The 71,222-nt window shown below is 34.8% G+C and overlaps 3 protein-coding genes and 1 long non-coding RNA gene across 5 annotated transcripts; 2 read left to right on the top strand and 2 right to left on the bottom strand.

Moving 5' to 3' along the window:
• Nucleotides 1–16,695: 16,695 nt before the first annotated feature.
• LOC127879837 (glycoprotein 3-alpha-L-fucosyltransferase A-like) lies at nt 16,696–22,273 on the top strand. Its single transcript, XM_052426884.1, has 2 exons — nt 16,696–16,817; nt 20,981–22,273. The coding sequence occupies exons 1-2, from the start codon at nt 16,773–16,775 to the stop codon at nt 22,007–22,009; spliced, it is 1,074 nt and encodes a 357-aa protein (XP_052282844.1). The 5' UTR covers nt 16,696–16,772; the 3' UTR covers nt 22,010–22,273.
• Nucleotides 22,274–23,481: 1,208 nt separating this feature from the next.
• Nucleotides 23,482–32,242, bottom strand: LOC127879838 (uncharacterized). Its single transcript, XR_008049260.1, has 4 exons — nt 32,155–32,242; nt 26,883–26,991; nt 23,987–26,316; nt 23,482–23,859 (listed from the first exon to the last, which is right to left on the bottom strand). It is a non-coding gene; the product is annotated as an uncharacterized LOC127879838 (long non-coding RNA).
• A 7,262-nt stretch (nt 32,243–39,504) lies between these two features.
• On the bottom strand, nt 39,505–53,831 carry LOC127879011 (medium-chain acyl-CoA ligase ACSF2, mitochondrial-like). Of its 2 annotated transcripts, XM_052425595.1 has the most exons (15): nt 53,638–53,831; nt 52,499–52,694; nt 51,979–52,107; nt 51,802–51,855; nt 49,637–49,755; nt 49,192–49,239; nt 47,735–47,852; nt 47,006–47,101; nt 46,286–46,434; nt 45,073–45,241; nt 43,003–43,110; nt 42,424–42,572; nt 41,708–41,849; nt 40,741–40,851; nt 39,505–40,112 (listed from the first exon to the last, which is right to left on the bottom strand). In XM_052425595.1, exons 1-15 carry the CDS (start codon nt 53,718–53,720, stop codon nt 39,981–39,983), a joined length of 1,803 nt encoding a protein of 600 aa, XP_052281555.1. In that variant the 5' UTR covers nt 53,721–53,831; the 3' UTR covers nt 39,505–39,980. The 2 variants fall into 2 exon arrangements, with proteins under 2 accessions (XP_052281555.1, XP_052281556.1); XM_052425596.1 differs by lacking the exon at nt 51,802–51,855.
• Nucleotides 53,832–57,820: 3,989 nt separating this feature from the next.
• Nucleotides 57,821–62,207, top strand: LOC127878105 (uncharacterized). Its single transcript, XM_052424524.1, has 2 exons — nt 57,821–57,992; nt 60,044–62,207. The coding sequence occupies exons 1-2, from the start codon at nt 57,911–57,913 to the stop codon at nt 61,558–61,560; spliced, it is 1,599 nt and encodes a 532-aa protein (XP_052280484.1). The 5' UTR covers nt 57,821–57,910; the 3' UTR covers nt 61,561–62,207.
• Nucleotides 62,208–71,222: the final 9,015 nt, after the last annotated feature.

The following is a 71,222-nucleotide window of genomic DNA, read 5'->3' as shown; positions in this document are numbered from 1 at the left end:
GCATGACCTATCTTTTTTATTGTTTAAATCAACTCGGCTTGAAATGCTTTTTAAGAAAAGGTATGGCTATCTATAGGGTATCTATAGGGTATATACCCTATCTATCATAGGGTATCTATGCGCAAAAGTTTGACTTTATTTTGTGTTAAAGTTATTGCTTTCACATTGAATTTGTGTAGGAAATCTTTTGGTATATTGTGACCTAAAACGGTATACGGGAAACGAGGGGCGCTCCGCCAATTGGGGAGATAAGTCGTGATTGATCTTTTTGCGCAGTTTTCTCCCTTAGATCTTGTTAATTTTGAATACATAAATGTACAAAATTATAGTCTATGTATAACATGCATTTCGATAATCATAGCACAATAAATATCTTTTTTAAGCAATGCTTTTCTCTTTAAGTAATTAAAACAATTGAATTATTTACTACATTGTATTTATATCTGTTTCACAAACGAAAAAAGCCCCACAATTTTGCTAAACATATAAATTCAATTAGTATAGGGAACAATTCCGCCGAGAGCATAGATTGCCTCGTGAAGCCCTGTCACGGCACGTCGTGTGCCGTCCTGGTGGACTCTCATACCACGCAGATCTTGCATTCAAAAAGTGATTTGCAACAAGTTGCAAATATAGGGTGCGACACAGGTCCTGAATTTTACACTAAATAGTGTTATGAAAAAAAGTTCAGAGCATAGGTTTTAATGCCTTAAGCAATGGGTTCACGAACTGTGTTCTTTTAAAGAATGATTATCTGTGGTGCTTTCTTTATAGGATAAAGAAAATTTGCATATAACAATTATACATATATGTGAAACTCTTAACAAGACAATTACATTATAATAATAGATTCTTTACAAGACAATTACATTATAATAATAGAAAAATCAACGCTATTTAAAATCCATTATTTAAAATACCATTTAAGTTACAACTTTGAGATTGTTGCAAAAAATTCATTATATGAATAACGTTTTTTTACCTTTTTGGTACATTTTTTCATTGTCCTGTTAGTGGAAACTCAGGAAAAAAAGTGTTCTACCATTTAAATTTCGTAGAAGTTTCAGCAATTTTAATTCATCTGTAATAAAGGAAGATTTCGAAGTATGTTAGTTAGAAGTCACTTTTGACATTTCGTTTTTTTTTGCAATGGCTGCAATATTTGGCTAAAAGTTCAATAGTTTCACGGTACACAACAAATTGAAAATAACTAAATAAACCATTCCCACTTATAACTATATATTTTACTCGACAACAATGGTTGTTCCAAACTAGAAATACATAGACTAGAAATGCACAATACAAGACATATATATTTACAATCTGCTACAACTGATCATTAACAGTGGTTTTCCACCTTACGATTTAATAGTTTTCGCGATGTTAACATTACTGGTAATTGGATATCATAAGGCGGCAACGTTTGGCCAGTGTGTGCCTACCCGTGGAGTATATCGACACAATTAAGTTTTACCTTAACAGTCAGTTGGGAATAGGAGATACGCGTCGGTTGAAAAAAAAAACACAAATATATAACGACTAAAACTGGAGTAAATAGATATTGTAAAAAAATATGGAGTTATTATCTGTGTGAGTAGGGTTTCGAATTGTGTTAGATGTGTTGTTCAAATGTTTGACCTATTTAATTGTTCGACAATGTCGACCATGTAACGCGTCATGTCAACGCTTATTTAATATTTAAAATATTGGGATACTAGTAAATTATAACTTATTTTGAAATATTTTTTTTCTAATTGAATTGTTTTTGTGCCGGTATAATTTAATATGTTTTAATACTTTTTATGAAACAATTTTGTTGACATAATGGATGTTTCCACGTTCTTGTTTTGACATGTTTTCAGTCTTCAGCGAATAAGTAGGAAATGTTTCCGGATTTCGCCTTTGACTCGGAATAAAGGTGAGCATTTTCCTACAAACAATTGCCACTGGACGAATATTTTTACCAATGATTATGTTCAGGAATCGTGCAAACATTTTAATATCAACTTTGGTGGGTCTCGTACATGAAGCTTTTGCTTCGTTTACTTCCCACCATTGTCCATTCCAAAAACTAACTATATTTAATCAGTGACCAATTGCAATCTTTCCCCTAATTAAAAATTAAAATAACTCGAAATTGATATTTCATAAAAACATCCATTCTAGAAAAAAACACCATACCGTTAACAATCAATGAACATCTATATAGCGCAAACTTTAACTTGAAAATAAAGTTTTAGAGTGAGTTTTCATTTAATTTGGCATAGTAGGTGTTTAAAATAATTTGCAGCAATTTTGGACTACGCTCAATTAATCGCATAGTTTATAGCGTTTTAGTTCCTCATATATACCAAATTGTTTACTTTTAGGGGGAAGGGGTGGGTGGGGGTGGGTTCAGAGGGATGAAAAGATGACCTTTTTACATTCGTTTTTTGAAATGTTTTGATATCTTACATTTGTGAGGTATATTTTTTGGGAAAATGCATACTATTTGGAAAATATGTGCATATTAAATGCTTTATTGAGCAGTATTTAATTAATGTTAAGGAAAGAGACATGTCGCAGTGATTTTAAGAAGTTCCCTATGTCAAATATGTCAATTTGAAAATATAAAACGTTATTTTGTTCCATAGTAAAAAACACTATCATATTTTTTGACGTGTCGACCTTATTTTGATATAAAGATATGATATAAAATTGACTTGCGTTTTTTTGCATCTGGATGCAGATGCTTTTGTGAAAATTCACATTCGATTGTTCGGAATGTGTTCGCCAGCTCCTATTGTAAAACTAACGGTGTCATGACTTGTTTATAATTCTCCTGAGATGCTGAGATCAGTTTTATTAACCAGATCATGCAAGCTGGCGCAAAAAGCAACGTTTAGGTTACCTGTTTATGTTAAAGTCAATTGCTGACAACCAATATGTTTGGTTAATATACAAATGTAACACGTACGTGGCGTAGGTGACACACAGGTATGGGGTGATTTCTCACTTAAATAAATGTTGCCTGGTATTCGACATAAAAACAATGGTTTAAAATAAAATGGAATCAACTATGTTAGTTGTATATTCCTTTCATCAAATGCGACTGGTATTTAGTGCAATCATAAACTTCTCTTGTCATCAATGGAAATCAGAGATTACGTTTATTATCTATCACAATCATCTTTTTTTTAAATGATCTTCTGTAACATTTGCCTATCGAGAGGCCATCGCCTGTGTGTGATGAATATGGTAATCACCAAATGGTCCTGCTATGAATGGAAATACTCAAGCGTGAGTGTTATCAATGGCCATAAGTATTTTGTGGTTTTTAAGATAGTATCAGTTGCCTTTGTTAAGGATGGAAAACGTGAACTTCTGCATATATAATCAATAGCAATCCGTAACATCAGTGTTTGTATTACAGGTAAATTCGGTTTTTCAATCCTAAAAATGTTTGTGAGTTTTGTATTGCTTAAAAGCATATAAATAATTTCATATATATTACATATAAAGAAGATAGTGATATTATAATACTGATATGCTTCATTATAAGAATATGTATAACAGTACATTTGATTTGTAAAGACTTTAAAAAGCCAAAAGCATATGTTTAATTACATATACAACACAATGTTTTATTAATATTTACAGAAGCGATTGAAGTTTTATACATCTACTTCGAGATTATTATGATATGGTAATATGCATATAAGATATTTAATGATTTAAATTGCATGTCCATTTATGGCCCTATATGTAAGAAAACTATTTTTTTCGCGAAAATTGCATTACCTTTTGTACATTCGCTGAAATTTTCTAGGCACATTAGTTACTCAATGCCTTGTATGTCAGACAGCAAATATCGTGTTTATAAACGGTTTACTCGAAGAATCAGTACGTTTATATTAAACATCAAATAGTTTCCATACATTACAACAACAACAACATTTAAGCAATTAATTTAATGGTTACTTCCATAATGTATTTTTAATGTGTCCATGTCCAACTTAAAGCCGTTTTCACAAAATATGAGTGTTCGATTTTACATGACTCCATAAAAAAAGTTGTTAGCCAGGATAAAAAATGTTGAAACTATACAAAAACAAACTGGTATTAACCCTTAAACATGTATCTGCTTTAAAAGCTCTTGACTAAAAATTTGAGGATCGCGTATTCGATCCCCGTCCAGGCACGTAGCTTGTCTTGGATTGGTCTAATCCCCAAGCAGAGTTGTCGTTCCATGCTCTAACATGCAATCACTGCCACCACAAGAAAATCCCACCAGATTTGGTAGGAGCTTTTTTGTTTATGTATTATATTATGAAAACCAGTATCATTCTTTTATTTTGAAAATAGCGCTTAAGGTTAGATGTATAATGAAAAAATAAATTACCTAAATTTAAAAAAAGTAAGAAAACACAAGGGAAAATTATTGTGCCACGTGACTCAGCAATCATTCCGTGGTTGTTTCTGAAGGCAGGGATTCTTTTATATTTTGTAAAAAAAATGCATGAGTTTAGGTTCATAATAGTTTTCGTACTAAATTGAACCAAAAAATTAGCAAAACAACGGGAAAATAATTGTACCACGTGGCTCGGCAATCATTGCGTGGTTGGTCTTTTGTACGCTCTTCAAATGCATGGAGAATAAACGCTTTACGAACGTAAAATTTAAGTTTACAAATTTCGATTTATGATTATCCTTATGCGAACCGATAGGTTTAATTCTTTTCTAAGTTTTGATATTTATTTTACTCGTTTAATTATAATGCACCGATTGATTTTTTTTTTATTTAAGACGATCGTTTTCTTAAATTGTCATTGTACCAAACTGTTAACAAGTCCCTTTACAGATATCATTTTCCGGTTTTTCGAACATTTACAATTAATTGACGAATCAATAAAAACGATCGTTTTTCGCCTTTTTGTTGTGTGCCTAGTTTTGAAATATATACAATCATTCTTTGAAGCTAAGGCATCAAATTGCTTTATGCGCATTGTATACCCGCATCATCCGTAACTGAGACCAGTTTTACATTCAAACAGTCCTCAAGTTACGTTGGCTAATGGCACAGTATTTATTGATCGTAGTTGCCATTGCTGGCATAAACTGTTTTTTTTTCCTATTAATAGATCTTAATAAATTTCATTGAATGAACACTTTAACACGAAGCGTGCATACACTATTGGAAATTTTACAATAGTTTATAATCTGACGTACATGTGCGAAGCCGCGAGTGCAAACTTGCGCCTCAATCTTTTCTGTAAACATGACACAAGTGACAATATTCCGCATAATATATTGGTACAATAAATTGCAGTCGGTCGAAATGAAAGAACTGTTTGCAAAAAACGATATTTTATTATTTACTGAAACCTGGTCAAACAAACTGTACGATTATTCTGTGGACGGGTTTCATTATTATATATTAAACAGAAGTGTTAAATTAAAAGGCTCAAAAAGAGATAGTGGGGGGGGGGATAATAGTATTTATCTCTGATCAATTGAAAAACGATGTTGAATTCTTAAAAAATACCGATGATTGTTTTATATGGGTTAAATTAAAAGGCAATTTGTTTAAAAGCAAGAGCGATGTTTTACTCTGTTTAGCATATAATGTGCCACAAGGAAGTAGTAGAGAAATGTTTGTTAATGAAAGCATATTTGATCTAATTTTAAACGATATGATTCAATTTCAATGTAATTTTAATAATAACTGTGAGTTTATTGTTTGTGGTGACTTTAATTCAAGAATTGGTAATAAACCTGATTATGTCGAAAATGATGGTTTACACCGTTTCAATTTATTACCAGATGATTATGTTGTAGATATTATTTTACCGAGGATAAGTCAAGATAAAAATGTAAACGAGAATGGTAAATGTTTACCTGATTTTTGTAAAATGTCTGGTTTAAAAATGTTAAATGGTAGAGTAGGGGTCGATTGTCAATTAGGAAAGTTTACTTGTGTAACGAGTCGAGGATCGAGTGTTATTGATCTGGTTATGTGTACGCCGATTGTTATTTTCATGTATTGATCAGTTTGAAGTACTTGATCCGAACGTATTATCTGACCACTGTGTAGTACAATTTCACATGACTTCTGTTAAAAATAATTGTTGTGTTAATGACAGGGTTATAAATGAGTGCGATAAAGTACCGCACGTATTCAAATGAAATAATGAAAAAAATGATATTTATATACAATCTTTCAATAATTCAGGAACTACTCAATGTTTGATTAATATATGTAATGATATCGATCTTATAAATAGTTCGGCGTTATAGATAATTGTTTAGAAAAATTTTGTACTGTAATTGATGATGTCTGTTCACCTTTATTAAAAAAGACCATAAACACTCAAGTTAGAGGTAAACATCGCGATAATAACAGTAATCAATGGTTTAATGACGAGTGTCAAAAGGCAAAATCTGATTTTTATAATAACTTGAACATATATAGAACGGACAGGTCGGATGAAAATAGAATTTTGATGGTTCAATCCCGGAGCAACTATAAATGTTTAGTAAGAAAACATAAATATAATTATGATTTAGAGCAGACAAAGATTTTAAAACATAACCGATTATTAGATGCAAAACAATATTGGAATTTATTAAAGGGATCGGTAAAGCCATGCAAGTCAGATAAATTAAAGACTGATGAATTTTTTCGATACTTTAAATCCATTAATGATCCAGACACCCATTTTTATCAGCCAGATGAAGACATTCTGTTTTTTAATGAAAGATACCTAAATGAGGAATTTCAGGCAATGTTCGATGATTTAAACATTGAAATATCTCAAGACGAAATTAAAAAGGCATGTAAATCTTAAAAAAAATGGTAAATCTGCTGGTCCTGATTACGTTTTAAATGAGTTTCTTAAACACGGTGTTACAAATGAATCCTTTCTTAGGGTTTTACATTTACTTTTTAATAAAATGTTTGATATAGGTTATTTCCCAGAGGCTTGGAGCGAAGGATTTATTGTTCCGCTGCATAAGAATGGGGATTTAGATGACCCGAATAATTATAGAGGAATAACACTGTTAAGTACGATAGGAAAATTATTTAGTAAAATAATTAATAGTCGATTGAACATGTGGGGTGAAACATACAATGTGTACATAGAAGCTCAAGCCGGATACCGAAAAGGTATGGGAACTGTTGACAATATTTTTGTACTGCAGGGTATTATTAACCATATTTTGAATCAAAATAAAAAACTATACACAGCTTTTGTCGATTTTACGAAAGCATTTGACTTTATAGTAAGAGATATCATATGGTATAAATTGATAAAATTAGGGGTACGTGGTAAAATGTTGAATATAGTTAGATCGATGTACAATGTTGTTAAATCGAAAATAAAATTTAATAATGAAATCAGTCACGATTCGTTTACATGCTATTTGGGAGTGAGACAAGGTAAATCTTTATCGCCATTTTTGTTCTCAATGTATTTAAATGATATCGAGGAACATTTTATGCTAAATAAGTTTGAAGGAGTTAATCTTGGTATGTTAAAACTGTTGTTTTTTTTTGTTATATGCTGATGATATTGTATTATTCGCAGAATCGGAAGCCGGACTGCAAAATGGATTAGATTTATTAGAGCAGTATTGTACTAAATGGAAGCTATGCGTTAATGTGAATAAAACAAAAATATTGATTTTTAAAAAAGGAGGACAGAATAGACGAAATTTAAATTTTTATTACAAAGGACACATTGTAGAAATAGTGAATAGTTTTACATACCTAGGCATAGTATTTACCACTGGGGGTTCTTTTTCATTAACGTATGATGCACTATCAGGACAGGCTCTTAAAGCAATATACAAGCTGAAATCTAATTTAGTTAAATACCCAGATATATCAGTTAATCATAGACTTGATCTTTTTTATAAACTTATTGAACCTATTCTAAGCTATGGTTGTGAAGTATGGGGGTTAAATAACAGTGTTCAGATTGAAAGAATACATATACGATACTGTAAACAAGTGTTAGGTGTGAGGTTGCAAACACAAAATAACTTCGTTTATGGAGAACTGGGACGTGTACCGTTAATAAATAAACGTATCATTTGTGTTTTAAAGTACTGGTTTAAAATATTACAATCCGATGATGTCAAGTACAAAAAATTGTTTACGATATGTTTCTACATGATCATGATATATACCCAGAAAAAAGTCTTGGGTTAAATCTCTGAAGGATGTATTAGACATATTAGGTTTTAGTGATGTGTGGTTTTTTCAAGGGGTAGGAGATATTAAGATATTTTTATCAGTAGCTAAACAACGTATTTCTGATATGTTTTTGCAAACCTGGTCAAGTGAAATGGAAAACACGACCAGAGGTAGAACTTATAGACTTTTTAGTAGCTTTTAGTTACAACCATATTTAAATTTTGTAAATGTCTCAAAATTTAGGATGGCGTTAACTCGTTTTAGAGTATCTGCCCATAGACTTGAAGTGGAAGCAGGGAGATGGCACAAGCCTGAAAAGATACCTTTTCAAAATAGAAAATGCAAACACTGTAACGTCCTTGAGGATGAATTTCATTTTTTACTTCAATGCCCAACATTTATTAATTTACGTAAGAAATACATAAGTAAATACTATTGGAAAAATACAAACATGATAAAGTTTATCGAACTATTACAGACTGACAATGAAAAAAGTGTACGAAATCTATCCATTTTTGTTTTTAAAGCATTAAAATTGAGAGCTGACTTATATTATCAGTAGTTTCTCTCCAAGTACCTTCATTTATTTATCTAATTTATATATAAAAAAAATACAATATACGATAAAGTGTGCATGAATTTGTTGTATTAAGCATTTGCTCTACGTTATGTTAACAATTCTGTACGCCATTGACCATTTGTGAATATATTGTGTTGTAAAATGTGTTTACTCATGGGCTTAAAGCCTAATGTATGTTGAATAAACTCTAAACTCTATTGATCAATTTAACACAAGATGGCACTCGTGTTTCATAATTTCTTCTTAAAAAATTCTCATTTAGTTTTATATCATGTTTGATTTACTAAATTTGCATCAGTAAAGTGCATACTATTTTAGAATAAAAAATTCTATTTTACTACTTACTATTGAGCTGTTTAAATCGGACAAAATATGTTCGGTCTAAAATCGTGTTGGCCAATATGAAGTTTGTCACTTGTCATTAAACGTCAAAATTATGTATATTGACTATAAATGGATGCAACATTTGCTAATCTGCAAAACATAGGGCATCCCATGAGGTCCGTTTTTTTAATGGCGGGCGTTTTATTCTGTCAATTACCTTTTGTTTTGTTTTGATGTAATCAATGATTGCTGTACACTATTTCACTGGCGCTGTTTGAATGTTTAAGGTACACACAATTCAGCTTTTATTTATTTTCATGTTATGCTTCCTGAACTCCTTTTTAAGACATTTTTAACTATAACTTACCAAGTATTATGTTTGATCAAATTGCAACATGATGGGTTACATAAAGTCACAGAAGAAAAACATTAACATAAAAAAATGACATAACGGTTAAGTTTTTCTTCACAGGTAAATGGCTGCATCAAGAGATCATATGGGGTATGGACTGATATACTTTTGTTTTGTCGTCATATGGAACATGAATGACTAATTGTATTCATTTTTTACCAAATTACTAGCTTTATATTTGATTGATTTGTCATAAACAGTTTGTTACATAATTTATCAAAGCAAAATTGATTTACGTGAATTAACAAATAAACAATGAGGTAACTAGTTACAGTTGAACCAGCTCCGCGATCAACGGCCATCATGTCAAGGATGGGAATCAGTAGGGGTCAACTAGCCTATGGTCGCTAAATTTAATGTTGTACAAGATGTATTAAACGAACGAATATATTTTTACCGGGCATGGCCATCTTGTTTTTTGGGGCGATTGCCTTATGCAATTTGCCCCATAGGTAACATAATATACGTATACCGAAGAAAGAAGTCCGTTACTGCATTTAACCACTTTGCATCCAGATTCTGCATTCGCAAACAAAATAGATCCGATCGCATGATATTAGTATAAATATGCACAAACAAACACCCTTGGATTGTAACAGTTTGACATCATCAGCTTACAGCGCGCGTTCTATCCATGGCAACGTCTTTTCACTGTGGCATTAGCACCCGAGTTACACGCAGTCCTAATGGAAGGTGGATACAGCGACGAAATATCGATTCAATACTGAACTATCTACACTTAACCGATGCAGCGCATTTATTTATTTTTTCCTGTTTAAAAGCTTTTATTCATTCATAATATATACATATTACATATACGCACAATTTACAAAGGCATGTTCGTTCATATACTTAAATTACCATATGTAATGTGTTTTCGCTATATTAATACAATCATTACTCAAGCTAAATTAGGATCATACTTCTTTCAACCTTTTTACCTTTTTTACTTATTAACTTAAATAATTATTTATGTATAGCACAATAATATTAAGTGTTAATTCTTAAACAAGAAAAGGATCAGATTTACAACAACTATGGCTACAGTGTTCAAAGAGATAAAACCTAGTACATTTGCTAGTCTCGTTAAAAATGGACCTTTTTAACAAAGTTTGATTTTACAGTTATAGTGTAGTTTACAACACAATCGATATAAACTTTATGATCAATTTGCAAACAACATAGTAATACAAGAAAAGAGTCAGATTTACAACTACTATGGTTACAGTGTTCAAAAATATAAAACCTAGTACATTTGCTAGTGTCATTAAAAATGGCCTTTTTAACATAGTTTGATTTTACACTTCGAGTGCAGTTTACAACACAATCAATATAAACTTTATGATCAGTATGCAAACAACATAGTGACACTTGATAAAGAAAACACATTTTGCAAGTTTCATATATAATGCTTATTAATAATTATTATTTTTGTTATTCATGCATTATGAATTACATATTAACTATCCGAAAAATTCCTTTATTTGATTCATTTGTTGTGTTTTCATATATATTTAAAGATAATTTTAGGCTAGCCTTAAATCCCTGAAAATTTGGAATTACTTTTTTCCTTTTGCATTCAAAAATGTACTTTTTAACTTCCATGAAAAGAATAAAGCAGTTGTCATTTACGTTTGTATTACCGAGAAGGAACATTTTGCTGTTTATTACTATTTGTATATTTGCGTTTTTTTTAAGCTATCCGAGATATCTTTAATAAGTATTTTTACTGTGTTACAATCCCAGAATAAATGGGTAATTGATTCTTCTGACATTTTGCAAAAAGTGCATGTTTTACTATCGGACAAGCCCATTTTAAATAGGAGTGAGTTTGTTCCCAATATTCTGTGGATAATTCTAGTTTGTAACCATTGAATATATGTATTATTCTTTGTTTTAAACACTTGTCCATGGACATTTTTCCATTGTATGGAGTCGTCTGCAAAGTATTCATTCCATTTTGTTTGGCATGTGGGGATTTCAGAGTTCTCTTTTAACATATTGTATAGTAACTTATTACAAGAATTCAGAATGATAGGTTTATATAGGTCAACAAAATGGGATATGAATGTACTTTATAATCTTTTAATTTTACATTTTGCACCGAGACAATGTATGTGGAAAGAACCTTTTTTATACCTCCATAATGTAAAAAGTTTACCGGTTTATTCATTTTGGCTTGTAGCTCTTGCAGTGACAAAATCTGCCCACTGTCTTTAATAATATCTTTAACAAACCGAATGCCATCATCATACCAATATTTCCAAAACATGTATTTATTGTTGATTAATAAACAGTTATTAAAAAACAAAGGCATATCTACAAGTTTATCAACAGAGTAAATATTAATACTCTTAACAAAGTCAGAATATATTGTTAAAACATCTATCCAAAAAGCGTTGGTTATATTTTTAACAGCTGAAATTGCGTATAAACTGCCTGTATTACATAGTATATTAAAATCTATTAACTTTCTAGCCAAGGATGTAAATTTGTTCTGGTCTTGAATAACTTTTCTTTTCCATGATAATTTTAAACTTTTCATAAATGCATTTATGTCCACCATTTTGAGTCCCCCTTCATCAAAATCTTTTGTTATGAATTTTGCTTTGATTTTTGAAGGCCCTTGTCACACAAATTTGAGTACTTTATCATTTAAAACTTTACAAATAACCTCTCCGGGTTGTGGCAAAGAGACAAGCAGGTGAATAAACATTGGAAGTATCAAGGTCTTAACAACAGTTATCCTACCCAAGGAAGTTAGCTCTCTTCTGTTCCAATGTGCAATGATATTTTCTAATTTAACTAATTTGTCATTATTATTTAGCTCAATCATTTTAGGTAGATCAACATCGAAAGTTAAACCTAATAATTTAAATTGGGTACATCCCCACACTAGTTTCCATCTTGTTTTTATGGATCGTGTGCTGTATTTTAAGGCTCCTATCCATACAACATGAGTTTTTTCAAAATTTACATTCAGGCCTGAATATTGTGAGAAGGAGTGCAACAATTGTAATGCAATATTCAAGGTTTCTTCCGACCCGTCCATTAATAAATAGGTATCAACAGCAAATTGTGATATCTTATATTCTTCTTGGTCAATTGTTATTCCCTTCATTTGCTTACATTTTCTTATTTTAATAGCTAGTATTTCTGCACAAAGGATAAATATATATGGTGAAATAGGGTCTCACTGACGACAACCTCGTCCTATTATAAAGAAGTCTGACAAAAACCCATTCAACTGGACCGCATTTTCCATATTATTAAAAAAAGCGCTATCCAGTTCTGAAACATTGGCCCAAAGTTAAAAAAATCAAACACTTGTTTTATAAAACTGAATGATAAAGTATCGAACGCTTTTTCGAAATCAATTAGCATCAATAGGCCAGGGATTTGGTTGCACTCAGTATAGCTCATAATATCATATAATAATCGTGTGTTATCTCCCATGTACCTGCCTTTAATGAAACCAGTTTGGTCATTATTCACTAATTTGTTTAAGGTTGACTTAAGCCTGTTAGCTATCGTTCCTGATGCTAATTTATAAACTGTGTTCAAAAGGCAAATTGGTCTCCAATTTTTTAAAAATTGTTTAGGCTTACCGTCCTTTGGAATACAAGTTATAATTCCCTGCTTTTGAGTTATTGAAAGTGACCCTATCTTATATGAATTATTAATGCTTCTTACCACAAATACCCCCAATTTTTCCAAAAAACTTTAAAGAAATTTGCAGAGAATCCATCCGAGCCTGGACTTTTGTCATTTTTCATGTGTTTAAGCGTAACTGACACCTCTTGTAAGGAAAGAATACCCTCTAACATATCCGCCTCTAAATTTGTTAATTTGGGCAATTCATCATTTTTAAATTCATTTTTGAGATCAGGGCTGGTTGTGGGTTGTTCTGAATATAAAATTTTGTAAAAGCAGTTTGCTTCCTTAAGAATATTTTCATGTTCATATATAAATGTTCCATCTTCTCTCTGAATACAAGATATATTTTTTGAAAGAAAATTACGTTTTTCCAAGTTACAAAACATTTTAGTAGGTTTTTCTCCATAATCTATCCAGTCTGAACGGGAACGTATAAAGCAACTCTTCATAGTTTCTTGTCAAATAGTTGCTAGTTCATTTTTTAGTGTTATTAATAATTCCATATTTTCTTCAGTCAGTGATTGCTCTAATATTTCAATTTTTGATATTAATTCTCTTTTGTGTGTTCTTCTTAATTTTGCTCTGTGACTTGAATAAGAGATGGTCTTGCCTCTAATCTCCATTAAATGTGTTTCTAAGAAAAGTTGATCATTTATGACAAACTGTATTTGGCTGTCTTCAATCTCGTTTAATGTGTCTAAATTATATATAGGAATGCAATATTGCCGTTTAATATTATCTATCACAGTATTAATTACTGGCAAAAATTCAATATCGGATAGTAACGAGTTATTAAATTTCCATAAACCTTTACCGTGTATAATTTTTTCGAAATTTATAACCATGTCAATAATAGAATGATCAGATCTGTAGCTTAATTGTATTTGAGCATTTTATAAATATTCAATCATATTATTTGTAATAAGGAAAAGGTCCAGACGGCCCTGTTGCAATGGGTTAGTACGTCTCCACGTGTAACCTTTTTTCTCACCGGTTATATATCTAAATGTGTCCTTCAATTCCCTTTTAAATATTTCCCCCAATAACAAGTCTCTTGCTTTCCTATTACTATTTAAATGTTTATAGTTAATATAGTCCAACAGTGGGTCAAGCACTAAATTAAAGTCTTCACATATAATATAGATTGTATTGCCCAATTTATCAATTGTATCAAATACTTGTTTATAAAAGGACGGGTTGTCTGTATTTGGGCCATATAAGTTTAGTAATGTGAACTGTTTGGAACAGAAACTAAGATTAGGGCTATCATATTTCCATAATCATCTTTTTCGACTGAATTTACTGTAATTTGTAATTTATTTTTAAATAATATGGCAACACCCCTCGAATTAGTTGACCCAAAACTAATGTAGCAATCCCCACCCCATTGTGAGTACATATTTTTCTCCATTTGTGTATTCCAGTGAACATCTTGTAAACAATAGATATCAGCATTAAGCTTTTTTAAATAATTCATTACATCCAATCTCTTTCTACTATCGTTCAAACCCCGACAGTAAAAGGAAATCATGCGTAGTTCAGTCATAACAAAGGATTACAAAACATAGTATCGGTATTCGATCATAATATAGAATATGGTAAATTGTCAGTGGCATATAAAACAGACACAACTTTAACAATACACTTATGAAAGATATAAAAACATGTAAACAGGAATTAAAAACAAGGAACAAAAAGCAAAGAACACAGACAAACATGTCTGCACCACCAAAAAATATACACAAAAACCCTGCTCTGCTGCAAAAACAAAAAGGACATACAGTATTTAGTATAAATTATGTTTTTATGAAAAGGAAAACAAAATATCTATAACATAATAACATTATGGATGGTGGGGAATGTATGCTAACAGAAATTATGTTCTTATGAAAAGTGTTGGCATATATCTTTCCTGTGTGCAGCTGTATTAATATTAGAATAAATATTGAGGTCTAAAAAAATAATTTTATTCTGGTTCGAAAATTTTACATAATACCATTTTCAAATATCGATTATTTACAATGTTATATACCAATATACAAGCAAATCAACCTACATATTTGATATAATCTGACCACGTTAAAGATTTTGAGACAGCAATCAGACAAAATCACACTGTATTGACAAATTCGCCTAGTGTTGTTAGGTAGGTAGATAACAATGGTGTCGTTGTAAAAACATATTTTTCCTGACATAATCAAGATTAGTATCTAGTATCTAGACTACTATACATTTATCTTGCAATGCTAAAGATGTACAAAACGTGTGAGTTTATTTCCCTATAACTATACATGCAGCGCATTTATGTTCTTTCGTTTTAAGAAATCAACTACGTTCGCGATATGGGCGACACAATTTAATTACCACGCGCTACATTTTTTACTGTCAAAGTAAACATCTCAATATTCTCTGCGCTACAAAGTTTTTATATGACGATTTGCCCGCGCTTTTCTTGCCAGTTTTGAACTTTTTCCTTACGAACGAAATACATGTAGTGGTTGTCACTTTCACAGCAGCTAATTATACGCCATGCATGTAGTAAAATTCGGATAAGCGTTGTGGTCTTCACATTGTTTATTGCCATTCAAATTAACTTAGATAAAATAATGTGATTTAGCAAACATTAACTTACATATTAAACTGTAATGCAGAAGTAAATGAATAAATTAGGAGGCGAGTTAATAGTTATTTTCATTAATTATAATAAACAAATAATGTGTTAAACATGGTAATGCTTTTGTGTAAACAGACTGTTAATTCAAGTTAAAACAAATTGTGTTAATTCAAAACAAAGGTTTGATGTGCCAATATTTGTTGATAAATAATCCCAATTCGGTCCACTTTGTCGGTCCACTTTGACGATAAAAAATTCCCTATTTGACCAGACTCCTTTTCCCAAAGTGGCCAGGAAAACCCCTGTATATTAAAGTGATCTAGCTGTGACAAACTGAAATTCTGTTTCAAAGGACATTTTAGAACTTCAGAGATGGGCAAAGTTGATAGCTTGAATATATATATATATATATATATATATATATATATATATATATATATATATATATATATATATATGAATAATAATTGAATCTACATTTTAAATAGAAACCGTATGACAACGTTTGTCTTCACGAAATCTCAGATACATATGACACTAAGTCAGAGTAAAAACCTAGGTCACCAGTTTAAATGATAATAATCAACATTGTATTCACAAACGTTTCGCAGTTATGCAATAGCACGCACGACAATGACTTGTTTTTAAAAGCAGCATTTACTTTTAACCCTTATAGCTAAATCAGATATTATATTGACAGCCTGTCACCCTTTCATAATTCCATCTGTTTTATTCAACAGATGTGATTGGTTGGCATCACGGTGTACAGTGTCTTTCCGACCACAACATTTGAGCAAAATCGCCCCCACCAGTACTTTCAGTACTTTGATTAACTATCGATGTCATTGTTATGACAAACGGCGATGTTAATAAAACTTCAAATAATAAAAAACAGCTGTGTAATACTTGTTTGCGTTTTTGTGTGTGTACGAAATCACTGTTATACTTAACGACTGTTTTTATTTCAGTTGTAAGTTTCCTGAGCATATTTGTAGGCGGCCTATTCATGGGAGTTAGTGTTACCAAAAGACTCCTGCACGGCCCGCTTCAGGTCAGAAAAACGTTTTTGTTGGTTATTCACACGAACAATGTTTTTAACATTGAATTGTACGCTAATTTTCTGCTTTTTAAACTTCAAAAGGTCTATTCAGAACCACGTTCACCAATATGTGTCTTTGTAATTGCTATGGTAGTGGGGTTATTTGCGTTAAAGCAATTTTGACCATCTACTTCAATTAAAGCGAGTCGGTTTACAGATACTCGTATCAACCCCGTCATAAATTGTGAACTTAAAGGGGCCGTCCAAGAGATTGTGTCATGTATTGAAGCATGTCATTAAATGCTTTATATTGATAAATACAAACATTTGACCTAAAATCTCCAGTAAAAAAGACAAGAATACAATTTTTTTTAAGGAAAAAAGTAACCATAAACAGAGCTCAAACCACTGACACCTGGAGTCCTGGAGTAAAATGTCTCCCGCCTAGACCACTCGCTCATCCATGCTCATGTTTAGAGCGGATATATATTTTACCTATATAAGCAATTCTCGTAGTTTCCCAAAATATAACTACAACACAGAACTTTCCAAATTATTCAATCGTTTCGCGTCGCTCGACGCTTTTTAATTTTCAGGTTTTCAAATCGTCAAAATATGCATATAATGGATATTTAAGAGCATGGTAAATGGTCAGTATTTCTATTTCCTCAAAAATATCATTAAAAAAAACGAAAATTTGCGAATGTGAAACAACTTTTTTTAATTTTGTCAATTTACCAATCTGTTGGTAGCCCCTTTAAAGCAATTAACGTTTAACTATGCGTATTTTGAAATACGGTTCAATGTCATGGAACTAGCGGCTCGGATTTCCGCATTTCGTTTGTTTTGTTAAAACGTGATCTGCTTTTTTCAATCAATACGATGATACATGCTGTTAACTGTAAGTTTAAATCAGTAGAATAAAATGACACAACTTTAATAGACTCATTAGTGATTTTCACAACTTCCGCGCTTTTCATGAATACGTTTCGTTTATTCTGTGCCCTATATAGCACGCATGCACATTGTAAATATTTGAGTCGCGTTCTGAGAAAACTGGGCTTAATGCATGTGCGAAAAGGTTCGTGCCCGATTAGCCTGTGCAGTCCGCACAGGCTAATAAGGGACGACACTTTTCCGCTCTTGTGGTATTTTTAGTTTGAAGGAAGTCCCTCCTTACAGAAAATCAAATTTAGGCGGAAAGTGTCGTCCCTGATTAGCCTGTACGGACTGCTCAAGCTAATATGGGACGACACTTTACGCACATGCAATATTCCCAGTGTTCTCAGAACGCGACTCATTTGTATTCCGGAAAAGCAACCTTTTGGAAAAAACACACTAATCTGCTGGTACAAATAAAGCTGACTAATTTCTAATCCTTTCAAAATCACACACCATATCAACCGTTATTATTTAAATAAATCATTGGTTGATATAATGGACCAGTTGCTATTTGTACCGAGGGATTAGTGGGGTTTTTCTAATCTCGAGCCGATTCCGGAATCAGTCAGTCTATTGGTATTTTTCTTTAGCAATCCGTCGTGGTGATAAATTCGTTGCTCATTAAATGTTGTCTTTGTTTAACCCATTTACGCCTAGTGGACTCTCCCATCCTTCTAATTTGAATCAATTTATTTCCAAAATTAGGGATGTTTAGTATATTTATTTCTATATTTAGAATATTTCTTACAGAAATTCCTTTAAGCAAACAGCGCAGACCCTAATGAGACGCCGCATCATGCGGCGTCTCATCTGGGTCTACGCTGTTTGAAAGGGCCTTTTTTCTAGACGCTAGGCATAAATGGGTTAAGTATTTCGTTGAATATCAACTATTCGGAATAAAGTAATGTACTTGTACTTTATTTATATGTATTAATCACATTTAGTTAATTTTGCTTATTTTATAAATGTTTAATATTAAATTTGCTATAGGAGAAATCTATTTTATAGACGTGGTCACTATAAGTATCATACATAAGTGTTGGAAGTGGTAACACGCACTTTTCCCGAAACGTTTTTAATGCATGGCCAATGCATCTTATGGTAAAAATTACAGTAAAAACTAGCCATATATGAAACCAAATAATAAAATATTGTAGAGAAGAAGGTACGCACATTGAAACATATTTGATAGTGTGGGCAGGGATTCTTTGCGATCACCACTATACGTGATTTGCAATAGTACTGTCGTTAATGTATACTTGTTTTATGTTTAACGGGGATATTAATCGAAATCGCACTATAAACATTCTTCAATATCCACACACATTGACTAGTATATGTCCATATTGGGGTTTGTGATTTTGTAATTTGGTATGGGCAAACTAACGCTCTCTCGTACTACAAGATGAGAATTCTTGGGTGGTTTTGAATTTCTTGATGAGTCTTACGGTCCAGTGAGCGATGAAGAATTTTACCCCAGTCTGACCCACAGCTTTTTGCATATCGAACACGAACATGATAGAGTTACCTTAGGCCGTGCAAATTTAAGTGTATGTTTAGCGTCCCAATTATGTTTTAAATGATAAAACAATCATGGCTTTACGAAAAATAAGAAGTCGATAGAAGCACACATAATTCATTAAGGTGGTGCAGTCCTAAGCTATTGCGTTTTTGCAAAACTGATAAATATATTCATAATAATGTGAACCTGCGGTAACTCTGGTTGAGGCTGTATGCGAGCGTTATCAATCGAATGGTTTCACAATGTAATTTACTGCTAGCTTTGAGTATCCCCTTCCGAAGGCGAAGTATGTAGTTTTTGCGTTGTCCTCAGTCCGTCCGTCTGTAACACATTTTTCAAGGCTGAATCTCAGAAACTGTGTAAGATTTCAATATAAAACTTTATGAGCGCATCTTTAGATATCAATGAGGAGAGGTGCCGTGCACAAGATCCATGACCCTTCATTTTCTTGTATGGGCCCCACGAAATATTTTTTCTTACATACTTACCTGGCCTAATCAAATGACTTTACGAAGCCAATTATTTTATATCAATGTTATGTTCGAATTAAAGGCTTGTCATGGTCTGACCAAGTGACAATCATTTATTATTTGCAAAACGGTATTGTATGGATTGTTGCTGGTGATTCTGTTTTCAAAATGTTCACTAGCGCTCAGATTGGTTAAGAAGTCAACACAATGCTCTTTCACTCTTGGTTATACCCCTGATGAATGCCCCCTCCCACCATAAAATCAGTAAATATAATTTGGCATTACTGTTTTATAATACAATTTTATAATTATTTCACATTGTATGTTCTTCCAGCCTTGGCATTGGGCGGCTTATTTAAACAAGTTAAATTGATTTTGTAAGGGCGTTTTAGTAGTCACTAGTCCGACTAGGGGCTTAGGGCGTTGGTCCCTAAAGTTTCACTTCATATGGGCCCCACGGTGCTTAATCCGCCACTACTTCTAATCATCCAGTGGTACCATTCCTACAATAACCAGAGACTCATGTAAAAAGAGCCAAGGTTCGATAAATCGAATATTCTTGGAGACCTCATGCAAACGGTAGATGCACTACAATTACAATGATTTCTACACAGTCTTGGCTTGACGCACCACTAAAATACACCAACTCATACCCTTGGAGGAATACTTCACTTGATCATATATCCTTCTATGATTCATCATTGCGGCTACGTTGTGCCATACAAAGACCACCACTTCATCGTTGCAACCATACTAGAATAAATGGTGGTGTGTATGGAATGTTACTGTTACAGTGTTTGGTACCTGCTAAAACATTTTTGAAGATTGCAGCAGTTCATATTTGAAATCATTTCGACAAAAGAAGAAAATTCGCATAACAAGAAAAATATCCTTCTGGCACAATGTTTTCATCGTTTATTGATTCATTAAACAGATGCTACCTTCGTTTTCACTGTTAATTGATTCATAAAAAAAAGATTCCTGCATTGTATTGCCTGTTGAAAACACATCACATGTGCAGATAATTGACAAAATGCACATCCTTTCAAATTACCATATCTTTTAGTTCTGCATACATCAATTAATACAATGTATTCGGCTTGGGCTATCAATTCAACACATTCGCTTGTTTACTCTGCGGTTGATTTGTTCATACACCAAAAAACATATACCGGTATTCCTTTGAAGATAGACAAATATAAAGTTCTCATTGGCTTATTGAATTATTTATATGCTTTCAGATTGAAAACCTCCCAACCAACGTGACTTTCTCAGACGGCATCTACAGGATCCTTTGGTATAATCCGCCATTATTTCTTACGACCAGACCGGAAGCGAAATACAGCGGATTTACCCGATGTAAATTCAGCAACTGTGCCATGCTGTTTGACCAGTGTGAGTTAGAACGCAGTCACGCTGTGATATTTTATGGACGTCATTTACGTCAAGATGTTTTAAAGCCGATTCGCCGTCCCTTGGGACAAGTGTGGATTTTCGCAGCAGACGAAAGCCCAGTTCATTACAATATCGACGGAGACGAATGGTCAGACGAAAACTGGAGGCATAGGTTTAATTGGACAATGACATACGACAAAACGAATACGGATATTTTTCTACCGTACGGCAAGCTGCAGCAGAGAACTCATGCAAACATTCGAAATTATTCCGCAATAGCGTTACAGAAATTTCGTGGCGGGATTTTAATAAGTTCACATTGTAATAATAAAGCTGAAAGAGAAAAATACGCCAAGATTTTGCAACGGTACATTCCTATCGATATAAAAGGTAAATGCGGACATCCTTGGACATGTGGGACGCAATATGTCCACGACAATTGCTTCGATATTTTAAACAGTACCTACAAGTTCTTTTTAGCATTTGAAAATTCTTTATGTAGGGGCTATTTTACAGAAAAACTATTCGAGAATTACAATTACGATACTTTAATAGTCACTAGAGGAGGTGGCCAAGGCGAAGCGTCAGCTACATTTCCGTCTGGGACAGTTATAAGTACGGATTCCTTCCAAAGTGTCGACGAGCTAGGGGAATATCTCGCCGCACTGCACATGTCGCCGGAGTTATACGCCGAAAGACTGAAAGATAAGGACAAGTTCTACGCGGACAGTTATTCCAGCGTTTACCAAAACGCGATGTGCCGTTTATGTGAGATGATGAATAAACAGGACCACTTTAGGAAACAGATACCGGACACGTTCGAATGGGCGTACAGCTCTGAACCGTGCAGAGTACCAGACGATATACCGTCGTGACTATAATAATTATAAATGGATCAGGGGTTTCCTAAAAACCGAAAAGTCACGAGTCAAAATTAAGCCGTCAACACATGTTTCTGAGGGTCGGTAAAATTTTGTGATTTTGTTCTTATTTGTTATTATTTTGACTTTGCAAACGAGTCTGACATTTGTATTTTCAAACTCCGAGTCAAAATGGGAGTAAAAAAGCTTCGAATAGATTCGTGTGATGCATTTAATCGATGATTTCCTGACCTCGAAGAGAGTGTATTGGTGCAGTAATTTGTGTGTGTTTCTTTTTTTTCTTGTTTTCAATATTTACTGGTTTCATGCTATATTTGCAATGGCAAAGCTTATTTCAAGTCATTCGTAAAAAGTGTTCTTTAACCCATTTATGCCTAGTGGACTCTCCCATACTTCTAAATTGGATCAATTTATTTCCAAAATTAGGGATTTCTAGCATATTTATTTCTTTATTTAAAATACTTCTTACAGAAATTCCTTTAAGCTAACAGCACAGACCCTCATGAGACGCCTCTCATCTGGGTCTACGCTGTTTGCCAAGGCCTTTTTAGCTCACCTGAGCTGTGCTCATGGTGAGCTTTTGTGATCGCCTTTTGTCCGTCGTACGTCGTGCGGCGTCAACATTTTCATTGTGAACACTTCAGAGGCCACATTTATTGTCCGATCTTCATGAAACTTTGTCAGAACATTTGCCCCATTGATACCTCCACTGAGTTCGAAACTGGGTCATGCTGGGTCAAAAACTAGGTCACTATATCAAAAAAAGGAAAAAACTTGTGAACACTGTAGAAGTCACATTTGATGCCCAATCTTCATGCAACTGTGTCAAAATGTTTGTCTTAATGATATGTTGGTTGAGTTGAAAAATGGTTCCGGTCCATTGAAAAATATGGCCGCCAGGGGGCGGGGCAGTATTCCTTATATGGCTATAAAGAAACCTTGTGAACACTCTATAAGTCACAATTTTAGCCCAATCATCATGAAACTTGGTCAAAACATTGGTTTCATTGATATTTCGGATGAGTTCGAAAATGGTCCAGATCGGTGAAAAAACATGGAGTGGGACAGTTTTCTCTATATGTATCGCACCATGAGAAAACCAGCACAAATGATACAATTTTCGATTTTTACTTTTTTTCATTTTCGGTATCTGCGTTCTTTTCTGGTTCCATATATGTATAAAATGTCATACTTTTCCAAATATGCCCTAAAACAATTAACATTTTCGTTAACCCCAGTTACGCTTAAGTGAGCGTCATTACGTCGTAATTTTGACGCCGCGTCATATATCATTTTATTTTCGAACTCGCGTCGTACATATTTCATTTGGAAATGTCCGTCATCATCATTTAAAATTTCAATGATGTTGTTGTTGATATCGATGACGTAAATGTGTTACTGTTTGGTTATGTCATATAATGTGTAAATAATGATTTATGTTTTTCTTCACGAAATAAATACCGTAGTTTGTTTGATAATTTAAATGAAATCGGAATGTTTATATACTTTTGTTATACAAACAAAGTACAGAATCAATAATACATTAACAATAACTGGTTAAATAAACACTAAGCACAGTTAGAACAGTAAAAATGTCACATTCTGTCTAACACGCGAAGCCTTCCTGACCCCGAGCTGACAATAGAGGTCGCACGTTATCACGCAAGTAGTCGCGCCGTGCTGCAGATAATCCAGGAGCGAGCAGCTGAACTGGACGGTCGGTGTTCGTGAAGAGGAAACCTGGTTTCTTCAATTAACACAAAGAGGTTTCTTCACCGTCGCTGCATGTCTTCGCCATGACAACGCCAGGGTAGGCAGACGACATTCGGAAATACTGATATTTCCTGCAGAAGAAGGGCACATTTTTTAATTTTAATTATTTGTATTTTGCCCAAATCAGTAGGATTGTTATTAAACTATTTGCGTATAATATACCAGTACATTTTCTATAATGTAATTATTGCTACATACCGTATGCCAGGTAGCGCATTGAAGTGTTCGCCTATGAACGACTTCCAGTTACGCCAGCATCACGCTGGGTAACGAACTGCAGCGTTCGTGCTACTCGATCCGTCCACAACCGCTGCCAACTCGTCCATTGTCTCCACGTCGCTTCGTCTGTAAGCCTTTTTAACACAGGCAAACCCGCTGTCTATGTGACAACATGGTTCAAACAGAAATCTCAAACCTAAATTCAAGCACTTTTCAAGGACTTTTCAAGGCCAAATTTTCATTTTCAAGGCCGAGCACCGTACGTTAGTTTCCTTTAAAAACTGCATTTTCAAACCAGATTTACATAGTAAATATCATTTTTTTTATTTGCTCAAACACATTACACTTATTCCACAATAACTCATACATGTTATTTCTAGTTATTACATAGAAATACAGGTTATCCATCCTTAACACAATGAGTGTCACATATGTACAGTACAGCCAACGCGGCTCAAACATAATCCGCGGCTACGCCACGGCCAGATTATTAGTACGCGGCCGCCGAATCGTGTGTTCACGCGGCGTATCGCCGTGGCAATCGGCATCGATACGCGCAACGACGCAGAGTCTGTATTAACCTCGCGTAATTTCGCGGAGTAAATCCGCCGCATACGTACGCGGCAGATCGAGTGAAAAGATATCCACCTACATGTACATACATGTATGTGAAGCGTAGAATTAATTACGCGCAACTGTTAATGTTTCGTTCGATTATCATTATTAAATTTGTAATCCGAAACACACTTCCGAATTTTAATGCTAACGCGACCTTTGGCAAATTCTAGCGTCAAATAAACAGTGCTAAAATATCCTTTGTTTCATAAAAAGCGCGCGAAAATTATGCAGACATGTAGAACGTCGTTTGGAAAGTTTGGGTGTATTTTGTGTTGTATAAATACATGAACATCACGTCAAGCGTAAATCGCGTGTTCAGTTGAAAAAAAGCACCGATTAGACGTTATTTCATCATCTCTATAAATAGTAACACATGCCAAAATGTATTTGATACTTAAGGAAATATCGAGAATGTTTGTGTATCGTAAATATTTACCAGCATTTGCTTTAAAACTGGAATATACAGAATTATCGGGTAATTAGTAGCGATATTAACTGTATAATATGAACAAAATAAAACGTGTTTACATACACATATTCAAACAATAGTTATAATAAGCTGATAATTAACAAAACAACAAATACGTCGTCACCGTCTTGATTATTGATGTGGCTTCAAGCTGCTAATTTTCTTAGCTTAAATATAATAGCAAAATCAACATGCAATTAATTCATAAATCAACCATATGCTGGAGCCTTGACCACTTGTATGTGCGAAAACATAATTACGTGACAGTGTTTATGTGTGAAATACATACACTACGGGCGGGAAACAAACTTAATTGGCCCGACACATTAACTATGCTTACATGTATATGCTAAGACAATCCGCGCACAATACATTTATTATGATTTTAATTATTATTATAATTGTTCTTTCAAAATTTGTTAACTACATGTAACTAAAAAAATTGAAGATTTTTTATTTCATGATGCGCATCGACTCGGCATCATGTCGCGGATCGCGGCATGCCTCGGCGGACAGATGCGAAGTTTCGCGGCGAAATGCGACTTGCCGCCGCATACTGACGCGGCTTCAACGACTGAAGCGGCATCGACTCGTTTCGCCTTGCCGCCGCGGATCGCGAAATACGTTTGTTCCGCATTGGCTGTACTGTATTTACATTTAAAAGTTATTACAAACAAACACATTGTCTCTTTCTATGCTCACATCAAACAGACTAGTTCATTACATTTGAACAGCAGTCAGTTACTATAACATTTTGTCTTTAACAGAATTGATTTCCTTTTCCAGTTCTTCCAGCTCTCTCCTCTTATTCAGTTAACCACCCTGGTTTGAAACGACACTTCCCCATCCCTGCGTTTTCACTCGCAAAAATTGATCACAATGGAGAACCTCTGACGTAGTACACATAATCTGTGACGTGTACACATAACGTTTCGTACTAAATAGTGTACGAAACTTATATTTCGTATTCAACTTTTTTGCGCGAAGGAATTTATGATAAATTTTCATAATATTTCCCTTAAGAACGATTTAAGTAAAATAATTAAAGCGATGATAAAAGTAATTTTGAGCATAAATAAACATTTTCAAGGCTTTTTTACATGAAATAAGCACTTTTCAAGCACTTTTTCAAGGCCAACCTTTGTTCAAGGGCTTTTCAAGCCTTGGACTCGTTTTCAAGCACTTTTCAAGCCCTGTGCGAACCCTGGACAAGGCGCTTGGCCTAAAACATAATAATAAGTCTTAAATTTGTTTTTTTTACATAATAAAAAAGTTTAATGAAATTGAAATATTTAAATACGTGTTAATCAATTGATAATTTATATATATCAGTTTATTTAAAACAACAATGAAGTGGCAATTTAATAATAATTGAATTATATAGCATGCGTATACTTACACAAAAAATTGTAGGAACTTTCACGATTCGAAACAATGCTTAGATCAATCAAAAAAGTATTAAGCCTACTGCTATACCGACTTACATACTAATCACTCTATGTAGAGTTGTGATGTATTGTACTATCTAAATATATCCATACGGTATGTTGTAAAAATATCATTTTGAATATCCACACAGAAATAAAACTATCATAAACAGCTTATTAATCTGTCCATTATTGCTACTTAAACTTTAGATTTTAATTATTATGGCTATTAGTAGTCATATGCTTTTTAAATATGATTTTAAACACACATTAAAGATGCTTTAAATATGAGATAAACTTAGAGCGGGTGCTTCATAATCCGACCATGTGCCTGATTCCGAACACAAGATAAATTTCTTACCCAATCATGTGCCGTAAAAGATATCAGGAATATAACGTTATTATTTTGACATCACTTCCTTTCTCTTTCTTTTCGGTGCAAATTTGAGGTAAAGGTGCAGCCAGTTTTTCTGAAAAATACATTTGCCGATATACACAGCCTTCCGGTAAGTGAAATTATTTGATCGCTATTTGTTTACACTTTTTGCTAAGGTTAAATCAAAACACATAATTTCGTTTCAGTAGCGTTCTATGAAAGATAATAATCTCGAAACATGTTCTGATCATGTGTGATCCTCATGATCAAGATGTAGGGTTGTGTAAAGGAGGAATTGATAGTGTTCGGAATTACATACCACATTCAAGTACCGAACGATTGACTAAATTTTGTGAAATTTAAAATATCCTTTTTTTATGTTGCATGTCCGATGACTTATAATAATTGGTTTTGTTTTTCTTTTGCAGTAATGAGCCGTCAAGTTGGAGAGAAGAGGCAGTCATACGGCCCCTGTATGATGGATCAAACTGCCGAGGTTTTAAGAAGTGGGAGAATGTCTCTTTGTCAAGCCTCTAAAACATATAACCTGGTTTTCCCTCTTTATTTACTAAAAAACTTTTTCCAAAATTGACTGAGTATGTCAGTGTAAATGATTGGCCTTAAACCTTTTCTAGGTACAATGGGTTTCCAATCTGGACTAATGAAACGGGAAATCACTGGACAATCCAAATGTGTGCCTGTACCATATTGTGAAAGCTCAATAAGAAATACTTTACAAAGACGAACGTGAATATAACTATATTTTACGCGAGGATATATTAAACCATCTTCTTTGGTGTTCAAAAACAAGCATGGATACCTCAAGAAGTATTTTAATCTTTTGTGCGAAACAAGAAATAGCCTTAGACCCGAGCATTGTGTATTTACTAAATACACAATAGCCAAAATGTGAAAGCTAGATGTGGTCTGGTAACATAGAATTAACAAGATACATTGTTACCAGACCACATCTAGCGTTAAAATTATGGCTATTATATACGCAACACTGATTTTGTATGGGTTAACTTTATTTTACGAAATCATTAACGAAATATTCGTTGATTTTGAGAGTTTATGGGGCTTTAAAGGGATCTGTCTGGTTATTATGTTTACGCATTGAGTCGCAAAACACATTAACTTATCGGGATGGTATAACTATTGTGGTTAGTCTACATTAGCGACACGGCAATTCACATGGACCAAAGTAGGGTGCAACAAAGCAATACAACGAAACGAGCACATAATTTTTAAAACATGTTGTCACAAGATTTGTTATCGAATACCGGGTGAATACAGTTTCATGCTTTTGTACATAATTTCACGAAATTTATTATCGAATCCCGGCTGTATTAAGTTTGAAGCAATACAAGTGTGCGTTTTGCAACACTGCGTTTTGCAAGATAGAATCTATATTTGAAATATGAAATGAGTAAAATAAACATAAAATAATTCTTTGGAACGAAATCACTTGCATTGACTATCAAATTAACTGATGTTTGTATTTAAATAGCTAATATGTATTTAATGCTCATGTCATTAAGCATTAAATATTGGGGAATTAAAATGTTAAATTCATTCGTTTTAAGTTACCAAAGTTATAAACGTAACATCACTAAAATTATTTTTCAAGTAAGCTTTATTTAATTTAATTCTTACATAGTTGATAAGTCTACTTATTGCTTTGTTCACTTAGCTTACTGTACCTTATACATTGTTTAAGCTTTGAAAATGCTGTTTTTTTCTCGCGATAGGTTAACCTTAAATCTTAAATGCAGTCTATCCCTACATGTAACATACCGGTAATGTTGCACTCCAGAAGTAGAAGTTGGTTGTCAATAGGGGGCAATAAAGGGGTTAGCGATGTAACTTTTAGCCATACAGAGCTTGAATAGCTAATTTTATTGTGAATTTATAGAACGTTTTAACGAATATCTGGACAAATTGTCTCATATCGGGAACAATCACCAAACTGGCGGACTGTCCCGTCGAGATCTGGCATGTATGTTTTAATTCCGTTATCCATATATCAAATCAATGATTATCTAATCAGAATTTAGTTTCTCAAATCTTAACCAATTAAATCGTTCTTAAACGGTTCAATATTTCAGAAAAAATAGCGAAACCAAAAGCATAAATATTATCGATGGAAAGTAATCCAGATCAATTATAAGTATTGAAATAAATTAGAATTACGGTAATGTGTTTTCCTGAAATATCTTACAACTTATTAAACTAAACAGTATTTATTTAAAAAAAAGAGCATGATAATCAATGATCTTTAAAAAAAATATTACTCTATCCTGTTTTTCAAAGCTGCACATAAGAAACGATTTATAGTGGCATTGGTGGCAATCAGGAATAGTTATTTGCTCCGGACGGTCATAAATTCGGACATTTTAATATAAGATTTAAAAATCGAATATTCGAATATATTCGAATAATCACAAACGAATATTCAAATATCCTTTCCAGTATTCGTTCACATTCCTAGTATTTAGCGAAAGATTTCGACAAGCATTTACGATGACGATCGAATGCTCACACTTGTGGATGACATCAACGCGACATCTGACATTAACGCTTCCTGGTTTGAATAGAGACTGGTTGATTTTCGCCAAAACATTCGTATGTAATTATATCCGTCAGTCGCACAATTTACTTTTTAAATGTAATGTTTATTTGTGTAATTTGGATAAATAACAAAAATCCTACTGTGGTAATGGATTACAGTGTTCTTTGCATTTTCACTAATTGACAGTGACTGTGAGTTTGGTAAATGAAAAGTTCGGTAAAAAGGTAAAATAGTTGAATATGTATGGACAAAGGGCGTGAATAACTGTAAAGTATCAAAATGCGTGTTAATATCCTTGTTATGTTGACGTTTTTAAAAATATCAATTTACCGAAACCTCCAGATCTATTGCTCTATATTACCTTTTTTACCGACCTTGTCATTTATCGAACTTACATGTAATCGTTTTAATTACAGAACTTGTTTCTAAGTTGGTATTTTTCAAACTGTGTCAATTAAATGGAATCATCGGGATTTTTATTTTAAAAAGGTCATCATGTTCAGAATAAGGAACAATTCGGTTCGGAATTACGAACATATGTTTCGGAATTAGGAACAGTTGAATGTCCGCATGCTTTGTAAATAATTTCTTTTTGGTTGGATCATTATATAATTCTATATTGAACTAAAGTATATCATATGCACATATCTAGTTGATTATTGTCTCCCTTTGATTGAAAGTAATCGTAATTTTGAAAATCATTATAAGTGGCTTAAGTGTTCGGAAATAGGTACACCAGCTCTACATACAATTTTCAAACAACCAGCGCCGTAGATACGCTGAAGCACACCGAGGCAGTTGCCTCGGCTAAAATTTGCAGAGCAATGTTGAGATTACAAGGAAAAAAAGGAAAAATTGTCAAAGAATAAAGTCTATAGTCTATAAGAAATTGAGGCAATTTAATGAATTTTAGGCACTATGTTATTCACAAATTAACAAATATTATCATGGAGTACCATTGGTTAATGTTGAGGCAGATAATTATTTAAATTTAATAACTTCTATTGATGCCAGAATGGCTCAGCAAAATGATTTGGAAAATCCGTATACTCTAGTATTAAACAAAGCGTCGCACTGTAAAATTCGATGGTATAATCATGGTGACATCGGAAGTTTCGGAACGTACCTAGCTAGAATCGGGTGTTTTACGGCCAGGTCTGGGTCTATTTTGGACCTAAACAGACTTTTACTCTTTTTGATCGGCGTCGAGTTAAATCCGGGACCGTTTCAGGTGGTAAGAATCTTTGTTTACATTAGAATTTTCAAATTATGATATCCCGCGTATTAAACTTTTTTGATATGAAGAAGTTAAAGTCTTTTCTTTTAAATAGTCAATGTAGTTGATAATAGACCTGCCAGAAAATGATGAGGCAGTGCTAAAACAATTTTTTTACACAAGAAAATTGAAAAAAAATGGCCAGAAACTTCACTGATTTAAGTTAAATATTTGTACTCCTCATGATCATCAATACGTCCTTGTTGAAGCCTTGTGAAGCAATCGGTAACGCGTCATTGCGTTGAATCGAACCCCTGTAGGTCGGGTTTTTTCCACATTTTTTTTAAGAACCCTATGGGCTTTCAATCTCTAAATGTTCTCACCGTTTTTTTCACGGTGAACTTGTCTGAACTACAACAGCAAGTTTGCGGAAGCTGATTCGTTGTAAACTCAAAAATATAATTTATAATCAACTCATAACGAATCATAAATAAAGTAAATATAATGTTATTATATAGTAGCATGGCAATGGCATCGCTTTAATGTTTGTGCATAAACACATTCCAGTTGATCGAAAACAAATTCTTCAAATGTGGGATTCGGCTGGAGACAGGAGTGTTGATTAGCGTTCAATAAGATTGATATTTAAAAGAAGAAGAATAATAAAACATGTTAAGACAGTGAAAAAGTTTTTCATTTCATAATAAATATATGAAACATTATTCGCTAAAATGTTTGATAGATCTGTTTTCTTTATTGTATACGGTAGATCTATATTATTTTAGTATTTCAATAATAAAAATATAAAGCACATTCTATTATCCATATACATATTATGGCTTGTACGAGAGCTGCGTCTCATTTTTTTCTTTTTCTATCTGACTTCAAATGAATTATATGACTACTAGTATGTTTTTGTAGTAAAGGTTGTAACATCATTGTCACTTCAAACACCGTTTATGGTAAAAGAATCTAAAATTGACAATAAACTTGTAGCAAATTTTGTTGGTTAACTTTTTAGATACTAAACGGTCATATATGTAGCGTCCACGATTCCGATAATTTAGGTATAAAATGTGGTTTAAATGGCCTTTAACACGCACCAGAGACGTTCTAGGTAAAAAACATTTCAGGAGGGGCATGCCCCCGGACCCCCCCCCCCCCCCCCCCCCCCCCCCCCCCCTAGATAAGATACTGCCTCGGCTATAATTTGGGTCTGGCTACGGCACTGACAACAACACATTTTACACAATAGATAATGTTTTCAAAATATCGTAAGAGTCTAGTTATTCTGTGACACTATTCTACGACCAACCAAAGTTTCTTTCATTCACTGATCCAGTGCAAAACAATAATATGTGACGTGTTTGTAAATCAGGTTTAAATAAATAATGTTTAAAAAAGAATAGTAAGTGACGATTGTTCGAAAACATAATATTAATAAATCTATATAGAGTTAAGTTTCTTACTTCAAGTTCGGCATCCATTCCATAAGTTTTTAACTTTCAAACGAAATCAAACACACGTGTACACAAATATCTCACGCACAAATGCAAATCAATTGTTCGCAGAAAATTGTGACGTAATGAAAATGACGATTTGCCAATGACGTCGTCGATGTCATTTGTACTGGTTTTCTCATGTCGCGATTCATATGTATATAGTGAAAACATGTGAACACTCTAGAAGTCACATTTTTGGTCCAATCTTTATGAAATTGAGTCAAAACATTGGTTTTCTGGATACGAGGGTTGAGTTCAAAAATGGTTCGGATCGGTAAAAAAACATGGCCTTAAGGGGGCGGGGGTCATTTTCCTTATATTTATATACATGTAGTAAAAAAGCTTGTGAACTTTCTAGAAGTCACATTTTTGTCTATTTTGTCTAAAGATCGATTTTATGGATATCTCGGACGAGTTCAAAAATGGTTATGATGGGTGGAAAAACATGGCCGCCAGGGGGTGGGGCAGTTTTCTCTAAATGTATATAGTGAAAACATGTGAACAGTCTGTTAAGGAAAGATAACCTGTACATACTTTCTAATACCAGTAGTTAACTCCCTTGTAAAAAAACTTGTTAACACTCTAGAGGCCACATTTATTGTCCAATCTTCATGAAATTTGGTCAGAAGATTGGTCTCAATGATATCTTGGATGAGTTCGAAAATGGTTACGTTTGCTTGAAAAACATGGCTGTCAAGGGTCGGGACATTTCTTTATGTGGATATATATGGCTATAGTGGAATCTTGTTAACACTCTAGAGGCCACATTTATTGTCCTATCTTCATGAAACTTGGTCAGAAGATTCATCCATATAATATCTTGGAACAGTTCAAAGATGATGCTGGTTGGTTGAAAAACATGGCCGCCAGAGGGGCGGGGCATTTTTCCTTATATAGCTATAGTAAAACCTTTTTAACACTCTAGAGACCACATTTATTTTCCGATCTTCATGAAACTTGGTCAGAAGATTTGTCCCAATGATATCTTGGATGTGTTCGAAAATAGTTTTGGTTGCTTTAAAAACATGGCCACTAGGGGGCGGGGCATTTTTCCTTATATGGCTATATATGGCTTTAGTAAAACCTTGTTAACACTCGAGAGGCCAAATTTATTGTCAAATCTTCATGAAATTTGGTCAGAAGATTTGTCTCAATGATATCCTGGATAATTTTGAAAATGGTTATGTTTGCTTGAAAAACATGGCTGCCAAGGGGCGGGGCATTTTTCCTTATATGGCTATATATGGCTATAGTTAAATCTTGTTTACACTCTAGAGGCCACATTTATTGTCCGATTTTCATGAAACTAGGTCAGAAGATTCATCCTAATAATATCTTGGACGAGTTCAAAAATGATGCCGGTTGGTTAAAAAACATGGCTGCCAGGGGGCGGGGCATTTTTCCTTATATGGATATAGTAAAACATTGTTCTGTTGAAAAATGTGGCTGCCAGGGTGTTCACTAGTCATGAAAGTTGGTAAGAACATTTTGTTCTTATGACATCTTGGGCTGCACAGAACAGTTCAGTTCCTTTGAATCTCAGGTGAGCAACGTTGGGCCTTTCAGGCCCTCTTGTTTCTAGACGCTAAGCATAAATGGGTTTATTTCGCTTAGATTGAAGCTGATAAAGATTGTTGAATAAATCAATTAGCTGACTTTTTTTGTGCATTTATTTATCTTATTATTTTTTTATTTAAAAAGTATACTTTGTTACAAAGAACATGTGTGTATCATTACACATCATAATCATAATACATTTTATTTTAATCATGTTTTGGTCATGAACGTATTGTGTTACCTTCGTGTTGTCATGTTTGTTTTGTATCGAATCGTGATGTTTTTTTACTGACTTTTTTATCTGTTGAATTTCTGCCATATAATTTTAAAGATTAAATAGACAAATAGAGGACAAATATGTTTGCTTAACCATGCGTTCTGTTAAGTGCCAACATGCAAGTACATATATACATATTTATTTATATGCTTTGTTTACTTTACCCAGGGTATTTGGCATTAAGCTTACACGCAAATGTACTTCAATTATTCAATAATAAATAATATATTATATTTTTGAATTTAGAGTTTATAAAGTGCAATATCTTTTGTATGTGTATATGCTCTGCTTTTGTTGAATATTAATATTACCGTGTTTAAGATATACACCACGAGAGCATATCAAGTTACTTGAATTTACACTGTTTTAAAATATATAAATAAGCATTTAGTTTTGCAGTCCCTAATGTCTTTCAAATGCAATACGCTACACTTACCTCTTTTCAACTGTTACGACAAATAAATATTTATACTATAACTAATATGGTTACAGTTGATATTCAACTATGCATTGGAACGTATAGTTTTTATCCGAATGTATCTTTCTTCCTTTTGATTATTGCCTAATCACTAATATTGGATTATTAATATTTGTGCATCCCCTGGTTTTTGTTTGCTCAGTTTTAAGTCCTTTTAAGTCTAGATACCTTTCCAATAGAATTTCTCTGCTTGCCTATCATTATAATTTTAAAACATTGTTTATTGCCTTGCGAATTCTTATCTAATAGGAAAGAATATAAAAAGCATCATTATGTCGCTGATTCGCACGGTAAGTTTCTTGCATTTCCATTTTGCTTATTAAATACCGCTTTCGTTGCTTACGTTATATTGTACACATACTGACCAACCCTTCTTTTTTACTGATGTCTCTGACACTTTTGAAATAAAAACTTGAAACAGGGCTTTTATAATGGCTAATTTAATCCAAGCATAACATGAGTAAAGATATACACAGTGTGAGTACGATAACGTCAAAAAATAATTCCAAATCTTTTGCCACTGAATGGGCATTGTTTAATTATATTGTCGCATAAAATAAGTATGTATTGTTGTTTTACTTTATGGTAAAACTATTATTTATAACTAAAATACCACTTGTAACCTTATATTAAATTGATGTAATGATCTGTTTGTTAGAACACTGAATTATATGAACCTATTGTTGTTCATGCCTTTGTTTCATCAGAATTTGCGAAGGCTCTTTGGTTATCACAATTAATACATATTTTTGTTATGTCTATATGATGAAAAAAATATTGATATGTTTTTAAATCTGTTTCCAGCAAAAAATGGCATACAACTGTCTGATAGTTGAATTGTTTACCTGATTAAATGATGTAACAATTCCTAGAAGCGTATATAATGAATTATTCTTGTCACTTAACACTACTTATGTAAGCTTTAAATGCCTGCTGATATGGCTTATTTTCCTTTGTAATCTTATGTTCTTTAATCTTTCAATAAATTATTGCTGACAATTCAAGACATTTTACACGAAGTTGATTTTGTAGAATATTTCAATTAAAAACAACAAACCTTTATGTTGCAAATAGCATGCACTAGCTTAAAGTTCTTGTACATTATATAATAACATTTTACATATCTATAATAAAGCTATAGACATTTTCAATTGATTTTTCCCGATGCTCTGAATGTCATTGACTGTTAGTATACAGATAATTGTAAACGTGTTGCATATGCACCGTGAATAAAACTAAAATTACATTTTTCATCTCTGATTGCATGCAAATTTTTTCCCCTTGTTTAGTTTGTATTTGTTTGAAGTTTGAACTAAAATGTGTTGAAAAATAAATAAAAAAGCCCTTAGTTAAGATTACTTTTGGAATTGTTATATAAAATTACATACACTAAATGGTAATTATGCGAATGGTACAGCTCCTTATATAACAACAATTATTTCTGAAAGATTGGTTGTTTGTTAAAAGCCAGCTAACATTGGTAACGACTATACTATTCAAATTCTGTCGAAGGTTTTGTTTTCAAGACTGTTTTTATGCTTAACAGCAATTCAACTGACATGTTCGGCCAATGTCCTCGTTATAGCCCGTGAAGATTGAAGAGAGATTTTCGCTCTTGTTCGTCATTGTCTAATGGAATGTTTCGTGTCAGCGCGATATCTTCGACAGTCACAATCTGATCTAGACAAAAATTTATATGGGTCTTGTTCTGAGAAAACTGGGCATAATGCGTGTGCGTAAAGTGTCGTCCCAGATTAGCCTCAGCAGTCCGCACAGGCTAATTAGGGACGACACTTTCCGCATTAACAAGATTTTCGGTAAAAAGGGACTTCCTTTAAACGAAAAATACCATAAAAGCGGAAAGTGTCGTCCCTGATTAGCCTGTGCGGACTGCACAGGCTAATCTGGGACGATACTTTACGCACATGCATTATGCCCAGTTTTCTCAGAACAAGACACATATGGTCTTACCTTTTAAGTTGAAAATGCGCACTGTATCAGCTTGTTCCGCTATTTTATTATGCAGTGTTTGTACTTGAAGTAATACATTCTTTCCGCGTTTGATCTCGGAAATAATCATCCGAAATCAGCAAAACTTCATAATAAATGTTCAGGGATTTATGCCTTTTTCATTGTTAATGTATTACATTGTTTGAGATCAAAGAACTTATTACCGATCTATATAAAACTACAATTAAATGTATATGCAGAATCACTACATGATGACATGCGCGTGTTGTCCGTGTATAGCGCCACTGAGTTTTCAGGGAGTTTTGTCATTTGCATCACAAATTGATTCAACATAAAATATCGAACACTTATGCTCTGAATTTTATGATACGTAACGTGCAGCATCACCATAGTATGCAGATGCGCTTGTAATTGTCAATGAGGTTTTACGTTCCCACGAACGACTTAAGGAACATATGATGCCATTGTGATTTTATACGCGGTATTTGTAGGCTATTGTCAGTTAACTCGAAGTAAGTTATTTTCGAGGGGGGCATTGACATTCAGATGATAATGATTGGTTTGTCAATGAGCTCTCGGTCACTAATGATCAAATGTTTTCAGTATTGGCTAGACATTCACATATTTCCTTATGATTACGCCCAATTGTTAGCTAAATGTCATTGTTCAAGTCGGCCGATCTTGATCTCCCGCTTTCAAATAACCCATCTTTGACAAAGCCCATTATCGCGGAACATCTAACCGTTTCATTGAACTTTTTTAGTTCGCAGAGCAGATAGGATCGAATCGGTGTGAAATATCGCCCCCCTTGGTGCAAAAAGGTACCACGTGACATTGAATTTGAATTGCATATGGTACCTTTTTGCATTTTTATTTTTTCGGAGTTTTTCCATCAAGGCCATGTGTAAAGACTTTCAAGTTTGTTTTATTCGTATGGATGTAACCATTCTACAACAAATTGCTGTATATTTTTTCCGGACATTTGCATTGTTATCAGAAATCAATCTTTTTGCCTTTATCCGGAAACATATCAAACGTTTGTTGTACAACCTTATAACGGTTATTGAAACATGGTAGATGAATTACAGATGTCACTTGACCGCTACTCTAAAAATAGCGCGTTAACTAAATTTACTGGTGTAATACGTAAAGCACAAGTCCCATACAAGGACGGATGGACATGGTTCACAATTATAACCTAGCTACATGAACGTTACATGTCCATAGAGTATTTCGATCAATTAGAATGTTCATAGCATTCGTTCTGAGCTGAAGTACAGTTGTAGGTCCGAAAATATTAGCATTGGTTCTTTGGTGCACTTGTGGTTGAGTTTAAACAGAGCTCGAACACATCATCTATGAGCGGATAATCGTTTCGCCATTGTCTCGGTATAATGTGGCGATTGTTGTTCTCCGAGTCATCTTTTGCCATCGCGCAGTTCCGTGAGATTATTTAGGCAGATACAAGACACCAAAATTGACGTCACCGCCTCTACTGGTTGCAAAAGTGTAGTGTGTGCAAAATTGTAGTGTGTAGACATCGAAAGCAAACCACAAGAAAACCAACGCGTTTTCCATAATACGTCGCCCCATGGAAAGTTGGTAGTTGAAGACTCACTCTGAATGTGATATGTTTTGTTTTCTTTTAAAGAATGTTTTTATGAGCCATTTCTTCCAGGCGAAGGAGTAATCCGTAGCTATGACGAAATGCATTGGTTTGAGGTCTGTTTCCGTACTGTCAAGGACGCACACGGACAACCAAGGCATAAGTAAGTCTGTCCCCGGACCCTATACGGCAGCTTCACGGCAAATCTCGATTGCGGGCATCATCCCGGACCGTCACAGATAAACACGGCAGTTTTGAACTACCCAAAACTGCCGTGTTTGCCTCCCGGAGACCCAAGGCCATTGCCGGACACGGATCGACACGGCGCTAAACGGCGACAGCACGGTTCACGTGCCGGATCGTGCCGGATAGGACCCGTGTTGGTCCGGCATTTTTTATGGGATAAGGGCTTTATGTTGCTGGTCCTTTTTCGGAAGAATATTCAATAACCAATACATCAGCATTTAAACAGTGTAGCGCTGTTAGGCATGTCCATTGGTTTGATGTGGAATGTTAAATGACACACGGTAACTTTGTTTCTCTGTTAAAACAATTTAATTGTAATTAGTCGGAAGATCATTGACTTAAATTGTTTCAATATAAAAAAGGAGTACAAACTAATTATCAATAGAAAGAAAAACACTATTTGAGGAATAAGGCAAATGAGATTGAACGTTTAAAATCGTAAACAAACTTTGAATTTTGGAAATACTTTAAATCAAATAATCAAACTTAACCCATTTATGCCTAGCGTCTAGAAAAAAGTCCTTGGAAAACAGCGTAGACCCAGATGAGACGCCGCATGATGCGGCGTCTCATCTGGGTCTGCGCTGTTTGCTTAAAGGAATTTCTGTAAGAAATAATCTAAATATAGAAATAAATATACTAGACATCCCTAATTTTGGAAAGAAATTGATCCAATTTAGAAGGATTGGGAGAGTCCACTAGGCATAAATGGGTTAAAATTAAAATACGACTTTGGAGGACTGTCAAACGTTTTACTCTGACATTGTTCATGGTTTGTTGGATTGTGATACTGATGAGGCTGAACATTTTTGCAGTATTCATAATTTCAATTTTCCGAATTCGCGTTTCCCCGAACTAAATCAGGCATTTTCCGTTGATGCGATTCAAGTTTCTGTAGAACAATTGAATCGCACCGAATGATAATATTGCAAACGAAATACGTAAATTTATTGATGTTTTACCGTTACACATATGTGATTTTTTTAATTATGTGTTTAACTCTGGTCATTTTCTAAATTTTCGGACAAGAAAAATATCTTTATAAGATTCTGAAAAAATATAATAAGTATGGTACTTCGGCCTTTTCTTATAAGAAAATCTATACAATATTGATCACGTGTGTGTAATCAAAAGATCAAAACTCTTGTGGAATTTTACAGTGTAAAGAAAACGAAATCTGACTAAATTCATATTTCAATTCTGACATGACACTACACAATTAATATGGCATTAAACGTATGGAGAACCATTCTCTCAATCAAAGACACTACACAATGAATATGACATTAAATGTAGTAAGGGGTACCATTCTCTCATTCAATGAAGTCGAAAGATGTTAACTACTGTATATAAAATGAGAAAATATGGCATGACAAAAAGATGCGAACGGCAGCAAAAATTAAATTTTGTAAATGAATTCCTTGCGTTTAAAAAACATGCTTAGTTGATTTCATGTAATTATGCAAACCCAGGTCGACTTTTCATCCGCATTTAAAATCGTATTAAAACACTGATGGGTACAGTTGATTAACAATTTGTGATTTGCAAACACACGGACAAGGCACGTCGAACAATAGAACGTATAATCATGTTCATAAATGATAACAATGTTACTTAATCAGCAATATGGACGATATAACAGTGGTAGATCGCTGCTATCATGTCACGTGTTCGAGTCCCAGCGACCTCGTGGCAGCTTCTCTTATTTTGTACTTCTGCACCTTTCCGGTGACCGTGAGAGGAAATTCGGTAACGAACTGAACGTATTTCGGAACTTTGAAACGGGCCACCTAAAACATCAAAAGCAAATCGTTATCTTTATCATAACATTATACTTCGTAATTAGAAATTGTATATGTACGCAGTGAAACACTTTGTATAAATCCCAAATCAGAATGTTGAGATTCCGTTTATAGCTAAGGGCAACAATACAACATTGTTTTACAGTGGAACAAAAACATGTTGCATTTTCAAAGAAAACGTAGCAGTCCATTTCGAAGTCCTTTATTAAGAAAGCTGCAAAAGACCATGTATCCATAGTTTTACAGGACCCAATTCCAAAACCCGTTTACAGCGTTACGTTTACATAGATGGACAAGTGCATTTAGTGTTGGACTTTTACCATACGATGAAATACAACCATCACCAATCGCTACTATTTTTCATTGATGTTGAATAATTCCAATAACATGATCAATAAACACGGGAAGCGGACCTGGTATAGGGGAGATAACCCTGTGTTATGGTTAGGGTTAGGGTAAGGGTCGGGTTAAGGTTAGGGTTAAGGTTAGGGTTAAGGCTAATCCTAACCCAAACCCGACCCCTAACCCTTACCCTAACCCTCTAACCCCCCATGCGCATTTACAATACCAGGCCTCGCTCGCTCGTTGTCGCTGTCCGCTTCCCAAATAAACACACCTTCTCTTTACAAAATGCTTGTATTTCCTGTTCCGTCGCAGTTTGACCTTCCTTCAGAATCACCCAGGCGCAAATCTGCTCTCCAAGACGCTTGTCTGGAACACCTACCACCTGACAAAACACAGTCACGTGAGCGATTGCCGCTTTCCAATTTGTATATTATGAAAAAACAAGTTAGAAGCAGGTTGAAGACGGGTTGAGGAAAACTATATAACCCATGTGTGTGTGTGTTGGCTGGTTTGAATTGTTCGTCTTATTCTATAGTATTTTTGTAGGTCAGGTAAGCTACTCACTGGGTAGGCTGTTTTACCAGTACTTAACCCATTTATGCCTAATGGACTCTCCCATCCTTCTAAATTGGATCAATTTATTTCCAAAATGAGGGATGTCTAGTATATTTATTTCTATATTTAGAATATTTCTTACAGATATTCTTTTCAGAAAACAGCGCAGACCCTGATGAGACGCCGCATCATGCGGCGTGTCATCCGGGTCTACGCTGTTTGCAAAGGTCTTTTTTCTAGACGCTAGGCATAAATGGGTTAAGTGCACAAATGTCGGCAAGTAAATAACGGCAATATCCAAACAAGAAATGTGGCCGCTGGGAATCTAACTAACAATGTTTGGAATGGTAGTTTAGCCGTCTACCATGTGAGCTAGCCGACAATAAATAGCCTCTTCAGTGTCTGGTGACCAGAGGTTTTGCATTTCTTAAAGGAATACATGCACGCAATCAATTTGTTGGACGTGACAAAAAGCAAACAAAGGTCTTAAATTGCAACAGTGAAACAAATTATGGTTGAATTTATGGATACAAAATGAAAGGCACGAACGTCCCAAAAACAATATCATGTCAAAAATTAAATTCAAATGATTTTGCAGATTTTAACTGTCATGATTAAGGCAAATAAACTTGTACGAAGGTAATGTCTAATGTAAAAAGGTAGCACGGAGATTTGCTTTGTACCTGTACATCTTGTATTTTCGGATGCGTGTAAAGAACCTGCTCAATTTCTAAAGGATAAATGTTTTCTCCGCCCCGGATTATCATGTCCTTAATTCTGCCAGTGATCCGCACAAACCCTTTCTCGTCCATGACCGCCTGGTCGCTGAAAATAGGGACGAGTTTTTAATCTGGACAGTGTGTTTATTGGTATAATCGAATTGCTTGAACACGTATATAGAAACTTGTTGCTACTGAGATATATTTGAGTTATATTAACAAGAAATAATACAATTAATAATTAAATTCAAATATTATCATTATCCTCAACATGCTGTTCGAGTAAAGGCGTGTTGGCTTACCCGTTAATACCCTCTGTTCGACAGAGTGATGTACCTTGCACACTTTTACACATATACCGCATGAAGCGCGTTTGACTTGGTATACAGTAATTATTGCAGCAGTGCTCAACATTACACTTAGCGCTAATAAGGCCATTTCATTAATAAAATAACACACTTTCAACCGAATATTAATGAAACAATACATTTTTTATTCGTAGCCAAGTACCTTACCTTATTTTTAACCATAAGTCTGTGAAGTTAGTTTACATAACCATGTTTATAGTTTATACCATCTATCCGTCTGTCGATGCAGGTTACACAGCCGTGTTTATAACACATATGTGAGGCATATTACCATACCTCGTTTTAAAATCCGTTCACTTCTAGTCAGCTTACCCCGTTTTGTACCATCTGTCCGGCAGAATGGTCTCCCTTGTCCTCGCCTCGTCCTTCCAGTACCCGAGCATGACGACGTAACCCCGCGTACACAGCTCCCCCGAGGTCCCCACCGGTACCACGTGACCATCCTCGTCAATTATCTTAGCCTGCGGCGATAATAAAACAAGAGGTACATGTCGGCCCCACGAGGTCAGCTAAATGCCAGCAATTGTGAGCGCCGTACTGTTGTGATATAAGTGAATGGCAATTTTACGTACCGTGGTCGTGGTTTATCTTATTTCGGACAAGTTAAAATTGATTTAGATTTGTGAATTTTCTTAAGAAAATTATTTGTTTATTGGTCAAATATAATCTAGGTATGTTATATAAGAATCCATTAAAATACTCTAACACAATAACTTACGAGGTGTTGATAACACACTGACGACAAATGAAAAAAGTAACCATAACTCACCGGGCTTTTCGTGTGAAGCAGATATACCGGTATATTGTTTTATCTGTTTTGTGATCATGATTACTCGGCATAAATACAGTGATTCAAACTTTTAACAGGAGCTTTAGACAGTCAATGGTTACCTCGACATGAGGATGTGCTCTACCCACAGTTGACACGCGCTTCTCAATGACGTCATCACGATGACTTTGAAACGTCACCGGGCTGTTTTCGGTCGTCCCATAACATACCTTAAATACATCAAATTTAAGTACCAGAGCATAAGAAAGAAGACAATTAAGCGGAATAGCGGAATTGGTGTGTTTAAAGACCCTCCAATGTGTCTATTCCAATTTTCGTTTAATATGACTACGGCTCATTTCCAGTTACAAGATATACCCAGATGCCAGTGTCTGAGAAAGCCCCATGTACACACGTATCATATAATATACACATCTTTAGTGCGAAATAATATAATTTATATTTCTAATTCGTATAGAAATCTGACTCGGTTTGGTTACGAAATCCGATCCCATGCCTTAACAGGAAATATCTTTGAAAAATATATTCGGTGAATATCGTGACATTGTACTAGAGGTAGAAAACTAAATTAAAAAACCAAGGTTTAAGTATTTGCGTGTTCTTTTTTTCACTTAATAGTCGCATTTCTACAGCATGAAATATTTGATTTGGACGCAGTTTTCTTTTTCACGAATTAAAATAACACTGTAAGATCCGCGTCATACGTAAATGGGTTTAATGGGATATAAGGCCAGCGTAGCTCAAGCCCAGCCTCTGCACTTGCGCAGTCTGGTCATGGGCTACGCTTTCTTTTCCTTTCTAAAAAGTCACCCAATATTTCGTGGTTTATCCTGAGTATTCTCCTCAGTATACTTGGGGCTACGCTGGCAGCGTATTGCTTAAAACCCATTTCCGCATGATGCGGGTCTTACACAATCTCATTGTGTCTTGTAAATGAAACATAAAACCACGATACCTTCCGATTTTAAATTGACGTCACACCGTGATATTTATAGGCCCCTGGAAAATGTCAGTTACCTATTCTGGCTTGCAAGATAGATGTTCAGACAGATCAGACGCGTTCGTCACACGCGTGTGGTTAGTTAACTAAACGATTTCCCTTTTAACATGGACACGTTACTTTTTTGGTGGTTTTGTCTCACAAAACTAGACAAATGGCGTTTACCGATAGGTTTTCATTAATTTCTTTCTATTAAATTCGTGTTATTTAATAACTTGAACGCAATATCAACAAAAGCGTTTATCGATCGTACATTCCGCTTCCCCTAACGATTTACTGACCAAGCACTGAGTCCTGGAAAATTGGAGATGGAACTTACCGGTGATGCGTAAATGTAACTGGGCTAAAATGTGTATCTAAGTTTGTATGAGCAGGGAGAGTAGTCCGCATTTCCCTTCACTGACCAGTGTTACATCCTATACTTCCATGGCGCGGTGATTTTGCTAATGTTCAGTGTGATTATGCCCAAATCAGTAAATAGAATGAATGGAGTTTCTTTTATACCTGATGATAAAACATGACATTTCTTCAGTGAAATAACGGCAGTGAAAATAAACAAATTGTAATTTTCACCGGTGAAAAATAACAAATTTTTGGAACTACTTTTTCTATTTTTAGATTATCATATCGAGATTATCAGATTATTTTGTTTATTATCACGAGTGAATTAAAATCGGTATTCCACCGAATCCAACAAATTTTCTCTTTATTTTATGCTTTTTTCACCGTTTATTTACATTGTAAAAGAGTTTAACTGGATAATTTCACTGGAATAATGACGTCATTTGTTTATTGAAATGTATTGAGGCACGCCACGTGAGAAAGGGTAACTTTTCAGCGAAAGTGAAACAGCTATTAATTATTTGCTTGAAAAAGGGCATAAAAGAAACAGAAAATGTGTTCATGTCAGTGTAAGATCGTTTGTTATTTCATTCGTGATCATAGACAAATAATATTTTCATGAGTGGCGCATCGTGGCTGCGCCACTCGTGAACATATATATTTTCTATGATCGCTCGTGAAATAACAAACGATCTTACACTGACACGAACAAATATCCTCTATGAATTTATTCGGGTCTGCTGGCATTATTTAAAGGTTATCTAAGGAGAAAAGCTGGGTTAAACATCTAGGCCAAATATAAAGAACTGTGAAGCAACAACACACGTACCGTAACCTGGTCCATGTGCATTTTAGCGATAACCTGTCGCATGGTCTCAATGGGACACGGTGACCCCGCCATGACCCCCGTATACAAGCTCGAAAGGTCAAATGTGTCAAAGTCGTGGTGATTCAACATGTCGATAAACATTGTCGGGACGCCATATAGCGATGTACATCTGAAAAAAAATAACACATGTACATAGTGCAAACTGCCACAGGGAATTAAATCACTAGTTTCAATATTTACCAGATTTAGCCCATTTATGCCTAGCGTCTAGAAAAAAAGCCTTGGCAAACAGCGTAGACCCAAATGAGACGCCGCATGATGCGGCGTCTCATCAGGGTCTGCGCTGTTTGCTTAAAGGAATTTCTGTACGAAATATCCTTAATATAGATAATATACCAGAAATCCCTAATATCAGAAATAAATTGATCCAATTTAGAAGGATGGGAGAGTCTACTAAGCATAAATGGGTAAAAATCAGTTTGCATGCTGCACGCTTTTACCTACATTTGTACATACAGCTGCAGACTTGAATGATGCACATTACATTCTGGTAATTCGTTGAAACATGTTGACTATAAATTTGAACACATCCAGGGCATGTATTTGATCTAATCCTGACAAAAGTAAAAAAATATTTTACCGCATCTATAGTTTAAATTTTTAAGTACTGTTTCATTGATTATTGATGATGTTCGAAAAAGTATCGCATGTTTTCAATACGAATAAAAAGTTATAAAAGTATTTCAAACGTTCTTTCATGAAATATGTGTATTCTGGTGTACAACCTTCTTTATATTAAAATGAAATTTATTTTAAAAAATCGAACAGCAATAAAGCACAACGAAGAACAAAATAAATATTATGTCATGCGTTACGTTAACTTGTAAATACAATATTGTGCTTTTCAAACCATAAAATGCGTAAATATATGTGTTTTAACGGCTTTGTCCTAAGCATATCCAAGTAATGTTAAGTCACAAAAGTGGTATATGTGCGTGGTCAGCAACCAAAACTGGCCCCAGAAACAACTGCTCGCTGACAAAAACCGCCCATAATCTTTAACGGACCCCTAAAAGGTAAACTGGACACATTTTTAGGGAAAATCTGCCACAGCTGTTCATATATCAGTTTCATAACTTAAAATTAAATATGTTATTAACATCTGTATGCTCTTTTAACAACAATAATAATTATATTAAAAACTATTCGGCACCTCTCGGACTGTACCGCCTTCAGCGTGGCTGAGCGATCGAAGCCCGGACTCGGGAAGACGCAGGTCGCCCCATGGTTCACCATCTGTAGACTGCCTATCACCATGCCGAAGCAGTGGTACAGGGGAACCGGAATGCAAATCCTGGTACCCTGGAATGTAACTCCGTCTTATGAGCGATAATGATGTAAAACTTTCTTCACTCTCATTTGTTAAAGACTGTTTTCTCAGCGTGAGGTTCGTCGTGCCTTTTCGTCCCTGGCATTTCTTAAATACGGTGACATCAGCTTTACTAATTTTATTTTTAGAGTTGAATTGCCCATTAGGGTCTATGCAATAGGTCACTTTTTTAAAACATAAAAAGACTTTCGAATGGTAAGAAGCATTTCTCTTCTGATAATGTTTCTGACGTTTCATTATTCGTATTTTTAAACACGTACAGCACAAAAATATTCTGAAAACAATAAAGGCATTAAGGACCAGCCAAGACAAATAAACGCGTCTATAAGCACTTTTACATCAAAATAAAAAGTAATTTACATAAATATATATTTTAATTACTTAATCGCCAATTCCGCGTTCTACTTGACATAATGTTCGAAAACTAAACGAAACGTTAGGGTATAATCAGAGAGTCTATTGATACTGTATTCGTCTATATAGTTGACTAAAACAATTTCATGGCCTGATACATACATCGAGAGGAAAAACAAAACACGTTACCCTGTTATGGTAGTCTAGAGTGAGGCCAATAAAGTAAGAGTTATTGACGATGTTATGGTGGGTCAGCGTGGCCCCTTTCGGGAACCCCGTTGTGCCCTGAAAACAAACGGAAACAACGTCGACGTGAAATTACCACTGAAAAACACGATAATGCAACGAAATACGTAAATGTTTTCCCAAAGTGAATAAGCATGGTTAAATTCCGTGTATAGCGATGCCCGTGGGTCCAGTCCCGGAGTGGCAACACACTTTTCACCATCCGGCGAAATAATGAACACCTTACATCAACTGCTACAGAAATATAAAACGTCTAACTGCTTTATAGTAGCTAAAACCTATTTATTTTAGCTCGATTGCATCGAAAGCCTCATGCTTATAGGAACGCTATTAAGTTCGTTTCCTGGGCCTATAACCAGTACTCGGTGTATTTGGGGAAGATCTAGAGAACGCTCGCCGAGTGGAGATCGAACCAATGACCTTCCGATCGCTTGGCGGACACCTTATCCATTACGCCACACCCATGCCTTATCGATTAAAAAACAAACATCTACATCGTATACATTTTTTTCGAACCCACACATTTGCCTCAACTATATACATACTGTATATGTGTTGGTGCATCGGAGCCACACATATATCTTAATGTGTAACTGTATATTTAAAGCAGTAAGAAGCCACACAGATACACTGGATATTGATTGGTTAATCGGAACCGCAAATATGTCTTACCGATGTAAATTGGATATTGATCGGTTCGTCAAATTGCAAACGCCTTTGTAAGTCCGGTATATTACGAATATCCGAGTCACTTCCGGCATTCATGACGTCGGACAATTTCCAAGTTCCACTAAAATTAATAAATGTCGCCTTAGTAAGAACATCAGCAAACGGTTTATGTAATCACTTAGAGTCAAATGTGAATTTAATTTCGAAACATTCGACCATATATCTTTTGATTGAGTAAATATGACAGATTTCATGACATACTGACAAATTCAAACACAGATGTCAAATACAATACACTAATTTAGCCTCGTTATACGAAAAATGGACTAAACATATGTGCGTAGTGTCGTCACACATTAAACTGTGCAATCGGGTACGGCAGTTTTCGCCTTGACTAGATTTTCATTTAGAAGAGACATTCCTTAAACGAAATATTCCATCACAACGGAAAGTGCTAATCAGGGGCGACACTTGACTGATATCCATCACAACGGGAAGTGCTAATGAGGGGCAACACTTGACTGATATCCATCACAACGGAAAGTGCTAATCAGGGGCGACACTTGACTGATATCCATCACAGCGGAAAGTGCTAATCAGGGGCGACACTTGACTGATATCCATCACAACGGAAAGTGCTAATCAGGGGCGACACTTGACTGATATCCATCACAACGGAAAGTGATAATCAGGGGCGACACTTGACTGATATCCATCACAGCGGAAAGTGCTAATCAGGGGCGACACTTGACTGATATCCATCACAGCGGAAAGTGCTAATCAGGGGCGACACTTGACTGATATCCAACACCGCGGAAAGTGCTAATCAGGGGCGACACTTGACTGATATCCATCACAACGGAAAGTGCTAATCAGGGGCGACACTTGACTGATATCCATCACAACGGAAAGTGCTTATCAGGTGCGACACTTGACTGATATCCATCACAACGGAAAGTGCTAATCAGGGGCGACACTTGACTGATATGCAGTTTTTGCAGAAGAAGGCTCCATTGATGGAGTGAATAAACGGACTGCAACTACACAAAAGGTAAAAACATTAACATAATTGTTATTGATAGGAGTAAATATGGGAAATTTAAGTCAGGGTGAAAAATTATCGTATCAATAAAGAAATTATCGCAGACAATATATTAATTTGCAAGAATCAATATAAAAAATTTACAGTCAGGATACAAACCGACCAAGTCAAACACAAAGTAGTAAATTCATGAAAGAGCAAGACAAAGTTAAATAGGACGCGTCAGCACACAAAACTTCAAACACAAGCATTTGAATAATGGGGGTCAATATGTGAAATTTCAAGACAGTGTCCAGTTTCACAGATTTATAGGTTTGAACTATAATTGATAGTCATCCCGAAGACGGAAATACACTGTATCAGAGCTACCCACATTAAATGTGCTTAATAAAAAATTGATTAGCTAATTCGTACGTACGGATGCTGATCTTCTCCCATCATAATAACGTGCTTTAAGTCAGGTAATCTGGAAACAGTCAAAACATACGAGTTGTTTAAGCGATCAACTAATCTCTAACTTAAAAGAAAGTCAATCTATTCAAGAGAGACAACTTCTGTAGTTAAGGAAGATACTTGGTGCTGATAGGATAAGAGTAATATCCCTTGAAAGCCGCCATAATGTATTGGCACTATGCATGCTTTATATTTAATGATGTTATCTACTTGCTAAATTTATGTCTAGTTATTTTTCTTTTCTTGTTATGCTGTTTTATTCCACGTGTGCATAGTTGCTGATGTTTTGTAGTTATTAATTTTATTAACGGTAACCGTTTTTTCTTTATACTAAGTCTAATAATTATGTCCATTTGCAACACAATATTGTTTCAAGTGTGATGAGAAATTAATGAAATTTCACTGCTTACACGTGACTGTGTATATTTCCGGGATTTTGTGACGCCATTTCCGGTATGAGCTGGAAAAGGATGTCATAATAGTCCTGCTCTTTGAATTTCACCGCCGATATGAGGGCGCGGCATTGGACCTAAACAATATAGCAAACTGATCAGATTTCACTGATAGACGAAATCAAAATTTTCAAATTGTATGGCACCGATTCAAAATAAACGAACACTGTACACCATGCAGTGAGCAAAATAACTAATCTCTATAAACAATTAATTACATAATTTTTCGTTTTTACAGTAAAAATTTGGAATTGATACAATAATTATTCGTTACATACGCGAAACGATAAAAAAAATCGTTCGGCTATTTCTGAAGATTTTGTTATTTATGTGACAACACGTGGATCTTTTATAAACCTACTCAGTATAAAATGCATCGAATAATATACACGCCATCATGAATAAAGTGTTTTAGATATAGACGTGAAATTAAAATTACTATTGTCTCAGAGGGATGTTTCCTGTTTTTCTTTTAGTTATACCTGAGCTCTTTAAATCTCTGAATAAGTCCCTTTAATAATAATCTCGAAACTTTCTTCTCTGAAAACTACTTTTTTTTTGCAGGAAACAAATCAGTAAACTGAAACCAAAACATCTTCTGAAACAGTCGCAGATCACGCATTTATACTTCCTAGTAGTTAGTTAAGATCTTAACATTTCAAATATAGATCGTTCGAATTCAGACAAAAGATAATTAATTAACTTCAATCATTCTCGCTGTTTACGGGTATGAAACCGAAATTCATAAAATAAATCACTTAATTATTTGTCCCGAACGTTTACTGATGATTTGTTACGAAAACAGTAAAATTCATTTTAAAAATGCTGATCATGAAAACGATGGGATCGTATTAATGACATGTACGTTCAAAGTGTACATGGACACAAGCGAGCGTATTGAAACCGCACATGTTAATCCATTTATGCCTAGTGGACTCTCCCATCCTTCTAAATTGGATCAATTTATTTCCAAAATTAGGGATGTCTTGTATAGTTATTTCTATATTTAGAATATTTCTTAAAGAAATTCCTTTAAGCAAACAGCGCAGACCCAGATGAGTCGCCGCATCAAGCGGCGTCTCATCTGGGTCTACGCTGTTTGCCAAGGCCTTTTGTTGACGCTAGGCATAAATGGAATAAACACATAAGGTAGTCAAGTAAACATAGCAAACATTAAACTGCCACTTTTATATGCATGCAAATATTACAGATCCATATAAACCATGAGAGCAAGTACTCGACCTGGTTAAATAGAGATAAGAGAATACCACATACTATTCGGTCATGTTGGCGTTGAAAACTTAACGAAAAGGCAACTATAAATTACATCGACGAAAATGTATTAGTATTTATTTGTGAACGTAGCAACGATCTATCAAGCTACTAGTGTCTTTCTCAAAATGTGCTAGCGTCGAAGGACGCTATAATACAAAGATATATGAATATATAAAACAATAACTGTGTTAAATGTGAGTGAATTTAGCTTACAAAAACCTTTAAACTTCAAAATGCGGCTTAATATTTAATTGTAATCGGAGTTATTACAATTATAAAATAAGGAATAAAATATGTACTACTAAATTATTATATGTTGAGAAAGCATGCGCGAATTCATTTAAGTCGTTTCACACAAGAACTATTTTAGGATAATGTTTACTGACTCTCAACCTGCTTTGAACAGAAGTAGTGCCCTATTGTACAGTTTCTTGAAAAAAAAACTTTCTCTTAACCGCAATAAGTCTTACTTCCGTACTTTGAAAATTCTCGAAATATTAGATTAACCCATTTATGCCATGCGTCTAGAAAAAAGCATTGGCAAACTGCGTAGACCCAGATGAGACGCCGCATTATCGTAAACAAACTTTGAATTTTGGAAATACTTTAAATCAAATAATCAAACTTAACCCATTTATGAAAAAGGTCCTTGGAAAACAGCGTAGACCCAGATGAGACGCCGCATGATGCGGCGTCTCATCAGGGTCTTCGCTGTTTGCTTTGATGAATTTCTGTAAAAAATATTCTAAATATAGAAATAAATATACTAGACATCCCTAATTTTGGAAATAAATTTATCCAATTTAGAAGGGTGGGAGAGTCCACTAGGCTTAAATGGGTTAACAAACCATTTTTAGAACGTATTCCAGTTCGAAGCTTCTGTACATCGGATTGATGTTCACCTGAAAAAGAGGAGTAACTTAAAGCCTGTGAAAGCCTTTTATTACTTAAACAAGCGATTTTTTTTCATAACAGTTTCGTTTTTGGAAAATCATCAATAAAAAAGATATAATTCCGATACCTACCAGAATCAGTCCGGCCCTAGCTGTAGCGTACTGTGCAAGGATCCATTCGAGACTGTTGGGTCCCCAGATTCCCACCCTGTCTCCTTTCTGCAGCCCCAGGGTAAGGAGGCCGGCTGCTAGTCGGTCGCTCTGATAATAGGATTATTTTTAGTGCAATACGTCCCGAATTTCGTTCAGAGTGTTGAATATCATATAAACAAAATAAGATAATACTGTTTGGCATAATATATCATATGACTTAACAACAGCCAATGGCTTAAATCACAAAGAACTGTGATTATTTCATATAGTTCATATCGCGTGTACAATATACCCTAAAACAGGAAGGTTTCGTCTCAAAATGTGCCTCGCTATAAAGTACATGTTATAACTATAAGATGAAAATTTCTGGGATTTGCTTTCCAATTAGATTAAAACTAAGATTTAGATTGACATGCCTGTGTATATATACTGGGGAAAGAATGCACGGACCGGAGCTATAGTGCTAGCTATAATACGCACTTATGTATCCAGAACATACCTCCGCTAGCAATTGTGAAAATGTTCTACGGACGCCGTCGGCGCAGAAAACCACTGCCTCCCTGTCGGGTGTTTTCTCCGCCTGTTCTTGCAGCAGACTGCCGATGGTTGCGCCTCTGAGGGGGACGTCGCCCGCACCCTGCGTGTAGCTGTACTGTAAGGGAGCGGCATGGTGGCGGCGACTAACACTGATAGACCTGTCGGAGATGGCAACGGAGAATTACTATACTAGTCTACGAATTAACACGTTCCGATTCGAATACATTGCTTTTGCATCCAATGGACGATTTATTTTGCGATGTATTCGTTGAGCTAGAGCTGAGCAATATTTTGTCGCGAATGTTTGTGCCATGGATTTGATAATTTTGATCGAAGGCTCGTCACGACAGCGTTTTCTGCATGACACCTTCTGACATTACCTATTCCTCCACGTCGCGAATCACAATTTAAGAATAGTTAGAGTTCTTGATAATGTTCGCATTTTTGATATATGCATGGATTATGGATTATGTCAATGCCCACGCAGAGTTGTCTCTCCATGCTCCAACATACAATGTTATGTAACTGTCGTGGAAGAGATTGGGATTATGTGGGAATAAATTTCGATATCTTTTTTTTAACTCAATTCATTGTTAAGTCGCGAATATTTGATTAAAAAGGAATTTAAAGTGCCTACAAATCGATTTCGATTTGGTTACGATGTCCTCTGTTATTTTATAACAAAATAATTATCTATTCGAGAGTTTGTTGCCAATTAATGTTTTGAACACTTTAAACGTTGCAAACGCCTTCCCATTTGCACAAGATTTGCAACAACTTACTACAAACATAATGATTTCTAGCCCTGATGTTCTTTAAAAATAAGTTGTGATCTTGCCAAATGTTGACTTCATTTATCGCAGATAATTACATTAAGATTGGACCTATTGTAACCACAACCTCCGCGAAGAAATATGTTTGGTCCCAAGCATAACTCCAGCATACATTGCACTTGGGATATGGTATTTTAAAGTTTAACACGCTGAAAAAACCGGTCACACCCAACACGCATAATTCACGCGTACACGTTCCAATGGTAGGTACGGATTGTACAAATGATACCTTAAAGTATAAGTTTACTAAAAATAAAATACCCCTTACCTTTTAAAAATAATGCGCACTGAATTATGTCCAATTTTCCAAAATCGGATAACTCGTTGAATCCGCATATTCAAGAATAACATATCGCGTAGAAATAAATGCACATAAACGCCTGTTAAGAGGTTATTTCATTGGGGTATAAAGTGCAAATTCTAATTGTAAACACTTTATCGTCGAAACCAGGTCAGCGCATGTGAAATGTATACTGTATAATGTTAACACTAGTGGGTCGTTTCGTTATGAAGGTTATTGCTTTTGCGCGTGTGTCGTGTATGAATCTAATGCATGCATTTAAATCAGCTATCATAAATTATGCATAGTTACACATTAAATATAACTTGTTCAAATAAATGCAAAAAAGTTAAAAGGGAAGATTGATCTTACGTTTGGTAGTAATGGTTGTAATAGTAGCGGAAGTAGTAGTAGTTGTTGTTGTTGGTGATGGTGGTGCTGGCGGCTGTGGTGGTGATGCGATTGTAGTTATGCTGTTGGTGCTAAAGGGCCCTTTTCACGGTTTGGTAAATTGACAAACTTGAAAAAAGTTGTTTCATATTCGCAAATTTTCGTATTAGTTATGATAATTGTGATGAAACCGTAATACTGAACAAATACCATGCTCTAAAATCGCCTTTATATGCATCTTTTGACGATTTAAAAACCTGAAAATTATAAAGCGTTGCAACGCCAAACGATTGAATAGACCAGTTCACGTGTGACGTCACGCGCACCTGCGTGTTTACATCCGGGCTACATTGGTAGGCAAAAGAAAGACACAATCAATGGGAAGAAATAGAGCGTGATCGTTTATATTTAAACGATTTTATTTAGATTTTATTTTTGAACATGCCAACAAGTTGTTCTACTTTACTGAAACACAGATTGAAAACAAGCAATAAAAAGATCAATTCCAAATATACAAAATATAAAAATTAACCAAAATGGTATTTTTCTGGGAAAACTAACACGTTGACACGTTATTTAAATTAAATGCAATATTTTTCATTTCATTGTTTGCATCAATCTTAAAATCGTGTAAGCCTGTGTATTCCGGTGTTTAAGTTCTGCATAAACCGATTATCTCGTTTTGATCAGTTTTGTCCAGACTTCACTTACAACATGGTGTCATAAACCACACTGGGTGGCAGATGACAGTCTGGGCATTCAACACAATTGAGGATACCACCATGTCTTCTCTTTCTGGTAGTATTAAGCAGTCATTTGGTTAAATAATTTACCGCCGAAATACTTAACAGTTGCTTAAATTAGATATATTACGTATTGTACAAATTAGGAGTCATGTCCAGTATGGATTATCAGAAATTGTAAACCGTAAAGATATTAGCCCGTTTAATTTATAAAAAATAAAGTATTAAATAATTATATAATTTACGTAGAAAACATTTAACGTATTTAGCAGGTATAGGTTAATTAAAACCACGTCATTCGGAATGATTCCGTATGATGATTTAATGTTACGGCAATGCACGAACGACATTATAAAAACAAGAAATTACGTTCGACACCAACGGGGGTAAATAATGTTTTCAAAAAATAATAATAAAACAATATGTATATAGATATATGTGTGTTTAAATGTTAAATATGTGTCACGCATACTCACTAGTAACGAGTTTTCAATATACATGAATACACAGTTCAATTCGCATCATGTAAAGTTGTGTTTTTCAGTTGTAAGTTAATATTCCTCAATAGTGTCATTCTCTGTACAATACCCATCAAAATTAAAATTACATGTAAATACCGTCATGCACTTTGCTTATAATAGGGCTTTTAAGTACGTAATTTTCAATGCACCACTTACACTTTCTATCACTCATTTTTATCACACTAGCGTACTCATGTCATTGATAATTATTATTTTATAATTAGATGTATTATTCTTGTAATTTATTGAAGCTTTTATGCAAAAAATAATACGGCTAATGCATAGAGCTCTTTGTTGTGTCAAATTGTCGGTCTTTCAGTCTTCAGACAATCTTTACTTTGATACTAATGACGCGTTGTTTTAAGATGCAAATAAATGTTTTAATAAATTCTTTTTGCACTGAATATTATGTTTTTGAAATATTATTAAGGTGTTGTTTTTTCGGAGCTTCTTTTCAATTTATTTACTAAACAAGTGTCGTTATCCATATGTTTTACGCTACTGTAACCCATGCTTTTGCCTACCAGTGCATTGCGCATGCGCGAAAATCCGGAATCAAAACAATAACAATGAACTGCTCTATACTTTGGAGAGTTCTGTTGTTGTCGTTATATTTTGCGAAACTACGAGGATCGCTCATATGAAGTATAAAATACTTCCCATAGTGAAAAAGGAAGGATGGCCGAGTGGTCTAATGCGCATACTTTTTACTCCAGGACTCCAGGGGGCAGTGGTTCGAGTTCTGCTCTGGGTTACCTTGTTTTCGTTTTTTAAATTTTATTCTTGATATTTTACTGGAGCTTTGTAGATCCAATGTTTAAATTGATCGATATAAAGCATTAAATGACAAACTTCAAAATATGCCAAAATCTGTGAAAAGATTCCTTTAATGATTATTGAGATTATGATATTGTGGAACGTATGTATAGATATGCTTGACTATATTTGAATGTGCATCACTTAAGAAGCTTCAGTGAAAATAGAACAAATCGTTGGACTGTGTTACTAAAACTTAGGACGCACTTAATTTTTGTGATTGGCAACACATCTGTCACTTTTGAATTCCATAATTATATCTTAAACAACGGTTGCTAAATACCAGATACAGCCGGCGTGCACAGCAAGAAGAGAAGTTAGTCTCCTTCTTTAATTGGTATGACAATGGTTTATAACAGTTAATTGGCTCTAAAAAGTATAAATCTAATAATACCCTACACTATTTCGAGTCTCGCCCATTAAGAACGCTTTTGTCCCAAAGAACAGTTAATCCGAATAAGCCATCACTATATTGTAAGCTCTTTAGTTCAGTATGTCACAGTATTGCGCAATCGTTGTCTACACGTTATTTACGAAAGATCCGTAAAAGTTATATGCATGCTAGCGTCTCGAGCAAAGTACATCGATGATATGTAATTATTCGATATTTTGCTGTTGATACAATGAGATATTTTTCTTTGTTGTAAATGATTAATTGCTACATTATTAGTTTTTATTATCAATAGATCAACACTGATCTTCAAGCTCTTCCTAATAGTTGTTGTATTCGAAGACTTAAGTAATAAATGAGCATGTACAGCATACAGTGCATACTTTTGAAATTCGTGCAAAAATCTATTAGTATATATTGCATAAAGACAGAACAATAAGTTAAACAATTGAAACTCTGAGTAGGAATCGAACTATTTGACTCCGTAGTCGCAGAAAGCATTGGCATCTAATAAATAGAAAATAATCGCAATTAAGACAGAAACATGTTTGGCCTTATTCAACACGAATGAGGTCAATCAAATAGTGCCAATATTTTCAATCGAGTGGTTATTTTCTCAGGATACGCAAATATGGCTATATATTTCTGCCCAAGATAACCAGTTTCTTTTTATGAAGAGTTGACCATATTTAATGAAAACTCCAACACTTATGATGAAAATGTCCATTATTATCGCGAAACTTGTTTCTTAACTTCGCGCATAGTTTAATATTAAGTGGAAAATTCGCGTGCATGCATTAATAAAATGTGCTTTTATTTTTACACACAATAATTAAAATTATAACGATTTTAAAAATGACCATGGCAATCTAAAAACCGCATTCTGAAGATGATACATTCGATTTCCCGTGCAAATTAGTAGGCTATATACTCAGCGCATTAAGTTCATGTTTATCCTTGAACGGACGCTGGCTTTGCTTTTTAAAGGGTAAAGGAAATCTATGCCGATGGCGCATGGTCATTTTCAACACAGAAATTAATCTGCGCTTAGCAAACATGGTAGTTAATTGACAAGTAATGAGGAATTGGGCAATACTTTTCACAACGGCTTCTGCCCTGTTACATCTGGTTTTCATAGAGTTGTGAGTTCATCTCTTTCTTAATTGATATGACATCACTGTTGGCGTAAATAAATAAATATATTTACATTTAATAGTGTGATCTCTTTAGTTAAACAAACCTAGGATTTGTCAAGAACGTTTAACATATTAGCCGCATACTATAGCTACCGATTTTACATTTAGCGTACACATAACATTTAGCCGCCAGCAAACACAAACCAATAAATACGCGGTAGAGCGACTTGATCATAACATAGACATTGTTAAAGCCGAACTGTAATGCGGTGTGAAAATGGCTGGATTCGTGTTTTTGTGTTGTGGGTGCTCTCCAATGGAATAGCATTCGCAAAACCTGATAAAGGTAATGCTTATTAATTGATCAGCATTTGTGTTGCTTAAGTTAAGTGAAGTAACTAATATTATTAGACGCGTACGATGTGATTTTCTTTACTTTGAGTTAAGCTGCCTATGTACATGGGTATTACGATTGACATCTTTACTACGCAATTTGTTTGATCGATACTGTAACAAAGGCTTACATTTGCAGAATCTACTGTGGCATAATATAGGTATTTTTGCGTAAAACACGGTTTGATACGATAAGTAATGTTTTATTTTATTAACAATAACACAACGAACTCTTGTTGATCACCACGGTTAAAGCACCGCCATTGTACGAAAATAAAGATACACGCAGGCAGATTTAAAGATATATTGTTTACGATGTATACCACCTAGTGATGTTAAGTTCTACAAACAAATCTTTATCAAATAACAAAGGAATTATTCGCGTATGTCTGTTCAAATCCCGTTTAGTCCGGTTACATCGCTTACGAAAGCTTCATGTAGGCGAGTATTAAACACTCCTGCTCTTCATATTAACTGTATTGATCTACGGTTGTAGCGGGCGTAGTTAACATGGCGAAACATGTTTGAGTGAGTAACCAACTTGAATACAGACGGCGGAAAGGAAAAGACGGATGCTCTTCCTGTTTTACAATATATGTGTGTTCTTTTTTCTACACAAAGAAGTATAAATGGTATCGCATGTAATGGGTTCACGATGGACGCCTGTCCGTCTGTCTCTCTTATGTGGTCGTCGATCTGTCAATATACATACACTTGTGCGATGAAATACACATACACCTCACAACGTACCAATTCAAACGTGCAGGCTTAGTTCCTGGTAATATATAACCGTTCGTGTGAAATTTCTTTTAATATATACGTTAAATTTAGCAAAAAATGCCGCTTTTTCAAGGTACACATTTTTGCGTTCGTTTTCATAATGATTAGATTTACCAAATAAGCCATTACTATCTCGATTAAATTTAACTTATTTTTAGACGAAGTTTTGGTATATTTTAGTAATGGGTGATCTGATCTTTCGAAAGATTTTTTGTAAGACGCTGGTTGTGAAACCATTTCTTGTATATTGGTTAAATAGATTTTGCTAATTCCGAAAAAGAGAGGATCAAAGACAATTTAAGTATAATCAATGCACCAATCGACATCAAGTATTGGCTGACACATAGTGTTGTTTTCCGCGAATGCTAATGAATCATTGCACTGAATACAGGTTTTGCGATTTGCAATGTTATTGATTTTAGAATCGTAAGAAAGAAAACAAGCGAGACACTGGCAGTGTATAAACAAACGTTCAAAAGCATTATACGTAGTCAATTTTCATATATTGTTATATATATTTGTTCGTTGACTACTTTTGTATTTTGAGGATTATTAAACACCAGAAAAATTATGAAGAGAGGATTTGTTTTCTGTTTATCCAGCTCTGCTATAGTATTTGACCAATTCCCTATACATTAACGGTGCAATCCGTCTATTTGCCTTTAATGTTATTAAAGGAAAATTTTAACCAATTTATGCCTAGCGTATTGAAAAAAGGCATTGGCAAACAGCGTAGACCCAGATGAGACACCACATGATGCGGCGTCTCATCAGGGCCTATGCTGTTTACTTAAAGGAATTTCAGTAAGAAATATTCTAAATATAGAAATAAATATACTAGACATCCCTAATTTTGGAAATAAATTGATCCAATTTAGAATGATGGGAGAGTCCACTAGGCATAAATGGATTAACATGTGCGGTTTCAATACGCTCGCTTGTGTCCATGTACACTTTGAACGTACATTTCATTAATACGATCACATCGTTTTCATGATCAGCATTTGTAAAATGAATTTTACTGTTTTCGTAACAAATCATCAGTAAACGTTCGGGACAAATAATTAAGTGATTTATTTTATGAATTTCGGTTTTATACCTGTAAACAGCGAGAATGATTGAAGTTAATTAATTATCTTTTTTCTGAATTCGATTGATCTATATTTGAAGTGTTAAGATCTTAACTAACTAGACTTTTTAGATTGCCTTGTTGTTTCTTTCCAGACGATCGGATATTGATTCTGGGGGCTGGTATGTCCGGTATTTCGGCTGCCAAAACTCTACATGAAAATGGCTATCGGAACTTCCGGATCCTGGAGGCGGCGGACCGTGTGGGTGGGCGAATCAAAGAAGCCACCTTAGGCGAGCACACGGTCGAACTTGGCGCAATGTGGATCTACGGAAAGGGCTCGAACCCTATCTACGATATGGCGGTCCGGTACAACATAAGCCTGGCTGAGAGTTTCGTCGACGACTGGACGGTACGCGACGAAAACGGCACGGACGTTACGTCAGAGGCCGATGTCGCTCTGAATCACTTCGGTAACGTGCTGGAACGGTTTAACGATTACGCGGAAATTAATCACATCGCGAAGGGGCACGATTTCAACGTGCAGACTGGACTACGGCATTTCAACTGGCGCCCGGCTTCGCCCGTCGAGGACTGCGTGGAAACCTTCGTTTTAGACTTCGAGACGGGATTGACGCCGACAGGGCTGTCCGGATCGCATCTGAATATGAAGAGGACGTACGCCGAATTCGGCAACTCCCAAATGATCGCCGTGAAACACCCGAGTGGCTTCTCAACCATAGTTCGCAAAATGTGCGAGGAGTTTCTCGGGAAATCTGACGATCGTCTCGTGTTGAACAAAACTGTGATAAGAATTAACCATGGCGACAAAGGCGTGAGCGTCCTCACGGCCGATGGCGACGTTTACACCGCCGACTACGCTATTGTGACCTTCAGTCTGGGCGTCTTGCAGCAGAGGATGGTGAAATTCAGCCCGCCTCTCCCAGACGACAAATTGCTGGCAATCGACAAATTTGGTATCGCGAGGTATACGCACATATACGTGAAGTTTAGAGATGCTTTTTGGGACTCCTCGATGTTCATTGTGTTCGCCTCAAAGCTTCGTGGACGCTTCAGCTGCTGGCAAAACTTGAACACTATATATCCCGGAAGTAATATTCTGCAACTCTCTTTGTTCGACGATGATTCCCGTTGGGTGGAAATGTCAACGGACCAAGAGGTCATTGCGGAAGTGACACGCACTCTCAGGACTATGTACCCGGCCACGAAAGACCCGGAACTCGTAGGCTTTCATATCTCCCGCTGGAACTCGAACCCGCTGTTCATGGGCGCTTTCAGCTACTGGCCGACCGCTTTCACTAACGGAGACATGAAGACCCTTCAGAAACCGAACGGTCGAATCCATTTCGCCGGAGAGTACTTGCACCCGATTCACTATGGATTCGCCCATTCCGCGTTCCTAACGGGCAAACGGACCGCTCACGAAATCATGAGAGTCATAGATCACATCGAGACGGATATAAATGACATTGATCCTAATTTTGGAAATGACTTTTTCGATGAGGGTCAGGATAATGTGAATTTCCATGGTCAACAGCTTCTTTTTTACGGTCTTGCTTGTATGTTGCTGTTTGGCAAAGTTGTCCTTAGCCACAAGGTTTATTCCATGATCTTCTACGTGACCCTGTCCTGTGTTTTAGGGGCCGTTTAGATGTTTCTCTCAGGGATCAATACCGATAATCATGCATCCGTTTTGTTTTAAAAGTTAGTTGATGGATGATTTACATTTTCCATTCATAAATACGCATTAACAACCATGAACCACTGCAGACAATTTGCAAATCCTGCATGATTTTTAAAGAATTTTTAAGATTAAGTATGAGCGTGCCTATTTATAGCATTAAGCTGCCTTATGTTAATAACAATATATACAACATTGCACTTCCAATATTAGATAGAAAAAAATGTATATTTTGCCTGCCAAAATTCACATTTTGATAAATGTATCGGTCCAAAAGCCATCAAATTTGATCTCCGTCGTTTGTTTTGTATAATTTGATTTTTTTTAATGTTTTACACCAGGACGATTAACAGTTATAGTTACTAGTTATACATAAACTGTCATACATGTACAAACTACGAATATATAAATATACTTTCTGCATTAGATGATCGATACATGTTTTATTTAGAGTTGCAAATTTTTAAGCAGAACATATTAGTTTGTATAAATATATTAAATGATGAAAATATGGTTATTTTATTATTTTGCGTTGCATCTTGCATTATTTAGAGTAACAATTTTTAAAGCAGAACATGTAATTTTGTATAAATATATAATAAATGTTTACAATCTGATTACTTTATTATTTTGCGTTCAGAATTATGAAAATTTGGGGGCATGAAATGCAAACTACTTTAATTTTTATTGACTAATGTTGATTAAACTTGGACTATAGCAAGCTTGTATTGGGGCCTAGCTTGGGATTGTATTTAGGGCATGACGGGTCAAGCTCATTTTGGTGAAAAATAGTTTTCGCTCAATGCCTTGTTTTCTGATGTGTTGTCTTATGTTCTTTAATTTTTTAAGATCATATACATGTATATAATGTCGTTGAAGGGCATAGCCTGTGCACTGATAGGAGTTTGAATGAAAGTTTTTATGAAACTTCTTTTCAAGCAAATGCTGCACGTAAATCTAATCTAGAGTTTGTATGTACGTTTGGTAGCTGGCCGTGTTAAACCCGGCATAGAGAATTTAATTATACAAAAGGCTGCTTAACCATTGTAGAACTAGTTGCGTGTAAAAAATGATTCACGACCATGATAAGAGTAGGATTGAACTTTTACTAAAAATGTAAGCTGGCCAAGGTAGACACTGTCAAATTGTGTCAGAGAAAAATACCAATGTTTGAGTGATATGGTTTTGCCAAAACCAACTGCATACCCAGTTAGACGTGTGATTGATTCTAGAAATCACTCTTTTCAATTACTATTGGTTAAAGCAAGATATTCTAGCACCAACCTGTGAAATAGTCTTATTAAAATTTGATACAGTTCAAGTCATCCTCACATTTGAACCATTCATTAAAAGGACGTAAATATACAGATTTTATGCTTTCTAAAATTATTTATGCGTATTTTTCTAAATATACCAGTGGTTTAATGTCGTGCAATAGTACACAAAATAAAAAGAAACCAGCGATGACATGCATAGTTCAGACAAACAAAATATTTCTTATACTTTATATAGTTGATCAATCTGTTAAGTTTCAGTTTAAGAACAAGACACGTAACTGTTAAAATATAGTCAAAAGTTATATGTATTATGTTCTCAGCAAATTACTTTGTGGCATGTGGTGTTTCTTCTTATTCCTCCACCTTTCTCCACGCCCCTAAAGCACAAAACCACATGTAAATTGAATGTCCGTCAGTTAAGACTAAAAAGCTGGATACTGCAGCAATAAAATATGCTCACTTTTCGTGAGTCTAATAAGTTAACTAGTAATTTCGAAGGAGTGCTGGGACACACTACGGGTCCTCACATAATTGGGCCTCATAAACGGTGGGGCCTCAACTACTTCGAAATGCACACTGTGTGACACATATTAGTGATGCTCTCACACGCTCTTCATTGTAAGCAAAATGCGTTTATAATACTTTTAATAGGCATATTTGCACGTATCACAGAATGACAAATGAGGTTTCATGATAGAGAAGTATTGTACACAGTATCAATAAAAGAAATTATATAACAACCACTTCTTCTTGAACAGTTGATTTTTGGATTAAGTTCCCAGCGTGTGTTTTGATATTTGATAGATAAAACTTACGAATCTAGCTAACAAATATACACTTGAAGTTTTTATCTTATCACATAACGCCATGCAATTCCATATGATGACCTGATTCTGATCATTTATCAAACACTATCTTGTCATTCCGAACTTAACTAGTGCCCACGGGCTGTTCACGTAATCGACACAGTTTCAAACCCACTTATCTTGGTTGCAATACCGAGTAGGTGGTCATTTCTTCCGGGTACTCCGGTTTCCTTCTACAGCACAATACCACAACAAAACTGAACCTCGTATAGTTAAAACAATTCATTTCTGGACATAGCATCTTTAATTAAAGATTCTTGAGTGGAAATGTTTTGTGGGGCACCAATAGGGTTCTCAAATTATTAGCATTAGGCACAGAATGACACAAGAACGACCACTCACGCATATACACTTCATTCGTTATTTTTAGCTCACCTGAGCACAACGTGCTCATGGTGAGCTTTTGTGATCGCCTTTTGTACGTTGTGCGTCGTGCGTTGTCCGTTGTGCGACGTCAACATTTGCCTTGTTCACTCTCTAGAGGCCACATTTATTTCCAATCTTCATGAAATTTGGTCAGAAGATTGGTTTCAATGATATCTTGGATGAGTTCGAAAATGGTAACGTTTGCTTGAAAAACATGGCTGCCAAGGGGCGGGGCATTTTTCCTCATATGGCTATATATGGCTATAGCAAAATCTTGTTAACTCTCTAGAGGCCACATTTATTGTCCGATCCTCATGAAACTTGGTCAGAAGACTTATCCCAATGATATCTTGGACGAGTTCGAAAATGATGCCGTTTGGTTGAAAAACATGGCCGCCAGGGGGGGGGGGGGCATTTTTCCTTATATGGCTATAGTAAAACCTTGTTAACACTCTAGAGGCCACATATATTGTCCAATCTTCATGAAATTTGGTCAGAAGATTGGTTTCAATGATATCTTGGATGAGTTCAAAAATGGTAACCTTTGCTTGAAAAACATGGCTACCAAAGGGCGGGGCATTTTTCCTTATAAAGCTATATATGACTATAGTAAAATCTTGTTAACACTCTAGAGGCCACATTTATTGTCCAATCTTCATGAAACTTGGTCAGAAGATTCATCCCAATAATATCTTGGACAAGTTTGAAAATGATGCCGGTTGGTTGAAAAACATGGCCGCCAGGGGGTGGGGCATTTTTCCTTATATGGCTATAGTGAAACCTTGTTAACACTCTAGAGGCCACATTTATGTTCCGATCTTAATGAAACTTGGTAAGAAGATTTGTCCCAATAATATCTTGTTATTTCAGGTGAGTGACTTTGGGCCTTTCAGGCCCTCTTGTTTCCATATCATATAGCATTGGTAAGACACTATGGTAATATTTTACTTGCGTGTTTAACAGAGGGAGTAATCACGTGATAGCCACGATGGCGACGTCCGTGCCGAAACAGGTATTTTTCGCTGTTTTCTACCCTTTATTAGTTGTTTTTAATTTTTACTTAACGCTACGAGTTTTCTCAGCGGGTGCCAAATTGTGTGATCCCGCTAAGAAATTTCGTAGCGAACAAAGTCAAGATATAGAACGAATATTTAAACAAAATAAACGCGCATCACTTTCTTGCTGACATGCCTGGAAAAAAGAGACATTTGAAAATTAATTAAATCAATAAAGGGAACATCACGGCGAAAAATACCAGTCTCGGCATGGACGTCGCCATCTTAACTATCAACTGGTTACCCCATCTGATGAAGTCATGTGAAGTTGTTTCGTTACCATTAAAATAAATAATTAACTGTTTAAAAGACCAAATCATAGACCAATGCAATAGTATTTGTTTGTATATTATTATAATAAATAATACTATAAGCGGAAACTTCAAGATAGAAGTAACGAACTTACGAGCTACGAACTAAAAACCATATAAGAAAGCAATTTAATTCATATTGAGAACGTTTCAACGTTCAAGAGTAACTACGTAATAAAATAATAATCTTATAACCAGTGTTACACAAACGAGACTTTACCGTTATTTTCTTCGTTCAAAGTTGAAAAGCACAATCAATTTTGTTTGTGCATCAACCCATTTATGCCTAGCGTCTAGAAAAAAGGCATTGGCAAACAGCGTAGACCCAGATGAGACGCCGCATGATGCGGCATCTCATCAGGGTCTGCGCTGTTTGCTTAAAGGAATTTCTGTGAGAAATGTTCTAAATATAGAAATAAGTATACTTGGACATCCCTAGTTTAGGAAATAAATTGATCCAATTTACAAGGATAGGAGAGTCCACTAGGCATAAATTGGTCAATATTGTGTAACAATATTCATAATCGAGAGTTGAGCATTAATCTATTGCATCTGGTTTATAGGTACCAAAATCTCTTTTTGACAACATAAATATATTATTAATATGATCTTATATCATCTGATAAAGCGAGGGGTATGAAAAAAATTCGATGCCCAATTAAGACAGTATAGTAAAAACATTTTTAACTATTTAGTATGACCATGACCGGATAAAACATTTTGTACGCATTGTTTTGTGTTATCGTTATAATTATTTTCAAAAGTGTACCAATAATATTAAGATAACACCACCATGTACCTGTCTGTTAATTTATATTATGTTTGCTAATTAATCGTATGGTTCTTAGTGCTTGGTAGATTTGTAAGAAAGTATAATTTATCTTGCGCAAGTGTGTTTGCTTAACATGTAAAACATGTATGTATTTGATCGTATCATATTCCGAATATGATTTAATAAATATGGCTGATATGGCATCGTTTTGAGCAAGTGTGTTTGAGCGCATCTTACGAGTTCGTTTGTTAAAATGTCTGATATTTTAATTAATTTTATTAAAAATTTGTTTAATTAATATGTCTGATGTTTGATCGTATCTTGTTACAAGTCTGTTGTATAAATATGTCTGTTTTTATAGTATCTTGTTGCAAGTATGTTTGATATATAGGTTTGATATTTATGGCTAAACGTTTGTATTTTTTTTACAGTACACGTATATTAAAAATAGTTGGAAAGAATAATTAAAATACGGGTGTGTGTATGACTATGTCTGATTGTGTGTGTACCATGAACTTTTGTGAATTCCATTTATCTGACAGAGAAGTTGCGTTACCAATAAAATGTATCATTGTATGTTGGAAATTCGAAAATGTTTCTTGCTGCAGATAATATTTTTGAAGAGAAAATCTCAACAACATAAACAGCTTCACACTTGATCTTCAGAACATCGGCGAAAAGTACGAAGATTAAGAGCTTATTGTTTACAAGAACAACGTACAATTGAACATGTGCGACAACGCAGGGACTATTCGTTGCTGATACAATATAAGAGTTCATAAGTTGATCGATCAAGTATGAAATCCTTCAGATGCTTGGCCTTTTGACTATACCATTGTCCATTCGACAATATTGTTATTTTTATCGCCGAGAAAATAATGGTTATAGTGGTAAGGCTGATTTATAATTCTTGCAGACACTGGTAGAGCATCAATTAGGTACACAAAATAAAGGACAGTCCAAGTATTAACAATTACCGTGTTTATCCTTGTTTCTCATAGCGTTTATGAATCATAATGGTATGTGTGGATTAGGACTTTCATTTAAACATATATACAAAAAAACGATATGCAATTATAACGCTGCACCCACATAAATTACTAGTATGGAGTTATTTTTTTTGCAATTACCATGGGTTTCACGTATTTGCAAAATGTAACGTCAGATAATTTAAGAATTGAAATAATCATCCCCGTATCGTTTTTTATCTCAAACGAGAACCGATTTTCGTATGCTAGCTCTTTTCACGTTATACGTTAACATTTTAATATGCCGTCAGACACGATAATTTGAAACATGTAAATGACAACAACTTCTATTACAGTTGTTTAGTACTCGCCCTATTAATTGTGATAAACCTGTTACGTTCGTACGTAATTCGGTTGCATCTTCTTACGACAAATAGGCTTTGAAGCGTTGCTTATCAAATAAACCAATTACTGTCGAACGATGTAAAAAACTGAGTCCTTTTTCTCCAAATTGTGATGATAATGTTAAGAAAACAGAACAAAAACGTTCATATCTTGAATTCTTTGAATTAGTCCTATACTTAACTTCCTATTTTGAACATTATTGTACGCATTGTTGAATGTAATTTTACTCTCCATGAGTAGACACCAGATTGTTAAATGCATTTAATATAGATCCGATGAAAAAATATTATAAAGTGACAGTATCGATACACTCGCTATGAAAAATGGGTATAATGTAAAAGACAACAACAGACAAACAACAACACATTAACGGTTCACTGTTCCAGTGAGATCTTGTACAACATAAAAGTACAACAACCGTAAATAAACAACAACAACAACAACTTCTTCTTACACTACTACTACTACTACTACTACTACTACTACTACAAATACTACTACTACTACTACTACTACTACTACTACTACTACTACTACTACTACTACTACTACTACTACTACTACTACTACTACTACTACTACTACTACTACTACTACTACTACTACTACTACTACTACTACTACTACTACTACTACTACTACTACTACTACTACTACTACTACTACTACTACTACTACTACTACTACTACTACTACTACTACTACTACTACTACTACTACTGCTGCTGCTGCTGCTGCTGCTGCTGCTGCTGCTACTACTACTACTACTACTACTACCACCACTACTACTACTACTACTACTACTACTACTACTACTACTACTACTACTACTACTACTACTTCTCCTACTACTACTATTACTACTACTACTACTACTACTACTACTACTACTACCTACTACTACTACTACTACTACTACTACTACTACTACTACTACTACTACTACTACTACTACTACTACTACTACTACTACTACTACTACTACTACCATTTTGTGAAAACTGTGTGAAAATCTAAGATATCACTGACGTTAATATATAGTTTCAAGTATGTTTTAAACAACGGTCTTAATTGATTCGGAATTTAATTGGTCTCTCAAAATCCAAGATTGTTTTAATTGTTAAGTATTTTCCCCTGGGACTCGTTAAGTAACAAATACAAGTGCTACAAGTGTTTTCATTATATTTTCCACTCATATTTGAACTTTTTAGGTGCGCCGATCGCAAATGGTCAATTTCTACACGTCACCTGATGTCTTACATCCTTGGCATGAACGTCAAGCATAAGTGAAGTTAAAACAAAATATCGAGGACGCATGCAGAGGTTAAGCGTGCAATCAGTATGTATATAGGTTAGTGTGGTTATGACCTAAATACTCCGACAGTTTCTGTTCTGATATCCCAGTTATTGAATATCATATAACAAAAGAATCGCTACGAAGTAAGTATGGTACAGATCAGATAATTATAGCATAACAATTACATCTACAGTCTAACCTGCCTTGAGTGACAAAGAATGGTTGATATGAAATTTTTAATCAACCGGCCTCGTAATGTTAATTTATGTGTGTCACATTGTAAATAGAAGGTGTTCTAACATACTAGTATATTTAGTAAATTTTAAATAAAACTTGTTTCGAAATATATAATAAAGAGGGAAAAAATAAGTCATCAATCGGTTAACGTTAATACAAACTTATTTGTTCATGCGTGTAGAATAACATCTTGTTTATAGTTAAATTTGTCAGCTGACGAACTTGGGATATTTATAATCTCACTATTTGATGTATGTTGTCCTCACATAATTTGAGCCGCGTTCTGAGAAAACTGGGCATAATGCATGTGCGTAAAGTGTCGTCCCAGATTAGCTAATCAGGGACGACACTTTCCGCCTAAATTTGATTTTTGCTTAGAAGAGACATCATTTAAACGAATCATGTCATAAAAGCGGAAAGTGGCGTCCCTGATTAGCCTGTGCGGACTGCACAGGCTAATCAGGGACGACACTTTACGCACATGCATTATGCCCAGTTTTATCAGAACGCGACTCATTTGTAGCACATAGCACATACAATTTATAGATTACACATACAACCAAGTCAGGAGTACACTGATGCACAACTAAGTGCTATTTTAAACACTATCCACACGCCATTTTGCACAATCATGATACCATTCTATCGATGTAGTCGTGGCGTACGCAATTAAAATATAATGCCTTTCAGATCGATAATATTAAATACATTCGACGGGTTACGAATGTTTCAAAACCTAAAGTTACATTCATTTGCATCACAATTTAATAAAAAGTTACAGTTACAATTGTTTTTCGTTATGTGCTCCATTAACAATTTGAGTTTTGATTTATTTAATATAAACGTTGTTGCCAGGATGACCAATGTATCATCTGGTGACTGTTGTAGAATAAATTAGCAAAAAAGTTCCGGGTTTAATCCGAATTCATGTGCATCGATATACCCCCCAAAAAAGGTTTAAGTATTTGTTCTACCTAGAAAACGTACGCCAAAGTTAGACATGTCTTTAGAGCCAGAGAGTTAGTTACACTGAAAGTCAGATGTCATCCAAACATAAATCGTTATAAAACCCGTGTATAAAGCAGGTAATTTATTTGAACTTTTGTGATGAGTCCAAGTCTCTTGTATTAGTTAATATTAACTCATACCAAGTAAACAAAGATCTGATTAGCAAAGCAAGCAACAGAAATATAGTGGCAAAACTGTTTTTAATTTTATTTTAAACACATATTTCCTTAAATATTTGAAAGTTATATATTAAGCATTTGGCCATAATTAGTCAATACCTGTAATCATGTGTATGTTTATACTTACTTGTACAGAATGCAAACACACGTACAACATTGCACCATCACAACATCGCTGTTTTGGTCTCACCAAAATGTTTGCAAACATTTAATCTAAATGTTCAATTAGAAGCACTTTAATGAATTAACCCATTTATGCCTAGTGGACTCTCCCATCTTTCTAAATTGGAGAATTTATTTCCAAAATTAGGGATGTCTAGTTTATTTATTTCTATATTTAGAATATTTCTTACGGAAATTCCTTTAAGCAAACATCGCAGACCCAGATCTCATCAGGGTCTACGCTGTTTGCCAAAGCCTTTTTCTAGACGCTAGGCATAAATGGGTTAAACACACCAAGGACATAGAAATAAAAACAAAATACATTTCTAAAAAATGCTAAAATATTGTTTATGTTATAACTGTAAAATTAAATGTAGTAAACTTAACTAAATTCAATTGAACTCTCTTTAAAACATTTGGTGTTTCAACATTAGGCCGTTGTTCTTGGTCGTTTCAATGTACACACTACACAATGATTTACTGTTATGAAATATTATGGAACGCCTTAGCTGTCTTACGTTGTTACATCGCTTTCTGTCTTCTTTGGAAGGAATCTTATTATGTCAAACCTTCGTGATATTTGGTAATATGTGGAATTGACTTGTCAAAATACAGTCTTATTATGTCAAACTGTCGTGTTATCATGTTCAAATGTGGTGTTGACTTGTCAAAATACAGTCCTATTATGTCAAACCGTCGAATTATCTTGTCTAAATTTGATGTTGACTT

This window comes from Dreissena polymorpha, chromosome 4, assembly GCF_020536995.1.
Source record: "Dreissena polymorpha isolate Duluth1 chromosome 4, UMN_Dpol_1.0, whole genome shotgun sequence".
In the NCBI taxonomy this organism is placed as follows: domain Eukaryota; kingdom Metazoa; phylum Mollusca; class Bivalvia; order Myida; family Dreissenidae; genus Dreissena; species Dreissena polymorpha.
This window is presented reverse-complemented; position numbering and strand designations above follow the sequence as displayed.

Bases quoted from the DNA above. Each gene is read 5' to 3' on its own strand.
- LOC127879837 (XM_052426884.1), top strand. From the start codon at position 16,773: ATGGGAGTTAGTGTTACCAAAAGACTCCTGCACGGCCCGCTTCAG. The intron at 16,818-20,980 runs GTCAGAAAAACG...ATATGCTTTCAG, and splicing joins TCCTGCACGGCCCGCTTCAG to ATTGAAAACCTCCCAACCAA.
- LOC127879011 (XM_052425595.1), bottom strand. From the start codon at position 53,720: ATGTTATTCTTGAATATGCGGATTCAACGAGTTATCCGATTTTGGAAA. The intron at 49,240-49,636 runs GTAAGCAGTGAA...GACTGTTTCCAG, and splicing joins GGAAATATACACAGTCACGT to ATTACCTGACTTAAAGCACG. The intron at 40,852-41,707 runs GTACAAAGCAAA...GTGTTTTGTCAG, and splicing joins CGAAAATACAAGATGTACAG to GTGGTAGGTGTTCCAGACAA.
- LOC127878105 (XM_052424524.1), top strand. From the start codon at position 57,911: ATGCGGTGTGAAAATGGCTGGATTCGTGTTTTTGTGTTGTGGGTGCTC. The intron at 57,993-60,043 runs GTAATGCTTATT...GTTTCTTTCCAG, and splicing joins ATTCGCAAAACCTGATAAAG to ACGATCGGATATTGATTCTG.